This window comes from Entelurus aequoreus, linkage group LG14 (assembly GCF_033978785.1).
Source record: "Entelurus aequoreus isolate RoL-2023_Sb linkage group LG14, RoL_Eaeq_v1.1, whole genome shotgun sequence".
NCBI lineage: Eukaryota > Metazoa > Chordata > Actinopteri > Syngnathiformes > Syngnathidae > Entelurus > Entelurus aequoreus.
Genome location: NC_084744.1, coordinates 1,330,873 through 1,402,961, shown reverse-complemented (window position 1 = coordinate 1,402,961; position 72,089 = coordinate 1,330,873). Strand labels below are relative to the sequence as shown.

The 72,089-nt window shown below is 38.2% G+C and overlaps 2 protein-coding genes across 2 annotated transcripts; both read left to right on the top strand.

Annotated features, from left to right (window-relative positions):
* Positions 1 to 16,778: 16,778 nt before the first annotated feature.
* Positions 16,779 to 30,614, top strand: LOC133664233 (tubulin alpha chain-like). The gene is made up of 4 exons (XM_062068728.1): positions 16,779 to 16,906; positions 27,025 to 27,247; positions 29,106 to 29,254; positions 29,488 to 30,614. The coding sequence occupies exons 1-4, from the start codon at positions 16,904 to 16,906 to the stop codon at positions 30,460 to 30,462; spliced, it is 1,350 nt and encodes a 449-aa protein (XP_061924712.1). The 5' UTR covers positions 16,779 to 16,903; the 3' UTR covers positions 30,463 to 30,614.
* A 4,953-nt stretch (positions 30,615 to 35,567) lies between these two features.
* pofut2 (protein O-fucosyltransferase 2) lies at positions 35,568 to 64,318 on the top strand. Its single transcript, XM_062068729.1, has 9 exons — positions 35,568 to 35,767; positions 39,935 to 40,188; positions 40,258 to 40,402; positions 45,206 to 45,316; positions 45,450 to 45,516; positions 50,448 to 50,573; positions 58,513 to 58,693; positions 58,816 to 58,939; positions 63,335 to 64,318. The coding sequence occupies exons 1-9, from the start codon at positions 35,610 to 35,612 to the stop codon at positions 63,486 to 63,488; spliced, it is 1,320 nt and encodes a 439-aa protein (XP_061924713.1). The 5' UTR covers positions 35,568 to 35,609; the 3' UTR covers positions 63,489 to 64,318.
* The last annotated feature ends 7,771 nt before the right edge of the window (positions 64,319 to 72,089 follow it).

The following is a 72,089-nucleotide window of genomic DNA, read 5'->3' as shown; positions in this document are numbered from 1 at the left end:
TAACTGTCATGGAGTGAGGTTTACCAACGTACACATGGTGGCTGACCTCTGTTACATTGAGTAGGACCGTCTTGCTCCCAGTGCCACCAACACTGGTATGGGGGACTACAGATGAAAATTCTCAACTATGATCTAAGTCATTCACAGTCTGGACAACAGACTGTTCATAAATGTGCACATTGTCCGGAATAAATCAAGTCTGGACAGAAATAAATGGAACATTGTAGAAGCTTGTGAAAACGACGCCTCAGATCAGCGAATATCTGCTGTAATCAAAGCTTAGGGCGGTCCAACAAAATATTGCAGTATGCGACTTTTATTTGGCCAGGACTTGTATTTTCTCTTGTCATTGTCACTCGCTCTCATTGGAACTCTCAACTCCTCCGTCCCAGAATGCAATTGGTTCTATCTCATTCACATTACACCACACTAGATGACCTTCACATGATTCCATGCTCTTACATTTGAGCGAGGAATGGCAAAAGATGAACGCACAACGTTCTACAACTTCACCACGTGACACGCAAAGTGTATGGACTACACACAGTCCGGTCAACCGCAACTTGATGTAACTTTGTGTACTTCTGAGCCACAAACTGTGCTTTTTTGATAGCAGTGAGCACTAATGAGGATGGTGTACTGGTCTGGGTCTGTCCATAGATGGTGTACTGGTCTGGGTCTGTCCATAGAAGGTGTACTGATCTGGGTCTGTCCATAAGTGGTGTACTGGTCTGGGTCTGTCCATAGGTGGTGTACTGGTCTGGGTCTGTCCGTAGATGGTTTACTGGTCTGGGTCTGTCCATAGGTGGTGTACTGGTCTGGGTCTGTCCGTAGATGGTTTACTGGTCTGGGTCTGTCCATAGATGGTGTACTGGTCCGGGTCTGTCCGTAGATGGTGTACTGGTCCGAGTCTGTCCCTATATGGTGTACTGGTCTGGGTCTGTCCGTAGATGGTGTACTGGCCTGGGTCTGTCCGTAGATGATGTACTGGTCTGGGTCTGTCCATAGATGGTGTAGTGGTCTGGGTCTGTCCATAGATGGTGTACCAGTCTGGGTCTGTCCATAGATGGTGTACTGGTCTGGGTCTGTCCATAGATGGTGTACCAGTCTGGGTCTGTCCATAGATGGTGTACTGGTCTGGGTCTGTCCATAGACACAGACAATATACAATCGACTGCATATCCCACATTTCTCACCCAATTTGAACTGTTCCAACATCCACACACTCCACTCACCCTGGACATTCACGCCATCATGTTTCCCGGTTCTGAACATTCCCTGATTACCTGGAATTACCAGGAATTTCCCCCCATTGAAAATGAATGGGCGATAAACAAATCTCTCTATATCCCACATTTCTCAACCCATTCGAAGCGTTCCAACATCCACACACTCCACTCACCCTGGACATTCAAACATTTCAGTTCCGCTCACGTGTATCGGCAGTTCGACGAATCGCAGACATAGAGCATTCACACGTAATTCCTACTGGAATTGCAATTTCTAGTTGCCAACTGATTTCCTGTTTGCTAAACATACCAAAGACTTTCCCACGCTCTACAATCAAGTCTGAATGACTGCAGAGACTTCACAAAGCAGCCGTACAATGTGGAGTACACAACTTGTGGGTTACTCATCCCTTGGGGGAAGAGAAGAAACTGGATAGCTGTGAGGTGAATCACCTAAAACGAAGACTGAAAGGTGGACATAGCAACTGCCCGAGTGAGATCCAAAAGTCCGCCAACATGTGGTCTGTTAGCAAGGTTTTGATGAGACAATTCTTCTCTCAATGAGAGTCAGTGGACTAACAGTAGAGTCCGACTGTTCAGCTGACTGAGAGGAACTAAACTGTTGATCCGGCACATAGTTCCAGGCGGAGGCCTCAGCTCACACCAGAAATATTTCACCCAAGGCAAATGGCCAGCAGGCATCAGACCAAGTGAGACTAAGCACACCTGTAAGCTCCAGCTTTGTGACAAATATGCAAGTTCTTGTTCTAACAAAACCTGAATCAATCAATTAAAACATAGTTTTATAGCCCTTAATCCCAAGTGTCTAAAAGGGCTTTACTAAAACATATGATTATCTAAACCCACATCCGGGCAAGGAAAAACTCAAAAGAAGAACCATTGAGAAGGGATTGCAGGGGTGGGTACACCCTTCTGGGGTGATCGACTGCAATATGAATTGCATACGTTAACAACATACTGTATATGAATTGTATACGTTAACAACGTATATGAATTATATACAGTACGTTAACAACATATGTGGATTATATATGTTAATGAATTATATACGTTAACAACATATATGAATTATATACGTTAATTATTTATATAAAATAACAAAGTATATGAATTATATACGTTAACAAAATATATGAATTATATACGTTAACAACGTATGTGAATTATATAAGTTAATGAATTATATACGTTAATGAATTATATTAATTATAAATGTTAATGAATTATATATGTTGATGAATTATATACAATAATTAATTATTTACGTTAACAGTAACGTCTCTGGTTTAAATTGTGCAGGTTAATTCCTTGTCTCCTAATGAGTATGAACACTAATGAGTATGAACACTAATGAGTATGAACACTAATGAGTATAAACAGTAATGAGTATGAACACTAATGAGTATGAACACTTATGAGTATAAACACTAATGAGTATGAACACTTATGAGTATAAACACTAATGAGTATGAACACTAATGAGTATAAACACTAATGAGTATGAACACTTGTGAGTATAAACACTAATGAGTATGAACACTTATGAGTATAAACACTAATGAGTATGAACACTAATGAGTATGAACACTAATGAGTATGAACACTAATGAGTATGAACACTTATGAGTATAAACACTAATGAGTATGAACACTAATGAGTATGAACACTTATGAGTATAAACACTAATGAGTATGAACACTTATGAGTATAAACACTAATGAGTATGAACACTAATGAGTATGAACACTAATGAGTATAAACACTAATGAGTATGAACACTAATGAGTATGAACACTAATGAGTATGAACACTTATGAGTATAAACACTAATGAGTATGAACACTAATGAGTATAAACACTAATGAGTATAAACACTAATGAGTATGAACACTTATGAGTATAAACACTAATGAGTATGAACACTTATGAGTATAAACACTAATGAGTATGAACACTAATGAGTATGAACACTAATGAGTATAAACACTAATGAGTATGAACACTAATGAGTATGAACACTAATGAGTATGAACACTTATGAGTATAAACACCAATGAGTATAAACACTAATGAGTATGAACACTAATGAGTATGAACACTAATGAGTATAAACACTAATGAGTATGAACACTAATGAGTATGAACACTAATGAGTATAAACACTAATGAGTATGAACACTAATGAGTATGAACACTAATGAGTATGAACACTAATGAGTATAAACACTAATGAGTATGAACACTAATGAGTATGAACACTAATGAGTATGAACACTAATGAGTATAAACACTAATGAGTATGAACACTAATGAGTATAAACACTAATGAGTATAAACACTAATGAGTATGAACACTAATGAGTATGAACACTAATGAGTATAAACACTAATGAGTATGAACACTAATGAGTATAAACACTAATGAGTATGAACACTAATGAGTATAAACACTAATGAGTATGAACACTAATGAGTATAAACACTAATGAGTATAAACACTAATGAGTATGAACACTAATGAGTATAAACACTAATGAGTATGAACACTAATGAGTATGAACACTAATGAGTATAAACACTAATGAGTATGAACACTAATGAGTATGAACACTAATGAGTATAAACACTAATGAGTATGAACACTAATGAGTATAAACACTAATGAGTATAAACACTAATGAGTATGAACACTAATGAGTATGAACACTAATGAGTATAAACACTAATGAGTATGAACACTAATGAGTATGAACACTAATGAGTATGAACACTAATGAGTATGAACACTAATGAGTATGAACACTAATGAGTATAAACACTAATGAGTATGAACACTAATGAGTATAAACACTAATGAGTATGAACACTAATGAGTATGAACACTAATGAGTATGAACACTAATGATAATAAACACTACACCTCCTTTTCATATTGAAAGATAAGTCATGACAAATAACAGCCTCAAGTGGAGTGGACTTTTGTTGTTGAAGCAAACTGTTATGTTGAGTGAATGTTTCCACTAGAACTTGTGGTTCCTGCTCAACTGGGAGGCAGCTTCCTGTGGACAAAAATACTTTGTGGCTCACGTCCCAGGATGGAGAAGATGTGCTGCGTCACACTCATGACCTTGTACACTGTGACCTCTAGTGTTCACATACTGTAACTGCAGCGGTGACCTCTAGTGTTCACATACTGTAACTGCAGCTGTGACCTCTAGTGTTCACATACTGTAACTGCAGCTGTGACCTCTAGTGTTCACATACTGTAACTGCAGCTGTGACCTCTAGTGTTCACATACTGTAACTGCAGCTGTGACCTCTAGTGTTCACATACTGTAACTGCAGCTGTGACCTCTAGTGTTCACATACTGTAACTGCAGCTTTGACCTCTAGTGTTCACATACTGTAACTGCAGCTGTGACCTCTAGTGTTCACATACTGTAACTGCAGCTGTGACCTCTAGTGTTCACATACTGTAACTGCAGCTGTGACCTCTAGTGTTCACATACTGTAACTGCAGCTGTGACCTCTAGTGTTCACATACTGTAACTGCAGCTTTGACCTCTAGTGTTCACATACTGTAACTGCAGCTGTGACCTCTAGTGTTCACATACTGTAACTGCAGCTGTGACCTCTAGTGTTCACATACTGTAACTGCAGCTGTGACCTCTAGTGTTCACATACTGTAACTGCAGCTGTGACCTCTAGTGTTCACATACTGTAACTGCAGCTGTGACCTCTAGTGTTCACATACTGTAACTGCAGCTGTGACCTCTAGTGTTCACATACTGTAACTGCAGCTGTGACCTCTAGTGTTCACATACTGTAACTGCAGCTGACACTGCAGCACTCACAAAGAGGTGAAATACCCTTTTTTTTTTTTGGAATGATTTACAATCCATATATAAGACAAGATCACATATTTTTTTTATGTATTCTAACTCCTAAATAAAAGCTGGCAAACGCAAGCTAACAATGCAGCTAATAAGGAGCCACTCTATTCTGCCTATGAAGCACCCTAAGAAACATCCATCAAGGTTTTATATACACACTGTAAGTATATAGTAACATACATAATAACATGTAATATATACTTGATGTAAGTATATATGTCATGTAGTAACATTCATAATAACATGTAATATATACATGATGTAAGTATATATGTCATGTAGTAACATTCATAATAACATGTCATATATACATGATGTAAGTATATATGTCATGTAGTAACATTCATAATAACATGTCATATATACATGATGTAAGTATATATGTCATGTAGTAACATTCATAATAACATGTCATATATACATGATGTAAGTATATATGTCATGTAGTAACATTCATAATAACATGTAATATATACATGATGTAAGTATATATGTCATGTAGTAACATTCATAATAACATGTCATATATACATGATGTAAGTATATATGTCATGTAGTAACATTCATAATAACATGTCATATATACATGATGTAAGTATATATGTCATGTAGTAACATTCATAATAACATGTCATATATACATGATGTAAGTATATATGTCATGTAGTAACATTCATAATAACATGTAATATATACATGATGTAAGTATATATGTCATGTAGTAACATTCATAATAACATGTCATATATACATGATGTAAGTATATATGTCGTGTAGTAACATTCATAATAACATGTCATATATACATGATGTAAGTATATATGTCATGTAGTAACATTCATAATAACATGTAATATATACATGATGTAAGTATATATGTCATGTAGTAACATTCATAATAACATGTCATATATACATGATGTAAGTATATATGTTGTGTAGTAACATTCATAATAACATGTAATATATACATGATGTAAGTATATATGTCATGTAGTAACATTTATAATAACATGTAATATATACATGATGTAAGTATATACGTCATGTAGTAACATTCATAATAACATGTAATATATACATGATGTAAGTATATATGTCATGTAGTAACATTCATAATAACATGTAATATATACATGATGTAAGTATATATGTCATGTAGTAACATTCATAATAACATGTAATATATACATGATGTAAGTATATATGTCATGTAGTAACATTCATAATAACATGTCATATATACATGATGTAAATATATATGTCATGTAGTAACATTCATAATAACATGTCATATATACATGATGTAAATATATATGTCATGTAGTAACATTCATAATAACATGTAATATATATGTCATGTAGTAACATTCATAATAACATGTAATATATATGTCATGTAGTAACATTCATAATAACATGTAATATATACATGATGTAAGTATATATGTCATGTAGTAACATTCATAATAACATGTAATATATACATGATGTAAGTGTCAGTACATGGACTATGATGCAGTTTCCTGCGTGGGTTGCTTTCCCGAGATGCAAACGAACTGAAGCAAACATGGCGTGGAGGTAAAAACATGATTTTATTCTACACTATCAAAACTCAAAAAAGGTACAAACAAAAGGCGCTCACAGCGGAGGTAAAAAACTTGACTATGACAAAACAAAAGGCGCGCACAATGGCGGAGAACTATGAACATTAAACAAAAACTTACGTGACAAGGAACTGTGAACATGGCATGAATGTGTGATGTCGCCAGGACGAACAACAGAAACAGAAAAGCCTATATAGTGACATGAAAAGTGAAAACAGGTGCGTGACATGACTGTGAAAACGTGAGACAGGTGTGTGTGAGTCCAAACGTGGAACAGGTGAAACTAATGGTTGCTATGGTGACAAACAAAACCCGGAAGTGAAACAAGGAACTAAGGAAGTGTCCAAAAAACAAAACAGCACATGGCCAAACAAAAACATGAACACAGACATGACATGTAAGTATATATGTCATGTAGTAACATTCATAATAACATGTAATATATACATGATGTAAGTATATATGTCATGTAGTAACATTCATAATAACATGTAATATATACATGATGTAAGTATATATGTCATGTAGTAACATTCATAATAACATGTAATATATACATGATGTAAGTATATATGTCATGTAGTAACATTCATAATAACATGTAATATATACATGATGTAAGTATATATGTCATGTAGTAACATTCATAATAACATGTAATATATACATGATGTAAGTATATATGTCATGTAGTAACATTCATAATAACATGTCATATATACATGATGTAAGTATATATGTCATGTAGTAACATTCATAATAACATGTAATATATACATGATGTAAGTATATATGTCATGTGGTAACATTCATAATAACATGTAATATATACATGATGTAAGTATATATGTCATGTGGTAACATTCATAATAACATGTAATATATACATGATGTAAGTATATATGTCATGTAGTAACATTCATAATAACATGTCATATATACATGATGTAAGTATATATGTCATGTTGTAACATTCATAATAACATGTAATATATACATGATGTAAGTATATATGTCATGTAGTAACATTCATAATAACATGTAATATATACATGATGTGAGTATATATGTCATGTAGTAACATTCATAACAACATGTAATATATACATGATGTAAGTATATATGTCATGTAGTAACATTCATAATAACATGTCATATATACATCATGTAAGTATATATGTCATGTAGTAACATTCATAATAACATGTAATATATACATGATGTAAGTATATATGTCATGTAGTAACATTCATTATAACATGTCATATATACATGATGTAAATATATATGTCATGTAGTAACATTCATAATAACATGTCATATATACATGATGTAAGTATATATGTCATGTAGTAACATTCATAATAACATGTAATATATACATGATGTAAGTATATATGTCATGTAGTAACATTCATAATAACATGTAATATATACATGATGTAAGTATATATGTCATGTAGTAACATTCATTATAACATGTCATATATACATGATGTAAATATATATGTCATGTAGTAACATTCATAATAACATGTCATATATACATGATGTAAGTATATATGTCATGTAGTAACATTCATAATAACATGTAATATATACATGATGTAAGTATATATGTCATGTAGTAACATTCATAATAACATGTCATATATACATGATGTAAGTATATATGTCGTGTAGTAACATTCATAATAACATGTCATATATACATGATGTAAGTATATATGTCATGTAGTAACATTCATAATAACATGTAATATATACATGATGTAAGTATATATGTCATGTAGTAACATTCATAATAACATGTCATATATACATCATGTAAGTATATATGTCATGTAGTATGTACAACATGACAGTGCTAGTGTACAACATGACGGTGTTAGTGCACAACATGGCGGTGCTAGTGTACAACATGACGGTGCTAGTGTACAACATGACGGTGCTAGTGTACAACATGACGGTGTTAGTGTACAACATGACAGTGCTAGTGTACAACATGACGGTGCTATTGTACAACATGACAGTGCTAGTGTACAACATGACGGTGTTAGTGTACAACATGGCGGTGCTAGTGTACAACATGACGGTGCTAGTGTACAACATGACAGTGCTAGTGTACAACATGATGGTTGTAGTGTACAACATGACAGTGCTAGTGTACAACATGGCGGTGCTAGTGTACAACATGACGGTGCTAGTGTACAACATGACAGTGCTAGTGTACAACATGATGGTTGTAGTGTACAACATGACAGTGCTAGTGTACAACATGGCGGTGTTAGTGCACAACATGGCGGTGCTAGTGTACAACGTGACGGTGCTAGTGTACAACATGACGGTGTTAGTGCACAACATGGCGGTGCTAGTGTACAACATGACGGTGCTAGTGTACAACATGGCGGTGCTAGTGTACAACATGACGGTGCTAGTGTACAACATGGCGGTGCTAGTGTACAACATGGCGGTGCTAGTGTACAATATGGCGGTGCTAGTGTACAATATGGCGGTGCTAGTGTACAACATGACAGTGCTAGTGTACAACATGGCGGTGCTAGTGTACAACATGGCGGTGCTAGTGTACAACATGCCAGTGCTAGTGTACAACATGACGTGTTAGTGTACAACATGGCGGTGCTAGTGTACAACATGACAGTGCTAGTGTACAACATGCCAGTGCTAGTGTACAACATGACGTGTTAGTGTACAACATGGCGGTGCTAGTGTACAACATGACAGTGCTAGTGTACAACATGACAGTGCTAGTGTACAACATGACGGTGCTAGTGTACAACATGCCAGTGCTAGTGTACAACATGACGGTGCTAGTGTACAACATGACGGTGTTAGTGTACAACATGACGGTGCTAGTGTACAACATGCCAGTGCTAGTGTACAACATGACGGTGCTAGTGTACAACATGACGGTGTTAGTGTACAACATGACGGTGTTAGTGTACAACAGTGGTCCCCAACCGGTACCGGTCCGTGGTTCAATTGGTACCGGGCCGCACAAGAAATAAAAACAAAATAAAAAAATAAAAAATAAAAATATTTATTTTTATTGTGTATTAAATCAACATAAAAAACACAAGATAAACTTACAATTAGTGCACCAACACAAAAAACCTCCCTCCCCCATTTACACTCATTCACACAAAAGGGTTGTTTCTTTCTGTTATTAATATTCTGGTAGGTTCCTACATTATATATCAATATATATCAATACAGTCTGCACGGGATACAGTCCGTAAGCACACATGATTGTGTTTTTTTATGACAAAAACTAAAAATAAAATACATTTATTTATCATGTCTCATAGAGACCATGTAGTCCATGCACTAGAGAGACATGTAGTCCATGGAATAGGGAGACATGTAGTCCATGCACTAGAGAGACATGTAGTCCATGCACTAGAGAGACATGTAGTCCATGGAATAGGGAGACATGTAGTCCATGCACTAGAGAGACATGTAGTCCATGCACTAGAGAGACATGTAGTCCATGGACTAGAGAGACATGTCGTCCATGGAATAGGGAGACATGTAGTCCATGCACTAGAGAGACATGTAGTCCATGGACTAGAGAGACATGTAGTCCATGCACTAGAGAGACATGTAGTCCATGGAATAGGGAGACATGTAGTCCATGCACTAGAGAGACATGTAGTCCATGGAATAGGGAGACATGTAGTCCATGCACTAGAGAGACATGTAGTCCATGCACTAGAGAGACATGTAGTCCATGGACTAGAGAGACATGTCGTCCATGGAATAGGGAGACATGTAGTCCATGCACTAGAGAGTCATGTAGTCCATGGACTAGAGAGACATGTAGTCCATGCACTAGAGAGACATGTAGTCCATGGACTAGAGAGACATGTAGTCCATGCACTAGAGAGACATGTAGTCCATGCACTAGAGAGACATGTAGTCCATGGAATAGGGAGACATGTAGTCCATGCACTAGAGAGACATGTAGTCCATGGAATAGGGAGACTTGTAGTCCATGCACTAGAGAGACATGTAGTCCATGCACTAGAGAGACATGTAGTCCATGGACTAGAGAGACATGTCGTCCATGGAATAGGGAGACATGTAGTCCATGCACTAGAGAGACATGTAGTCCATGGACTAGAGAGACATGTAGTCCATGCACTAGAGAGACATGTAGTCCATGCACTAGAGAGACATGTAGTCCATGGAATAGGGAGACATGTAGTCCATGCACTAGAGAGACATGTAGTCCATGGACTAGAGAGACATGTAGTCCATGCACTAGAGAGACATGTAGTCCATGCACTAGAGAGACATGTAGTCCATGGAATAGGGAGACATGTAGTCCATGCACTAGAGAGACATGTAGTCCATGGACTAGAGAGACATGTAGTCCATGCACTAGAGAGACATGTAGTCCATGGAATAGGGAGACATGTAGTCCATGCACTAGAGAGACATGTAGTCCATGGACTAGAGAGACATGTAGTCCATGCACTAGAGAGACATGTAGTCCATGCACTAGAGAGACATGTAGTCCATGGAATAGGGAGACATGTAGTCCATGCACTAGAGCAGGGGTCGACAACCCGCGGCTCCGGAGCCGCATGCGGCTCTTTGACCACTCTGATGCGGCTCAGCTGCATACTTGCCGACCCCCCTGAGATCCCCAGGAGACTTATGGATCTCAGTGTCTCTCCTAGATAACTCCCAGGGCAAATACAATCCTATTTTTACTCTAATTACTAAATTAAGGGCATGCCCTAATTGCACTGCAGTAATTGTCCTCTATAGCATTTACAATAAGCGTGCCAGCCCGCCACATGTTCTATGTAGCTTTTACTTGCACACGTAGGAGACAGCAAAGCATACTTAGTCATCAGCCACACAGCTTACACTGACGGTAGCCGTATCAAAACAACTTTAACATTGTTACGTTACAAATATGCGCCACACTGTAAACCCACACCAAACAAGAATGAAAAACACATTTCTGGAGAACATCCCACCGTAACACAACATAAACACAACACAACCAATACCCAGAATCCCATGCAGCCCTAACTCTTCCGGTCTAGATTATACACCCCCGCTACCACCAAACCCCCCCACACATCAACCCCCCCCCCCCTCCCCCTCCTTGCGTCGGTTGAGCGGAAGAGTTAGTGCTGCATGGGATTCTGGGTATTTTTTGTGTTGTGTTTATGTTGTGTTACAGTGCAGATGTTCTCCAGAAATGTGTTTGTCATTCTTTTTTGGTTTGGGTTCAAAGTGTGGCGCATATTTGTAACGTAACAGTGTTAAAGTTGTTTTATACGGCTATACCGTCAGTGTAAGCTGTGTGGCTGCTGAGCTAGTACGCCTTGCTGTCACTTACGTGAGCAAGCTGAAGCTGCATTCTACATGTGGACGAGCAGGTACACTGTATGGGCAGACTGTAGAGGGCGCTAAAAGCAGTGCCAGCACGCCCTGATATTCGGGAGTCTTCCGGAAATAGTGAGAGGGTTGGCAAGTACGACGCTATCAAGTGCCATTCATTCAAAACTCGCGGGCCGCACTAACATCAAATTTCCATATTAAAGTGCGTGTGTCCTAGACCCCTGGTTAACATAGCACAAAGCAATTTAAGCTTTGTATGCGGTGTTTTTCATTTTACATTTTTTTTGTGGCTCCCATTATTTTCTTTAATTTGTGAAACTTGCCAAAATGGCTCTTTGAGTGGTAAAGGTTGCCGACCCCTGCACTAGACAGACATGTAGTCCATGGACTACAGAATCATGTAGTCCATGGACTAAAGAGCCATGTAGTCCATGCACTAGATGAACATCTAGTCCATGGACTAGAGAGACATGTAGTCCATGCATTAGAGAGACATGTAGTCATTGCATTAGAGAGACATGTAGTCCATGGACTAAAAGACATATAGTCCATGGACTAGAGAGACATGTAGTCCATGCACTAAAGAGACATATAATCCATGGACTAGACAGACATGTAGTCCATGGACTAGAGAGACATGTAGTCCATGCACTAGATATACCATGTAGTCTATGCACTAGAGAGACATGTAGTCATTGGACTAGAGAGACATGTAGTCCATGGACTAGAGAGACATGTAGTCCATGCACTAGAGAGACATGTAGTCATTGGACTAGAGAGACATGTAGTCCATGCACTAGAGAGACATGTAGTCCATGCACTAGAGAGACATGTAGTCATTGGACTAGAGAGACATGTAGTCCTTGCACTAGAGAGACACGTAGTCTGTGGACTAGATAGACATGTAGTCCATGGACTATAGAGACATGTAGTCCATGGACTAGGGAGACATGTAGTCCGTGGACTAGAGAGACATGTAGTCATTGGACTAGAGAGACATGTAGTCCATGGACTAGAGAGACATGTAGTCCATGGACTAGGGAGACATGTAGTCCATGGACTAGGCTCTCATTGTCACTAGTCCAGCCTAGATCATGACATTCCACACAAAATTCTAAATCAGTCTCTCCTTCGGTGAGCTAAATGCTAATGCTAACAACCATGAGTGAAAACAACATCAGTTCTTCAGCAGACGAAATGATTGTGTGAAGATGAACTATTTATGAATATTATTACCTATATAAACATCTAATTATGAATATTATTACCTATATAAACATCTATTTATGAATATTATTACTTATATTAACATCTATTTATGAATATTATTACCTATATAAACATCTATTTATGAATATTATTACCTATATAAACATATATTTATGAATATTATCACCTATAAAAACATTCTCCCAATTTGCGGTTTTCCAAAGCCCTATTTTTAAAATTGTTGTAATATCTATATTTCCACAAATTCTCGTTTTTCCAAAAATTCCCAAAATTTCCAGGAAATTCCCATTCAAATGCAAGATTGTATTCATAGTTATACAATGCCCCAAATTCTCAAAATGTTGTGCCATTTTTGACCTGATTCTGACCTTTCAACCATCAACCCACACTGTCGAACACCAACATGTTGTCCCTTTGACAAAATTCCTGGAATTTTCAGTAATTTTCTCCCCATAGACAATAAATGGGAAACATACAATCGACTGCATATCCTACTTTTCTCCACCGATTTGAACCGTTCTACCATCCACACACTCCTTTCACCCTGGACCAGCAAACTACCATTTTCCAAATTCCAGGAATTCTCACAATTCACGGTTTTCCAGAGCCCTGTTTTCACTTCTTGCTGGAAAGTTTTCACAGTCCACATTTTTCAACCGTTTTTGACCATTCCACCTTCAAAACATTCTTCTTAACTAGGAAAACTAAACTACCATTTTTCTTTTTGTACAATTACCGGTTTTCCCAAAATTCCAGTAATTCCGAAATACCCATTTAAATTCAAACTGTAACGTCAACATTATTGAACAATTCCAACACCAACCCATTCATCTCATCTAGGACAATTGTTGTTGTATCTATATTTCATAAATTCTCGTTTTTCCAAAAATTCTCAAATTTCCAGGAAATCCTCATTCAAATGCAAGATTGTATTCATAGTTTTACAATGCCCCAAATTCTCAAAATGTTCTGCCATTTTTGACCCGATTCTGACCTTTCAACCATCAACCTACACTGTAGAACACCAAACATGTTGTCCCTTTGATAAAATTCACGAAATTTCCAGTAATTTTCTCCCCATAGACAATAAATGGGAAATATACAATCGACTGCATATCCCACTTTTCTCAACCGATTTGAACTGTTCTACCATCCACACACTCCACTCACCCTGAACCAACAAACTACCATTTTCCAAATTGCAAAAAATTCCAGGAATTCTCACCATTTGCGGTTTTCCCAAGCCCTATTTTCACCTCTTGCTGGAAAGTTTTCACAGTCCACATTTTTCAACCGTTTTTGACCATTCCACCTTCAAAACATTCTTCTTAACTAGGACAACTAAACTACCATTTTTCTTTTTGTACAATTACCGGTTTTCCCAAAATTCCAGTAATTCCGAAATACCCATTTAAATTCAAACTGTGACGTCAACATTATTGAACAATTCCAACACCAACCCATTCATATCATCTAGGACATTGTAGTATCTATATTTCATAAATTCTCGTTTTTCCAAAAAAATCCCACATTTCCAGGAAATTCCCATTCAAATGCAAGATTGTATTCATAGTTATACAATGCCCCAAATTCTCAAAATGTTTTGCCATTTTTGACCTGATTCTGACCTTTCAACCATCAACCCACACTGTAGAACACCAAACATGTTGTCCCTTTGACAAAATTCCTGGAATATCCAGTAATTTTCTCCCCATAGACAATAAATGGGAAACATACAATCGACTGCATATCCTACTTTTCTCCACCGATTTGAACCGTTCTACCATCCAAACACTCCTTTCACCCTGGACCAGCAAACTACCATTTTCCAAATTCCAGGAATTCTCACAATTCACGGTTTTCCCAAGCCCGGTTTTCACTTCTTGCTGGAAAGTTTTCACAGTCCACATTTTTCAACCGTTTTTGACCATTCCACCTTCAAAACATTCTTCTTAACTAGGACAACTAAACTACCATTTTTCTTTTTGTACAATTACCGGTTTTCCCAAAATTCCAGTAATTCCGAAATACCCATTTAAATTCAAACTGTGACGTCAACATTATTGAAAAATTCCAACACCAACCCATTCATCTCATCTAGGACATTGTAGTATCTATATTTCATAAATTCTCGTTTTTCAAAAAAATTCCCAAATTTCCAGGAAATTCCCATTCAAATGCAAGATTGTATTCATAGTTTTACAATGCCCCAAATTCTCAAAATGTTGTGCCATTTTTGACCTGATTCTGACCTTTCAACCATCAACCCACACTGTCGAACACCAAACATGTTGTCCCTTTGACAAAATTCCCGGCTTTCCCGGAATTTCCAGTAATTTTCTCCCCATAGACAATAAATGGGAAATATACAATCGACTGCATATCCCACTTTTCTCAACCGATTTGAACCGTTCTACCATCCACACACTCCACTCACCCTGGACCAGAAAACTACCATTTTCAAAATTGCAAAAAATTCCAGGAATTCTCACAATTTACAGTTTTCCAAAGCCCTATTTTTACCTCTTGCTGGAAAGTTTTCACAGTCCACATTTTTCAACCGTTTTTGACCATTCCACCTTCAAAACATTCTTCTTAACTAGGACAACTAAACTACCATTTTTCTTTTTGTACAATTACCGGTTTTCCCAAAATTCCAGTAATTCCGAAATACCCATTTAAATTCAAACTGTAACGTCAACATTATTGAACAATTCCAACACCAACCCATTCATATCATCTAGGACATTGTAGTATCTATATTTCATAAATTCTCGTTTTTCCAAAAAATTCCCAAATTTCCAGGAAATTCCCTTTCAAATGCAAGATTGTATTCATAGTTGTACAATGCCCCAAATTCTCAAAATGTTTTGCCATTTTTGACCTGATTCTGACCTTTCAACCATCAACCCACACTGTCGAACACCAAACATGTTGTCCCTTTGACAAAATTCCCGGCTTTCCCGGAATTTCCAGTAATTTTCGCCCCATAGACAATAAATGGGAAATATACAATCGACTGCATATCCCACTTTTCTCAACCGATTTGAACCGTTCTGCCATCCACACGCTCCACTCACCCTGGAACAGCAAACTACCATTTTCAAAATTGCAAAAAAATTCCAGGAATTCTCACAATGTACAGTTTTCCAAAGCCCTATTTTTACCTCTTGCTGGAAAGTTTTCACAGTCCACATTTTTCAACCGTTTTTGACCATTCTACCTTCAAAACATTCTTCTTAATCGGGACAACTAAACTACCATTTTTCTTTTCGTACAATTGCCGGTTTTCCCCAAATTCCAGGAATATCGAGGTGAACATTGGAGCTCCGTGCTTGTCGGCGGTGACATTTCCCCTTCTTCAGCAAGCTGGGTGTGTAATCCTGGTCATGCAAAGCAGTCCGTCCAGGTGGGAGTGGTTCCAGGTCTAATATAGCTCCTAGTCTCGCTGGATCCGGCAGTTCAGCTCACTGGGACCACATTGAGGACCGCCGTGAGAGGCAGACACAGAAAGTCAAAGACTCCCGAGTCCAAGGAACCATGGTGAGTCGAACTTTTCTTCAATGTTTCCATTTTCCCGCACCAGACCTGCCGGTATCAGATCACCTAGTATCTGTAGTATCCTGTAGTAGCTGGTATCAGATCACCTAGTATCTGTAGTATCCTGTAGTAGCTGGTATCAGACCACCTAGTATCTGTAGTAGCTGGTATCAGACCACCTAGTATCTGTAGTAGCTGGTATCAGACCACCTAGGTCAGCCAATCTCTGGGCCAAAGTTCTATTTGTGACATTGGGAGTCCCGTTAGGAGGGCAGCTGGGAGTTTTCCATAGCCGACACTCAAGGTGAACGGCAAAGAAAGAAATAGAACTTTTAAGGCTTCTTGATTCTGGGCTTGTAGAAGAGTTGGTCTCCAATAGTGGCTGTAGGAAGACAGCTTGGAATGTAGGTGTGTCCTGTAAAGCATGCAGGTGCCAACAAGTCCGATCACTCGTCCTACTGGGGACATTTCTAGTTTCTGCCTTGAACAAGAACAAGAACATATCCCACACTTTGTAGGTGGACGACAAATAAAGTTGGACATGAAGCCTTGGTTGTAGAATTGTTCTTAGCCAAGTAGCGTTGACAGTTGATGTGCAAACAGAGTGGGAGTGTTTGCGCAGCCAAGAACAAACACGATCTGCTAGCACTGCTCCTAAAAGGAATATAGCACAGCCTGAATAAATATAATCTTAAACTATTTCAACTTCTATTTCTCATATTTCACTTTGTTTCCACTCTAATGGGGTTTTTAAAGGGGAACTGCAATTTAAAAACAATACAACCCCTATGTAAGACAAGAACACATGTTTTCTTTATTTTTTTTTAATGCATTCTAAGTCGTAAAATATGGCCAACAAGAGGTGGCTAACAATTGGAGTACTTTTTCCGCCTATAAAGACCTTTAAAGGCCTACTGAAAGCCACTACTAGCGACCACGCAGTCTGATAGTTTATATATCAATGAGGACATCTTAACATTGCAACACATGCCAATACGGCCGGGTTAACTAATAAAGTGACATTTTAAAATTCCCGGGAAATATCCGGCTGAAACATCGCGGTATGATGACGTATGCGCGTGACGAAGTCCGAGTAACGGAAGTTATGGTACCCCGTAGAATCCTATACAAAAAGCTCCGTTTTCATTTCATAATTCCACAGTATTCTGGACATCTTTTGCAATTTTTTTAATGAACAATGAAGGCTGCAAAGAAGACAGTTGTAGGTGGGATCGGTGTATTAGCAGCAGACTACAGCAACACAACCAGGAGGACTTTGTTGGAGCGCTAGCCGCGCTAGCCGCCGACTTCACCTTGACTTCCTACGTCTCTGGGCCGCCAAACGCATCGGGTGAAGTCCTTCGTCCTTCTGCCGATCGCTGGAACGCAGGTGAGCACGGGTGTTGATGAGCAAATGAGGGCTGGCTGGCGTAGGTGGAGAGCTAATGTTTTTAGCATAGCTCTGTGCAGTCCGGTTGCTAAGTTAGCTTCAATGGCGTCGTTAGCACAGCATTGTTAACCTTCGCCAGCCTGGAAAGCATTAACCGTGTATTTACATGTCCACGGTTTAATAGTATTGTTGATTTTCTATCTATCCTTCCAGTCAGGGGTTTATTTCTTTTGTTTCTATATGCAGTTAAAGCACGATGCTATCACGTTAGCTCGTAGCTAAAGCATTTCGCCGATGTATTGTCGTGGAGATAAAAGGCACTGAATGTCCATTTGGCGTTCTCGACTCTCATTTTCAAGAGGATATAGTATCCCAGGTGGTTTAAAATACAAATCTGTGATCTACAATAGAAAAAGGAGAGTGTGGAATCCAATGAGCCAGCTTGTACCTAAGTTACGGTCAGAGCCAAAAAAGATACGTCCATCACTGCCTCTCAAGTCCTTCACTGTAACGTTCCTCATCCACGAATCTTTCATCCTCGCTCAAATTAATGGGGTAATCATCACTTTCTCGGTCCGAATCTCTCTCGCTCCATTGTAAACAACGGGGAATTGTGAGGAATACTAGCTCCTGTGACGTCACGCTACTTCCGCTACAGGCAAGGCTTTTTTTTTATCAGCGAGCAAAAGTTGCCAACTTTATCGTCCATTTTCTCTACTAAATCCTTTCGGCAAAAATATGGCAATATCGCCAAATGATCAAGTATGACACATAGAATGGATCTGCTATTCCCGTTTAAATTTTAAAAAATCATTTCAGTAGGCCTTTAAAGAACTACCAATAATATGTGGTGACCTGAATATTAACAAGTATTAGCAGTGTTGTTGTTATAAGAAGCTAACATTAAAGAACTATTCTTAGCAGCAGAGCGCTAACTAGCTTATGTTGCTGTATTGACGTATTGAGCTGCTGCATGGCCTCTGAGTTGGTGAAAGTTAATTGTAGATGATAAATCATGTCTCTCACCTGGATAGTAGAAGGTTGTGGACATAATCCCACAAGTTGGTCAACTTTGACATCCAATTTAGATCCGGAGATGGCCAGAAGGACATGAAACCCCCCCACTTTTTTTAAACCCTTTGTGAGGATTATGATGACTTGTTGATGTAAAGTGGAAGATATAAACATCCCATCAGTCTTTATCCCAGTGAGAGCAGACATTGTACAGTAAGTGATTGTTTTATTATGTTTGTACATCTTGTTTAGCACTTAGCAATACTGCTACATGATGCTTGGTGTTTGACTCAAGCTGCATCTGTCGTATGCTTGTAATACTCAAAAGTATGTAAATATTACATGTTATTATGAATGTTACTAGATACTACATATATACTTACATCATGTATATATGACATGTTATTATGAATGTTACTACATGACATGTATACTTACATCATGTATATATTACATGTTATTATGAATACTACATGACATATATATACTTACATCATGTATATATGACATGTTATTATGAATGTTACTACATGACATATATACTTACATCATGTATATATTACATGTTATTATGAATGTTACTACATGACATATATACTTACATCATGTATATATTACATGTTATTATGAATGTTACTACATGACATATATACTTACATCATGTATATATTACATGTTATTATGAATGTTACTACATGACATATATACTTACATCATGTATATATGACATGTTATTATGAATGTTACTACACGACATATATACTTACATCATGTATATATGACATGTTATTATGAATGTTACTACATGACATATATACTTACATCATGTATATATGACATGTTATTATGAATGTTACTACACGACATATATACTTACATCATGTATATATTACATGTTATTATGAATGTTACTACATGACATATATACTTACATCATGTATATATTACATGTTATTATGAATGTTACTACATGACATATATACTTACATCATGTATATATGACATGTTATTATGAATGTTACTACATGACATATATACTTACATCATGTATATATGACATGTTATTATGAATGTTACTACACGACATATATACTTACATCATGTATATATGACATGTTATTATGAATGTTACTACATGACATATATACTTACATCATGTATATATGACATGTTATTATGAATGTTACTACATGACATATATACTTACATCATGTATATATGACATGTTATTATGAATGTTACTACACGACATATATACTTACATCATGTATATATGACATGTTATTATGAATGTTACTACATGACATATATACTTACATCATGTATATATGACATGTTATTATGAATGTTACTACACGACATATATACTTACATCATGTATATATGACATGTTATTATGAATGTTACTACATGACATATATACTTACATCATGTATATATTACATGTTATTATGAATGTTGCTACATGACATATATACTTACATCATGTATATATTACATGTTATTATGAATGTTGCTACATGACATATATACTTACATCATGTATATATTACATGTTATTATGAATGTTGCTACATGACATATATACTTACATCATGTATATATTACATGTTATTATGAATGTTACTACATGACATGTATACTTACATCATGTATATATTACATGTTATTATGAATGTTACTACATGACATATATACAAAGGTGCAGTCCCCTTTAAATGAAACAGGACTTTCCCTGGGGCTCCTGTCAGTGTTTACAGCAGCAGAGCCCACATTGCTACTGGCTGTCATCTGAGCAGCAGCACCCTGAATAGCTGCTCTGTAATGACCTGCATGCCTGCTCACTGACACCATGGTCACATGACACTTGCCTGTTCTCCTTTTAGATCAACATGGATTTAAAGAGCCATGAAACACTTTCAACATGACTCAATATTTACCATCATATACATTATTATAAGTACCACCATAATGACAACATTAAATACAGTAGTGTAGTAGACCTAAGTATTCATTAAGTACCACCATAATGACAACATTAAATACAGTAGTGTAGTAGACCTAAGTATTCATCAAGTACCACCATAATGACAACATTAAATACAGTAGTGTAGTAGACCTAAGTATTCATTAAGTACCACCATAATGACAACATTAAATACAGTAGTGTAGTAGACCTAAGTATTCATTAAGTACCACCATAATGACAACATTAAATACAGTAGTGTAGTAGACCTAAGTATTCATTAAGTACCACCATCATGACAACATTAAATACAGTAGTGTAGTAGACCTAAGTATTCATTAAGTACCACCATAATGACAACATTAAATACAGTAGTGTAGTAGACATAAGTATTCATTAAGTACCACCATAATGACAACATTAAATACAGTAGTGTAGTAGACCTAAGTATTCATTAAGTACCACCATAATGACAACATTAAATACAGTAGTGTAGTAGACCTAAGTACTCATTAAGTACCACCATAATGACAACATTAAATACAGTAGTGTAGTAGACCTAAGTATTCATTAAATACAAGACAGATGTTTTCTGTAACGTGTATACTTATTATTTTTGCCAGTGCAACATTACACACAGTTTGAACGGTAACACTGTGTTTGAATATTTAATGAAGTGATTCTTGGTTGTACCACTAGGTGGAGAATGGCTGACAGAGTAAATATGTGAGAGGTGAAATGTTCGTTTAACTGACTGTATTCTTTTGGGTATTTTTGCTGTTTTGTACTGCAAAAAAATGACCAGAATTATTTGTGAATGATGGTCAAATAATGGGATTAAAACTCTGTGAATAATAAATAAATAAAAACTAGCCTATAATAACACATTTCAATGTACATTAAAAAAAATTCAAACAGTTCCAAGTAAAAGAAGAACATAAAATGTCAATTTGGCTGAATTGTTCCGGTCTGGTGTTGGCATTGTTGGTCCGGACCCCAGGATGCAGAGAGAGTAAGCAAAGTGCGGGTGAAATACCCTTTTATCGGAGAAAACACAAAAGTAGTGCAGCAGGGAAGTGCACCATAACAAGCAGGGAAGCACTTTGGGGTACGAGGCAGAACAAAGGACAGGTCAGGCAAACAGGAAGTGGAACAGCACTGGACAGGAAATAATATGCAAAGTAACAACAAATGTAATCATCGTGAATGTCTCCAAAACTTCATCAGAAATATTGTGTGTTCATGTTGTAGTCACAAAGAAGTCAGGATTATAGTCCACTAAGGAAGGATGTGTATTTGTTTCTTTAATGGCTGCCAAGTCTTACTTACCATAGGAACTACACCGCTTCTGAACTTACCATAGGAACTACACCCCTTCTAAACCTACCATAGGAACTACACCATTTCTAGACTTACCATAGGAACTACACCACTTCTAGACTTACCATAGGAACTACACCCCTTCTAGACTTACCATAGGAACTACACCGCTTCTAAACTTACCATAGGAACTACACCCCTTCTAAACCTACCATAGGAACTACACCACTTCTAGACTTACCATAGGAACTACACCACTTCTAGACTTACCATAGGAACTACACCCCTTCTAGACTTACCATAGGAACTACACCGCTTCTGAACTTACCATAGGAACTACACCCCTTCTAAACCTACCATAGGAACTACACCACTTCTAGACTTACCATAGGAACTACACCACTTCTAGACTTACCATAGGAACTACACCCCTTCTAGACTTACCATAGGAACTACACCGCTTCTAAACTTACCATAGGAACTACACCGCTTCTAAACTTACCATTGGAACTACACCGCTTCTAAACTTACCATAGGAACTACACCGCTTCTAAACTTACCATAGGAACTACACCCCTTCTAAACTTACCATAGGAACTACACCGCTTCTAAACTTACCATAGGAACTACACCGCTTCTAAACTTACCATAGGAACTACACCGCTTCTAAACTTATCATAGGAACTACACCGCTTCTAAACTTATAATAGGAACTACACCGCTTCTAGACTTATAATAGGAACTACACCGCTTCTAAACTTACCATAGGAACTACACCGCTTCTAAACTTACCATAGGAACTACACCCCTTCTTAACCTACCATAGGAACTACACCACTTCTAAACTTACCATAGGAACTACACCACTTCTAAACTTACCATAGGAACTACACCACTTCTAGACTTACCATAGGAACTACACCACTTCTAGACTTACCATAGGAACTACACCGCTTCTAAACTTACCATAGGAACTACACCGCTTCTAGACTTACCATAGGAACTACACCGCTTCTAGACTTACCATAGGAACTACACCGCTTCTAAACTTACCATAGGAACTACACTGCTTCTAAAATTACCATAGGAACTACACCGCTTCTAGACTTACCATAGGAACTACACCGCTTCTAAACTTACCATAGGAACTACACCGCTTCTAAAATTACCATAGAAACTACACCGCTTCTAAACTTACCATAGGAACTACACCCCTTCTAAACTTACCATAGGAACTACACCGCTTCTAAACTTACCATAGGAACTACACCGCTTCTAAAATTACCATAGAAACTACACCGCTTCTAAACTTACCATAGGAACTACACCGCTTCTAAACTTACCATAGGAACTACACCCCTTCTTAACCTACCATAGGAACTACACCACTTCTAGACTTACCATAGGAACTACACCACTTCTAGACTTACCATAGGAACTACACCGCTTCTAAACTTACCATAGGAACTACACCGCTTCTAAAATTACCATAGAAACTACACCGCTTCTAAACTTACCATAGGAACTACACCGCTTCTAAACTTACCATAGGAACTACACCCCTTCTTAACCTACCATAGGAACTACACCACTTCTAAACTTACCATAGGAACTACACCACTTCTAAACTTACCATAGGAACTACACCACTTCTAGACTTACCATAGGAACTACACCACTTCTAGACTTACCATAGGAACTACACCGCTTCTAAACTTACCATAGGAACTACACCGCTTCTAGACTTACCATAGGAACTACACCGCTTCTAGACTTACCATAGGAACTACACCACTTCTAGACTTACCATAGGAACTACATCGCTTCTAAACTTACCATAGGAACTACACCACTTCTAGACTTACCATAGGAACTACACCGCTTCTAAACTTACCATAGGAACTACACCGCTTCTAAACTTACCATAGGAACTACACTGCTTCTAAAATTACCATAGGAACTACACCGCTTCTAGACTTACCATAGGAACTACACCGCTTCTAAACTTACCATAGGAACTACACCGCTTCTAAAATTACCATAGAAACTACACCGCTTCTAAACTTACCATAGGAACTACACCGCTTCTAAACCTCTCAGCCCTTCATGCAAACATCTTCACATATTTTGCTTAGCGGCAAAGGTTGTAATTGTTCCCCACCTGCTGATCCAGTCCAGCAAGGTGATGACTATCTTGCTCCAGGAAGTGTGGGTGTGTTGTGTGTCTACACGGGTATGTCAAGCGGGTGTGGCCTTTTGTCCGCCAAACCACAGTCAACACAAACCTGCTGTCTGAGAGCAGCTCACACTCGCTAATATTAGCTGCCACGTCATTCGCTGTATTTTCCAGACTGTAGAGAGCGCCGGTATATAAGAAGCCACACCCACTAAAGTTTCGGGGGGAAAACGTATGTTTCCATATATTAGTCGCACTGGACTATAAGCCGCAGGTATATATGTTGTGAAATGACTTATTTACACTGAAATATTCTGTAAATGTTTATTTATATACCTTCATTGTTTCCAAACGGTGTCTGTAACAAGGTAGTAAAACGGATGATCAAACAAAATGTCAGTCATCGTCATGGAACGCCATGGTGACGTTTTGGTGAATTTACCAAACTGAAACAATACAAAAAGAATGTCATTGTAAGTTAATAACACTAACACAGACACTGATAAATGTGTTACCATATAAGCTGATGCTAACAACGGTAGCTTGGTTACATTACGATAGCATGTACAAATATGCATGAAAACACTCCTACAGACATCACACATGGGATGCTTTAGCAAGTAAGAATGGTTTTAGTTCTATTGTAAATGTTACAAACGTTGCTTGCTACGAGTAGAAACGCTATGGACGGGACTGCACTTCTACTTCCGGTTGAAAAGCACAAAATGGAAAGACACTGCAGTGAGCAAACAGAAGATGGCACCATAGCACAGACAATAGCACACCTTTTCAGAGTTTTTTCTTTTTTTGATTTTTTTAAACTATTTGCATTGTGGCCGTCGTCAAAGAAAAATATTTTCGTTTTATTGGCCGCATGGTTCAAAGTGTAGGAAAAAAGTAGCGGCTTGTAGTTCACGGTACTACTTTTTTAAGATTTAGTATATGCAGTGATATGATTAGGCTTTGTAAATAATGTAGAAAGTCGTTACGCAAGTGAATTATATTTAGTGAAGTGAGTTTATATAGCGTTTTTCTCTAAAGATTCAAAGCGCTATTATTAGTCAAAGCCATTATCTTCCTATTTAGGCTACATTTAAAGCAGTGTGGGTGGCACTGGGAGCAGGTGGCTAACGTGTCTTGCCCAAGGACACAACGGCAGTGACTAGAATGGCGTACGTGGGGATTAAACCGGGAACTCTCAAGTTGCTGGCCCTTCCAACCGATCCACCCCACCCCTAAAGAACACGGACACACTTGTCAGTACTAGCTCCTCACTACTATTAAGACCCTTTTAGTCCTTCCAGATTCTTCCCTTCTGAGACCGTCCAACATGATGAGAAGTGACTCAAATGGAAGATTAACAAGGAATTTTACAGTACAAACAATTGTGGAGAGCGAGAACCCAGCTAGGCAGCACGGTGGAACAGGGGTTAGAGCATGTGCCTCACAATACGAAGGTCTTGAGTAGTCCCGAGTTCAATCCCGGGCTCGGGATCTTTCTGTGTGGAGTTTGCATGTTCTCCCCGTGACTGTGTGGGTTCCCTCCGGGTACTCCGGCTTCCTCCCACCTCCAAAGACATGCACCTGGGGATAGGCCCCTCCCACCTCCAAAGACATGCACCTGGGGATAGGCCCCTCCCACCTCCAAAGACATGCACCTTGGGATAGGCCCCGCCCCGCTCCAAAGACATGCACCTGGGGATAGGTTGATTGGCAACACTAGATGGTCCCTAGTGTGTGAATGTTGTCTATCTGTGTTGGCCCTGTGATGAGGTGGCGACTTGTCCAGGGTGTACCCCGCCTTCCGCCCAAATGCAGCTGAGATAGGCTCCAGCACCCCCCGCCACCCCAAAAGAGACAAGCGGTAGAAAATGGATGGATGGATGGATGGATGGAGAACCAAGCTATCTAAAGGTCGGAGCAATCTTTAAAATGGCTGCCCGTCTCTCATGCTTTTGTCCACCTAGGTTGATCCGCCCTGACAAGAGTTTGAAAGTTAACTTGAGGTGTATGCCGAGACATCTCTTTCATGACACCTTTTAACTTAAATAAGAGCGATAAGGAAAGGTGTGTGTATCTCTTCTAGCAGAACCAACTAAGGTGTTCTTATTCTGCCAAAAACAGGGAAAAGGTTCCTCTGACGCTCCCAAAACTACAACTCCAAAAAGGAGTGAACTCACATCCAGATCTTGTTTTCTGAGGGTGGACTTTAACAAACCTTGCATCCTTCTGTCTCTCTTCCCTCCGCCTTCAAGCGCGAATGCATCTCAGTCCATGTCGGCCAGGCCGGCGTCCAGATGGGGAACACCTGCTGGGAGCTCTACTGTCTGGAACATGGCATCCAGCCAGATGGTCAGATGCCCAACCCCAAGGCCATAGGTGGAAGCGACGACTCCTTCACCACTTTCTTCAGTGAGACCGGAGCTGGGAAGTACGTCCCTAGAGCGATCTTTGTAGACCTGGAACCCACAGTTGTCGGTGAGTATTATCAGAGGTGTTATGTATCCAAGCTTTTGTGTTCCCAGAATTAAACGAACTCCAGCAGGTGGCACAATTGTTTGCCACGTCCACCTCGTCAAACACACAAGACTCCAAGTCTTTGTCAAGCAAGCGTCTATTGTCAATTCTAGGTGCCAGTTTGCCTATCTTGAAAAAACATTGCCTCAATGCTTGCCTAGTTTTAGACGGTTCGAACTGTTCAAATCGCGAAAAGGATACACGTTTCTTCCGAGTTCCTCGAGAGGTAATCAACGACAAGGAGAATAGTGACTCTGGAATATGGCAAGGAAGCAGAGTCAAAGAACGCAGCAGTTTGCAGCGATCAATTCGTTACCCGTTTCTTTGATATACTTTTAACTTTCAGAATCAGAAGAATCAGAATCAGAAGAGTTTTTATTGCCATTGTTTGAGAACGCAACGGTGCAACATAAAACACGTGTAACAGAATAGAATAACATGAGCTGTAACTGAGCTATCAGATCTTGTTATTGTTCATGTGCCTGATGGCCGAGGGGAAAAACTGTTCAGGTGGCGGGAGGTGTGGGTCTGGATGGACCGTAGTCTCTTGCCTGAGGGGAGAGGAGAGAATAGTTTGTGTCCAGGGTGAGAAGAGTCAGCTGTGATCCGACCCACACACCTCCTGGTCCTGGAGGAGAACAGGTCCTGGAGGGATGGGAGCTTGCAGCCAATCACCTTCTCAGCGGCACGGACCATGCGCTGCAGTCGATGCTTGTCCCGGACCGTGGCGCCGGGGAACCACACGGTGATGGAGGAGGTGAGGATGGACTCGATGATGGCTGAGTAGAATTGCACCAGCATCTCGGTCGGCACCTTCAGTTTCTTCAGCTGCCGCAGGAAGTACATCCTCTGCTGGGCCTTCTTGATGAGGGTGCTGATGGTCAGCTCCCACTTGAGGTCCTGGGTGATGGTGGTGCCCAAGAAACAGATGGAGTCCACAATGGAGACGGGGGTGGGAGAGTCAGTCAGGGTGAGGGGGGATGGTGGGGTTATGACTTTCCTGAAGTCCAAGATTATCTCCACTGTTTTCTGGGCGTTCAGCTCCAGGTTGTTGAGGCTGCACCAGGTCGCCAGCCGGTCCACCTCTCTCCTGTAGGCGGACTCGTCGCCATCCGAGATGATATCATCCGAGATGAGATTCAGTATTTCCCATTGAAGTATTATCTTGATATTATTTGTTTTGTATTTTGTTTCTGAGTTTGTGTCTCCAATGATCTCTGTGGAAAAGGAAAAACGACAGTGAATCAAGGCTATCGAGTGCTACTCGCAGTTTGTTTACACGGACGCGTCCTCCCAGGACTTGACGTTAGATCATTCACTGCAATTTTAGCCGAGCAAAAACGATGCTCGATTTATGCGGGAGAGTCTCCACACCAATTTCCTTGACCCATCCACACACAACGAAGATGTGGCTTCCATGCGTTTCCATCTGTTTTGTTGTGGAGAAAGATATCTGGAGGACCAGTTGGAGATGTCTGGGAACTCCACCAACAAATAATCTTTGAGACCACTTAACAAATCTTTTTTTGATAACGTATAGGGATCTATTCCAATGTTGATTTTTGCTCGTATTTGCTTTTGTCAATACAATCTTAGGCCCTTGCGTAGATCTCACACTGTTTGCTATACACTAGCCATATTGGTCTGGTTGACCACCACTTTGTTCACCGGAAGTAAACATGCCAGAAAAAGTCACGTGACTGAATACAAAAAAAATGATTGATGTTTACGGTTTGAAACGATCTACTAGCCTTGCCAAAACTTTGTGTTTTACACAGTTGGGTTCTTCATGAGTTTCTTCTGCCCCTCACATTTCCAGATGAGGTGCGTACAGGCACATACCGCCAGCTCTTTCACCCCGAGCAGCTGATTTCTGGGAAAGAAGACGCTGCCAACAACTATGCGCGTGGACACTACACCATTGGCAGGGAGATCATTGACTCGGTCCTCGACAGGATGCGCAAACTGGTAAAACCTAAGTGGACGTTTTTTTTTAAATTCGTTTATCATATGACTTGTCCAAAAACAGCTTATTTGTTGTTAAAGAAACATTAAGTACAGCAAAATAAATGCCAGCATTTGGCATCTCTGACATTACCTGTAATCTGACTCTCTTTTGGCAGGAGCTTAATTTGAAAAGCAAACCGTTCAGTAACAAATCAACAAGAACCTTATGCTACTTATTCTCTCTCCATTTGCAGTCTGACCAATGCACTGGTCTCCAAGGGTTCTTGGTTTTCCATTCCTTTGGTGGAGGCACCGGCTCAGGCTTCACTTCCCTCCTCATGGAAAGGCTGTCTGTAGATTATGGTAAAAAGTCCAAGCTTGAGTTTGCTATCTACCCAGCACCCCAGGTTTCAACAGCAGTCGTAGAGCCTTACAACTCCATTCTCACCACTCACACCACCCTGGAGCACTCCGACTGTGCCTTCATGGTTGACAACGAAGCCATCTATGACATCTGTCGCAGGAACCTCGATATTGAACGTCCGTCCTACACCAATCTCAACCGGCTGATCAGTCAGATAGTGTCGTCCATCACGGCCTCTCTTCGCTTTGACGGAGCCCTGAACGTTGACCTGACAGAGTTCCAGACCAACTTGGTGCCCTACCCTCGTATCCACTTCCCTCTGGCGACATATGCCCCGGTCATCTCTGCTGAGAAGGCCTACCATGAGCAACTCTCTGTGGCTGAAATCACCAACGCCTGCTTTGAGCCAGCCAATCAGATGGTGAAGTGTGACCCTCGTCATGGTAAATACATGGCCTGCTGTCTGCTGTACCGTGGGGATGTGGTGCCCAAAGATGTTAATGTGGCCATTGCCGGCATCAAGACCAAGCGCGCTATCCAGTTTGTGGACTGGTGTCCCACGGGCTTCAAGGTGGGCATCAACTACCAGCCTCCAACAGTGGTTCCTGGAGGAGATCTGGCCAAAGTGCAGAGAGCGGTGTGCATGCTGAGCAACACCACAGCCATCGCTGAGGCCTGGGCTCGTTTGGACCACAAGTTTGACCTGATGTATGCCAAGAGGGCCTTTGTGCATTGGTATGTGGGAGAGGGAATGGAGGAGGGAGAGTTCGCTGAGGCCAGGGAAGATATGGCCGCCCTGGAGAAGGATTATGAAGAAGTCGGGATCGACTCCTTTGAAGAAGAGGAGGACGGAGAAGAATATTAAACATCTGGCTATCCTTCACTCTCAGGGGCAAATATCTGCGTTCAATAGTTAGGATTTGTGTTATGATGACAGCAGTCGTCAATATTGGCCTTGAATCATCATTTTCAAACGGTTTGAATTTTGCTGTGACCTATTAAATCTTTCAGAATGCACCTTCGTTGTTGTTTGTCAATATTTTGGATGGATTGTGTGTGCACCACAAAGCGTTAAAGAGGGAAAAATATATAATTATGATCTACAACCTTCATGACATCACACGTTTACACAGGTAGTGAATATATAATACTTTGGAAGTGCAGATAGTATTTAAAAGCAGTTAAATGCATAAATAGTTCAAGTCAGAGTTCTGTTTAGCGGATTTCCCGCATTGCACCTGGACACCTAAAATCAATGAAGAGACTTTGGGCAGTATTTAGAGACAGCTCTATACAAGGCTACTTTGAATCCTGGTACTGTTTAAACATTTAGAGACAGCTCTATACAAGGCTACTTTGAATCCTGGTACTGTTTATACATTTAGAGACAGCTATATACAAGGCTACTTTGAATCCTGGTACTGTTTATACATTTAGAGACAGCTATATACAAGGCTACTTTGAATCCTGGTACTGTTTATACATTTAGAGACAGCTATATACAAGGCTACTTTGAATCCTGGTACTGTTTATACATTTAGAGACAGCTATATACAAGGCTACTTTGAATCCTGGTACTGTTTAAACATTTAGAGACAGCTATATACAAGGCTACTTTGAATCATGGTACGGTTTAAACATTTATAGACAGCTATGTACAAGGATACCTTGAATCATGGTAGTGTTTAAAAATTTAGAGACAGCTATATAAAATGCTACTTTGATTCATGGTACTTTTTAAAACTTTAGAGACAGCTATATACACTACTTTGAATCATGACACTGTTTACAAATTTAGAGACAGCTATATACAAGGCTACTTTGAATCATGGTACTGTTTAAACATTTAGAGACAGCTATATACAAGGCTACTTTGAATCCTGGTACTGTTTAAACATTTAGAAACAGCTATATACAAGGATACTTTGAATCCTGGTACTGTTTAAACATTTAGAGACAGCTATATACAAGGCTACTTTGAATCATGGTACTGTTTAAACATTTAGAGACAGCTATATACAAGGCTACTTTGAATCATGGTACTGTTTCAACATTTAGAGACAGCTATATACAAGGATACTTTGAATCCTGGTACTGTTTAAACATTTATAGACAGCTATATACAAGGCTACTTTGAATCATGGTACTGTTTAAACATTTATAGACAGCTATATATAAGGTTACTTTGAATCATGGTACTGTTTAAAATTTTGAGACAGCTATATACAAGGATATTTGGAATCATGGTACTTTTTTTAAAATGGAGAGACAGCTATATACAAGGCTACTTTGAATCATGGTACAGTTTAAAAATGTAGAGACAGCTATATACAAGGCTACTTTGAATCGTGGTACTTTTTTTAATTTAGAGACAGCTATATACAAGGCTACTTTAAATCCTAGTACTTTTTAAAAATTTAGAGACAGCTATATACAAGGCTACTTTGAATCATGGTACTTTTTTTAAAATTTAGAGACAGCTATATACAAGGCTACTTTGAATCATGGTACTTTTTTTAATTTAGAGACAGCTATATACAAGGCTACTTTAAATCCTAGTACTTTTTAAAAATTTAGAGACAGCTATATACAAGACTACTTTGAATCATGGTACTTTTTTTTAAAATTTAGAGACAGCTATATACAAGGCTACTTTGAATCATGGTACTTTTTTTAAAATTTAGAGACAGCTATATACAAGGCTACTTTGAATCATGGTACTTTTTTTTAATTTAGAGACAGCTATATACAAGGCTACTTTAAATCCTAGTACTTTTTAAAAATTTAGAGACAGCTATATACAAGGCTACTTTGAATCATGGTACTTTTTTTTAAAATGTAGAGACAGCTATATACAAGGCTGTATTGAATCATGGTACTTTTTTTTAATTTAGAGACAGCTATATACAAGGCTACTTTGAATAATGGTACTGTTTAAAAATGTAGAGACAGCTATATACAAGGCTACTTTAAATCATGGTACGGTTTAAACATTTAGAGACAGCTATATACAAGGCTACTTTGAATCCGGGTACTGGTTAAAACATTTAGAGACAGCAATATACAAGGCTACTTTGAATCAAGGTAGTGTTTAAAGATTTAGAGACAGCTAAATAAAAGGCTACTTTGAATCATGGTAATGTTCAAAAATCATTCCCAGCTTTCAGAGGAGTACAAAGATGGCTGCCCTTGATCCCATAATGCATTGCTGCAAATAAATCAAAGTTGAACCTGTAAGTTACAATGGTATGCTCAATGGTGACGTCCCTAGCTGGAATTATTTGTCACAAAGTCCAGATGTGTGGGTCAATATCATCACATTTGTAGGTCTGTCCGCAAGAAATGAATGTGAAAATGTCAAAGTTATGATGTGAGGGAACTATGAGTAAAAGACGCAGAGAAGGATTTTCAGCAAAGAAGCACCATTACGTGTTATGTAGACCACAAGGAAGTCTTTTGTGACTACTTGTATTAGACATGGATGCATGTGCATGTACGAGCCAGTCTGCCCCACAACAAGAGGAGGGAGACCAAGAAGGAGCTCACTGAAACTACACGCTACTTTGTATTAGACATGGATGCATGTGCATGTACGAGCCAGTCTGCCCCACAACAAGAGGAGGGAGACCAAGAAGGAGCTCACTGACTGCAGTGTGGACTACAATAGAACACTTTGGCTCCATTTCTTCCATATATGGACAATCTGCTGATGTCACCATTGAGAAAAACTGCTGAGGAACATTTGGAGGAAGGAAGGCAAGATTGTTTTATAAACATATCTGCCACGCCTACATGCTTTTATTTCATGAATGCAGATTATAAATAGACAAACACAGCATAAAAGGTCCCTTTAAAGGTAAACATGTTGTGTCTTAAGTGTTTCATTTAGCTGCTTTTTGTGCAGTAATTATTCACATCATGAAACAACATTTCCCAAAAGCCTAATTACTATTCTCCTTGTTTTTATACGGATATTGCAACATCTTATACTGTAGGCCCACCACCACCACCACCCATGTGCCCATGAGCACTATGTACTGTGTTGGAGCGCCCCCTGGTGACCACATCAGCAGTGTGCTTGCCTTCATCCAGGGTATATATATATATATATATATATATATATATATATATATATATATATATATATATATATATATATATATATATATATATATATATATATATATATATAATTGATAGAGTAATGCTTTCTCTGTGATGTAATTTGACATGTTTTTGGTTTTCAAAAATGTTCTTGTCATCCAAGTGAAGAAAAGTATGGCAAATAATAACCACATGATGATGCACAATGCATCTCACACGACTCAGCCTCATCTTTTTGAACAGTTTGCATGCATTTTACATGTTAATATGTACATTTTACATGTGAATATTTGTACATTTATAAGGAATTCATATAATAATGAATATCATATAATAATGAATATAATATAATAATAAATATCATATAATAATGAATATCATATAATAATGAATATCATATTATAATAAATATCATATAATAATAAATATAATACAATAATGAATATCATATACTAATCAATATCATATAATAATCAATATCATATAATAATAAATATCTTATAACAATAAATATCATAATAATAAATATCATATACTAATGAATATCATATAATAGTGAATATAATATAATAATGAATATCATGTAATAATGTATATCATATAACAATAAATATCATGATAAAAAATATCATATAATAATAAATATCATATAATAGTGAATATCATATAACAATTAATATCATAATACATATCATAAAATAATGAATATCATATAATAATAAATATCATATAATAGTGAATATCACATAATAATAAATATCATATAATAATGAATATCATATAATAATACATATCATATAATAATGAATATCATATGATACTAGATATCATATAATAATGAATATAATATAATAATAAATATCATATAATAATGAATATAATATAATAATGAATATCATATAATAATAAATATATCATATAATAATGAATATCATATAATAATTAATATCATAGAATAATAAATATCATATAATAATGAATATCATATAATAATAAATATCATATAATAATAAATATCACATCATGGTGAATATCATATAATAATGAATATAATATACTAAGAAATATCATATAATAATAAATATCATATAACAATAAAGATCATAATAATAAATATCATATAATAATAAATATCATATAACAATAAAGATCATAATAATACATATCATATAATAATGAATATCATATAATAGTGAATATCATATAATAATGAATATAATATAATAATGAATATCATATAATAATGAATATTATATAATAATTAATATCATATAACAATAAATATCATAATAATAAATATCTTATAATAATGAATATCATATAATAGTGAATATCATATAACAATGAATATAATATAATAATGAATATCATATAATAGTGAATATCATATAATAATGAGTATCATATAATAATAAATATCATATAATAACGCTGCTGCAGGACCCACACTTTGTGGAGTCCATGGTCAGGGTCCTTGGAAGGATGCAGACCTGAATTGAGACACAGTTTGTGACTTTCTTCTCTCATCATCGTAACTTTCTGCTCATAATGTCGACCTTTTATCTCTTAATTATGACTTTTAATCTCATCATTTTGACATTTTCCCTCATAATTATAAGGTTTTTTCCCTCATATTTGTGACTTTCTTTTCATCATTTGGACTTTGGTTTGACCATTTCTCAAACAACTAACTGACAAATATTGCTTTTAGGACTCAGCAAAGGGGAACATGTTTGTTGTTAGTGGCGGAAACGGGCTTCCTTTCAAAGTAAAATGACCTAAGTGTTTTAATAAGGCTACCGGAAGTGGTGTCCTGGCCCTTTAAATGGAGGCGGGCGGCATGTGGACGGTTGCCTAGCAACTCCACAAGCGCTTCCTCCACTTCCGGACGTGCGTGGCTGCAGGAAGATGGCGCACAGACGGTGCTTTGCAGTCTTACGCCGAACATTTGCTCTCTTTTTTCTCTGCTTTTGTCTGCTAGTCGCGTCGCAAAGAGTACGAAGTCACAATGTGTTCAGTGCCAGTCGCGCGGCTGCAGTACCCGTCAGCGCCGCCAGGGACCTGCGGTGAGTAGCGCGTCATTAACTGTAAATACAGCTTTTTAATTGCACTTTTTACAGTCGACATATCGTAAAGCTTGTCTTCCGTCACATTGTGCTGTTTAAACGTGGACAACTTCCACACAACAACAAAGTGCAGCCTTGCTGGTGCAGCTCGCGTATCGCCTTCACAAATGAGCCGTTTTATGATTAGTTTCATGAATTAGGACCTCCGACCTTCATTCATGTGCTTTTTCAATCCTGCATTCAAACTCTACACTGCCTAGCTGGTATTCGGCGCCATGAGTATTGATCTAGTAGCCCCTTTTATTGATCTAGTAGCCTGTTTTACTCAAAAATGGCTTTGATTTAGTGCGAGGTTGCCAGATGCTGCGATACTCCCAGGATGGCTGCAGTTGGAAATGTAATAAATTGCTAATTATCGTCCCCCTATCATTATGTAAGTCTTTATACTAGGGATGTCCGATAATGGCTTTTTGCCGATATCCGATATTCCGATATTGTCCAACTCTTTAATTACCGATATCAACCGATACCGATATCAACCGATATATGCAGTCGTGGAATTAACACATTATTATGCCTAATTTGGACAACCAGGTATGGTGAAGATAAGGTACTTTTTAAAAATAATAATAAAATAAGATAACTAAATTAAAAACATTTTCTTGAATAAAAAAGAAAGTAAAACAATATAAAAACAGTTACATAGAAACTAGTAATTAATGAAAATGAGTAAAATTAACTGTTAAAGGTTAGTGCTTACGGACTGTATCCCTTGCAGACTGTATTGATGTATATTGATATATCATGTAGGAAGCAGAATATTAATAACAGAAAGAAATGGGGGGAGGGAGGTTTTTTGGGTTGGTGCACTAATTGTAAGTGTATCTTGTGTTTTTTATGTTGATTTATTAAAAAAACAAAACAAACAAAAAAAACAAAAAACAAAAAAAAACGATACAGATAATAAAAAAACTGATACCGATAATTTTCGATATTACATTTTAACGCATTTATCCATCCCTACTTTATACCGTAAATATGTCCACAAGTTAATTATGTAGCAGCACTTGTAGTGTCAACCATGAATTGATTAAAGTGGACCCCGACTTAAACAAGTTGAACAACTTATTGGGGTGTTACCATTTAGTGGTCAATTGTACGGAATATGTACTGTACTGTGCTATCTACTAATAAAAGTCTCAATCAATCAATCAATCAAAAAGATGTTTGCCTCAAAATATGCATGCAGCTAAAATATAATAATAGACTTGAAAGATTACAATCATAAGATTTAGAATAAAATAGAAGAATAGAATATAATTATTGTCATTATATTTGCATACAACGAGATTAAGGACTCCAATTTAACGTGCGGTAGTGGAAACAAATATGGAATAAAAATAAATCACACAAGAAGTAATAAAGATAAAACATAAGAATGATACAAGTAATACCTTGTAAAGAGTGGAGGTTGCCATGCACCGGGTGATACCTTGTAAAGAGTGGAGGTTGCCATGCACTGGGTGATACCTTCTAAAGAGTGCAGGTTGCCATGCACCGGGTGATACCTTGTAAAGAGTGCAGGTTGCCATGCACCGGGTGATACCTTGTAAAGAGTGCAGGTTGCCATGCACCGGGTGATACCTTGTAAAGAGTGCAGGTTGCCATGCACCGGGTGATACCTTGTAAAGAGTGCAGGTTGCCATGCACCGGGTGATACCTTGTAAAGAGTGCAGGTTGCCATGCACTGGGTGATACCTTGTAAAGAGTGCAGGTTGCCATGCACCGGGTGATACCTTGTAAAGAGTGCAGGTTGCCATGCACCGGGTGATACCTTCTAAAGAGTGCAGGTTGCCATGCACCGGGTGATACCTTGTAAAGAGTGCAGGTTGCCATGCACCGGGTGATACCTTGTAAAGAGTGCAGGTTGCCATGCACCAGGTGATACCTTGTAAAGAGTGGAGTAGTCTGTAGTCTGTTAGTCTAGGTTGGGGTAGTCTGGTAGTCTAGGTGGGGGTAATCTGGTAGTCTAGGTGGGGGTAGTCTGGTAGTCTAGGTTGGGGTAGTCTGGTAGTCTAGGTTGGGGTAGTCTGGTAATCTAGGTGGGGGTAGTCTGGTACTCTAGGTGGAGGTAGTCTGGTAGTCTGGTAGTCTAGGTTGGGGTAGTCTGGTAGTCTAGGTGGGGGTAATCTGGTAGTCTAGGTGGGGGTAGTCTGGTAGTCTAGGTTGGGGTAGTCTGGTAGTCTAGGTGGGGGTAATCTGGTAGTCTAGGTGGGGGTAGTCTGGTAGTCTAGGTGGGGGTAGTCTGGTAGTCTAGGTTGGGGTAGTCTGGTAATCTAGGTGGGGGTAGTCTGGTAGTCTGGTAGTCTAGGTTGGGGTAGTCTGGTAATCTAGGTGGGGGTAGTCTGGTAGTCTAGGTGGAGGTAGTCTGGTAGTCTGGTAGTCTAGGTTGGGGTAGTCTGGTAGTCTAGGTTGGGGTAGTCTGGTAGTCTAGGTGGGGGTAATCTGGTAGTCTAGGTGGGGGTAGTCTGGTAGTCTAGGTTGGGGTAGTCTGGTAGTCTAGGTGGGGGTAATCTGGTAGTCTAGGTGGGGGTAGTCTGGTAGTCTAGGTTGGGGTAGTCTGGTAGTCTAGGTGGGGGTAGTCTGGTAGTCTAGGTGGGGGTAGTCTGGTAGTCTAGGTTGGGGTAGTCTGGTAATCTAGGTGGGGGTAGTCTGGTAGTCTGGTAGTCTAGGTTGGGGTAGTCTGGTAATCTAGGTGGGGGTAGTCTGGTAGTCTAGGTGGAGGTAGTCTGGTAGTCTAGGTTGGGGTAGTCTGGTAGTCTAGGTGGGGGTAGTCTGGTAGTCTGGTAGTCTAGGTTGGGGTAGTCTGGTAATCTAGGTGGGGGTAGTCTGGTACTCTAGGTGGAGGTAGTCTGGTAGTCTGGTAGTCTAGGTTGGGGTAGTCTGGTAGTCTAGGTGGGGGTAATCTGGTAGTCTAGGTGGGGGTAGTCTGGTAGTCTAGGTTGGGGTAGTCTGGTAGTCTAGGTTGGGGTAGTCTGGTAATCTAGGTGGGGGTAGTCTGGTACTCTAGGTGGAGGTAGTCTGGTAGTCTAGGTTGGGGTAGTCTGGTAGTCTAGGTGGGGGTAATCTGGTAGTCTAGGTGGGGGTAGTCTGGTAGGCTAGGTTGGGGTAGTCTGGTAGTCTAGGTGGGGGTAATCTGGTAGTCTAGGTGGGGGTAGTCTGGTAGTCTAGGTGGGGGTAGTCTGGTAGGCTAGGTGGGGGTAGTCTGGTAGTCTAGGTGGGGGTAGTCTGGTAGTCTAGGTTGGGGTAGTCTGGTAATCTAGGTGGGGGTAGTCTGGTAGTCTGGTAGTCTAGGTTGGGGTAGTCTGGTAATCTAGGTGGGGGTAGTCTGGTAGTCTAGGTGGAGGTAGTCTGGTAGTCTAGGTTGGGGTAGTCTGGTAGTCTAGGTGGGGGTAGTCTGGTAGTCTAGGTTGGGGTAGTCTGGTAGTCTAGGTGGGGGTAATCTGGTAGTCTAGGTGGGGGTAGTCTGGTAGTCTAGGTTGGGGTAGTCTGGTAGTCTAGGTGGGGGTAATCTGGTAGTCTAGGTGGGGGTAGTCTGGTAGTCTAGGTTGGGGTAGTCTGGTAGTCTAGGTGGGGGTAGTCTGGTAGTCTAGGTGGGGGTAGTCTGGTAGGCTAGGTGGGGGTAGTCTGGTAGTTTAGGTTGGGGTAGTCTGGTAGTTTAGGTGGGGGTAATCTGGTAGTCTAAGTGGGGGTAGTCTGGTAGGCTAGGTGGGGGTAGTCTGGTAGTCTAGGTGGGGGTAGTCTGGTAATCTAGGTGGGGGTAGTCTGGTAGTCTGGTAGTCTAGGTGGGGGTAGTCTGGTAGTCTAGGTTGGGGTAGTCTGGTAATCTAGGTGGGGGTAGTCTGGTAGTCTGGTAGTCTAGGTGGGGGTAGTCTGGTAGTCTGTAGTAAGTCTGTAGCAGCTAAAAAAGATCCATTGATATTTTTCAGACTATTATTCATTTTTACAGTAAGACAATGACTGTAGGACAAAGTGCGTCCCTTGACAGCTCAATACGTAATTGATGGTTGTAAGTAGGGGGCGGTTGGCAACCCTACCTGAGATGGTAAAATGGTCGTAGAGGTTCAGCAAGTGTGAAAACAGTGTTGGTTGTTGTTTGTATCCCAGATACCTTCTATACGACGTCAACCCCCCGGAGGGTTTCAACCTGCGAAGAGATGTTTATATCCGCGTAGCGTCCCTGGTGAAATCTCTGAGGAAGCACGGCGACGACTGGGTCCTGGTGCTGCCCCCCTGGGGTCGTCTGTACCACTGGCAGAGCCCCAACATCCACCAGCTACGCATCCCTTGGAGCCACTTCTTCAGTCTTAGCAGCTTACAGGCCAACGTTCCTGTGATCGAGTATGAAGAGTTCATTGCAGGTGAGGTTTCTGTTGGGGCAATCTGGCCTGAACCACATCACGGACTCTGTTGGAACGGTTTCATTCCAGAGAACGGAGGTCCGTTCATTGATCGAGTTGTGGTCCTGCAAAATTACGCAGAGGGATGGACTGATGGGAAATGGGAGGAGAAAGTGGATGAGCGGCCGTGCGTCGACAAGCTGATGTACAACAAAGACAAACATGGCTACTACAGGTAATGCCGCACCAGCACTACAAATCGGTCACACCTTTAACGTCTTGCAGTGAAACCGCCAATTAGGAACTTCATTGGCTCTTAGACATGGTTCGTAAATTCATGCAAACAATGCAGAGTGTCCGCCCTGAGATGGGTAGCTTGTGAGTTCAAACCCCGGCCGAGTCATACCAAAGACTATAAACATGGGAGCCATTACCTCCCTGCATCTTTGGTCTTTGGTCTTTGGTATGACTCGGCCGGGGTTTGAACTCACAACCTACCCATCTCAGGGCGGACACTCTAACCACTAGGTGTGGGTGTGACAATCATGGGTAATTTAACTTGAACTTTAAACATGTGTAATTGATTCTAGACTCGACAAAAGTCTCTATTTTACTCAAATCATGCACACTTTGAAGACACTGTAATGTCTATATGTGTTCACTTTAAGTATTTCTTCATAGTTAACTCAAAATTAATCGCAGATAAATATAATTTTTCATAATTAATAAATGTAACCTGAACTGATCATTTTTAAGTTTTTATTGCCATTACTGGACAATTAGTTGGCTTGAATTAAGTTTTTTTAACATTGTTTTTTCAACACAAACCGTACCTAAACACACTTTCCATGACACCAAAAACATTTACCTGCAGTGCGTTGGCGTCTTGCCATTATTTGTGTTTTGTAGGAATGCTGAATTTGTATTCCTGCTGTAGGAGCACCTGCATTCAGAGGAGAGGAGGTACACCATGTTTAGTCGGGGGCTGTGAATCTTTGGGCACCACGCGATTCGATTCGATTCTTAGGAGTAACGATTCCATTTAGAATCAATTCTCGATTCAAAACGATTCTCGATTAGAAATCAATACTTTTTTAATAACTTTGGGTGCCAGTTCTATGATGAACTATATTCCTCCATAAAATAGATAAACAGCTCTGATTACCGTATTTCCTTGAATTGGCGCCGGGAATATGGTATTCGCATGCCTCGAATTACAGCCGGGTCAAACTCGTTTCGCAAAATAATTAGCGCATGCTTGGCACTTCCGCCGGGTCAAATATGAGTCATTAAATGACTCCCGCCTCCTGGTGGTAGAGGGCGCTAGTGATCCTTCTTGCGACTGCTGGTACTGCAGAAGAGTGCTGCAGAAGAAGACAACCGGCAGCAAGAGTGCGCAGCCATTGTTTGCTTGGACTTTTAACATGGAGGATTACATATCTAAAATAAAACAGTTTTCTAAACTGGACTTTCAATCGAAGTAGGAGGTAATACTTAAAAGGAAGATCTCCATCGAGACAGAGAGACTTTTAAAACTGAAGAAAGATAAGGAAGACTTCTATATCGATGCTTTTCTTCAAAAGGAGCTGGCATGGACTCATTTATACCCAAAGGTAAGACAATAATAACGTTTTTTTAATTAAATGTGCTTTTCATGATAAGGTAAGCGCCGGAGTGAGAAGAGGTTTTTAAATAATTAGCGCATGCTTGGCCATCCCGCAGGCTTTCTGGTAAGCGCCGGAGTGACAGGAGGTTTTAAATTAATTAGCGCCCCTGCGGCTATTCAAGGAAATACGGTAATTTCTGTATTACTTAAAAGAAAATTGGTTTTGTGTAATGGAATTTTACCTGAACATTTACTAAAGTTGACAGGACAGATCTTTTGGTAAAAGAAAAAATTGATTTTTGATTTTTCTGAATCGATTAAGAATCACGTGTAATTCGAAACACTTTTTTTTTACACCCCTAATGTTGACATACCAGATCATGATTTGATTGTCAAAGATGTCTGGTAATGTAATCGGTGATATTTGTGCCCGAATGAATGCTCCTGATATTAGTTAGTTAATGATATTCATAGGAATGCTGAATTTGTATTCCTGCTGTAGGAGCACCTGCATTCGGAGGAGAGGAGCTACACCATGTTTAGTCGGACTGTGACTCTTTGGGCACCACGTGATTCGATTCTTGGGAGTAAAGATTCCATTAAAAATCGATTCTCGATTAAAAATCAATACTTTTTTTAATAACATTGGGTGCCACTTCTATGATGAACTATATTCCGCCATAAAATAGATAAACAGCTCTGATTAATTTCTGTATTACATAAAAGAAAATTGTTTTTGTGTAATAGAGTTTTACCCAAATATTTACTAAAGTGGACAGGACGTATTTTTTGGTTAAAAAAAAAAAAAAAGATTTTTGATTTTTCTGAATTGATCAAGAATCGCGATTAATTCGAAACACTTTTTTTTACACCCCTAATGCTGAGATACCAGATCATGATTTGATTGTCAAAGATGTCTGGTAATGTAATGGGTGATATTTGTGCCCGAATGAATGCTCCTGATATTAGTTAGTTAATGGTATTCATAGGAATGCTGCATTTGTATTCCTGCTGTAGGAGCACCTGCAATCAGAGGAGAGGAGCTACACCATGTTTAGTCGGGCTGTGAATCTTTGGGCACCACGCGATTCGATTCGATACTTGGGAAAAACGATTCCATTAAGAATCAATCGATTAAAAATCATTACTTTTTTAATAACATTGGGTGCCACTTCTATGATGAACTATATTCCTCCATAAAATAGATAAACAGCTCTGATTAATTTCTGTATTACTTAAAAGAAAATTGGTTTTGTGTACTAGAATTTTACCCGAACGTTTACTAGTTAGTTAATGGTATCCATATTGCTGCATGACTACGTTTGAACCTTATCTATTGATCAATAAAGTCTAATATTCAGCTTGCTAAACATTCTGTAATTGTGGACGATCATCCAGAGCATGTTAAAAAACAATATCAATTTTATTTCTGAAAATATTTGTTTAGGTAGGAATATCACAGATTACATTACAAGGTCAATTTAACAAAGCATGATCGTAATGCAAGATTATTTTTTTTCCTGCTCACTATTCTGTAACTGAACACCATCCTACCATGCTACCAACATAACAATGGATCAACAATCTGTTCATGACCCAAATAACACAACAACAAAGCCTATTTGCTGTAGAATTACACAGTGCGCTGTAAAGCCTCTGAACAAATAAACTACCCTCACACAAATAATAATGGATTCCCTGGCCAGAATCTTGTATCACTGCTATGATAATACCAGTGAATGTAGTTGTCATGCCTCGGTCTGTGGCGTGGTTGGTTCTCCATTGGTGCAAATGAATTGGACCATACGTGGCGTGCAGGTGAGGACATGTTTAATATTTTAACTCAAAAGGGGATTAACAAAAAGCGCGCACAAAGGCGGAAGTACAAAACGTGGCTATGAAAATAAAACACTATAGCACAAAGGCAAAAAACTATGAACAATAACAAAACTTACTTGACATGAGAAGAGGGGCATAAAAAAGAGCAGCATGGATCATGAGGGTGAACAGAGTGGCAGGAGTGTGTGTGATGTCGCCAGGACGAACAACAGAAACAGAAAAGCTTATATAGTGACATGATCAGTGAAAACAGGTGCGTGACTCTAACCGTGAACAGGTGCGTGACATGACAATGTGAACCAGGTGAAACTAATGGTTGCTATGGTGACAAATAAAAGTGCACAAAAAGTCCAAAACCAAAACCGAACATGACTAAAACAAAACATAATCACAGACATGACAGAGCCCCCCCCCCCCCTTACGGACAGATCCCAGATGTCCAAAACAAACAAAACAAGGCAGGATCGAGAGTCATGGGAGGGCGGGAGGGGGACATGGCTGTGGGTCGCCAGACCAGGTGTCCCCGAATCCACCGGGGCAGGATCAGGTGGCGGCGACGCATAGACCGCCGCTGTACCTGACGAGGTGGGCGACCCGGGAATGGCCATATCCATGGCCGATGAGGAGGTGGGCGCACTTGGCGTGGCGGCCGACCAGGTAGTGGCCACATCCGTGGCCGACGAGGAGGTCGCCGTTCCTGGCGTGGCGGACTCCCACGGACTGGCCACATCCAGGACGAACAACAGAAACAGAAAAGCTTATATAGTCACATGATCAGTGAAAACAGGTGCGTGACTCTAACCGTGAACAGGTGCGTGACATGACAATGTGAACCAGGTGAAACTAATGGTTGCTATGGTGACAAATAAAAGTGCACAAAAAGTCCAAAACCAAAACCGAACATGACTAAAACAAAACATAATCACAGACATGACAGAGCCCCCCCCCCTTACGGACAGATCCCAGATGTCCAAAACAAACAAAACAAGGCAGGATCGAGAGTCATGGGAGGGCGGGAGGGGGACATGGCGGTGGGTCGCCAGACCAGGTGTCCCCGAATCCACCGGGGCAGGATCAGGTGGCGGCGACGCGTAGACCGCCGCTGTACCTGACGAGGTGGGCAACCCGGGAATGGCCATATCCATGGCCGACGAGGAGGCGGGCGTTCCTGGCGTGGCGGACGCCCGCGGACTGGCCACATCCAGGACGAACAACAGAAACAGAAAAGCTTATATAGTGACATGATCAGTGAAAACAGGTGCGTGACTCTAACCGTGAACAGGTGCGTGACATGACAATGTGAACCAGGTGAAACTAATGGTTGCTATGGTGACAAATAAAAGTGCACAAAAAGTCCAAAACCGAACATGACTAAAACAAAACATAATCACAGACCTGTATCACTGCTATGATAATACCAGTGAATGTAGTTGTTAACTAAATACATTTGAAGGGGCTGACGTTTTCCATCACACCTTCTTGACAAAATCCCGTATGAATGATACCGCAATACTGAAACTGAGCTAGTGAATATTCGTCCATGACAGTCCCCTTTTAAATTGCTCTCTCATCCTGTCTTCGTCTCGTTCCAAGAGGCTGGTTTTGGGGCTTTGAAGAGACGAGAGCTGCAAATGTGACTTGCATGTCGGCACAAGGCCACGCCTCCATCATGGTTCCGGTTCTGCAGAAGAACATTTCAGCCACGTGAGTCCTCCAAGCAAGATGACACCTCACACGGACAGTGTTATATCAGACCAGAAATCCACTGTGTAACTTGGATAAGTGACAATACAGGTGGCAGTCCTGGCTGGTAAAACCTGTTTTGTGTCGTCTGCAGCTCAGTAATGCTTGACCGAGCAGAGACTCTCCTCCATGATCACTATGCTGGGAAGGATTACTGGGATGTAAGTCCAAACACTGCTTTATGTTACACCTGTGGGATTTCCTGAGTTAAATAAAACAACAAGTTAGCAGTTTTAACATACACTACCGTTCAAAAGTTTGGGGTCACATTGAAATGTCCTTATTTTTCAATGAAGATAACTTTAAACTAGTCTTAACTTGAAAGAAATACACTCTATATCAGAGGTCACCAACCTTTTTGAAAGCAAGAGCTACTTCTTGGGTAGTGATTAATGCGAAGGGCTACCAGTTTGATACACACTTCAATAAATTGCCAGAAATAGCCAATTTGCTCAATTTACCTTTAACTCTATGTTATTATTAATAATTAATGATATTTACACTTAATTGAACAGTTTAAAAGAGGAGAAAACATGAAAAAAATGACAATTAAATTTTGAAACATAGTTTATCTTCAATTTCGACTCTTTAAAATTCAAAATTCAACCGAAAAAAAGACGAGAAAAACTGGCTAATTCGAATCTTTTTGAAAAAATTTAAAAAATAATTTATGGAACATCATTAGTAATTTCTCCTGATTAAGATTAATTTTAGAATTTTGATGACATGTTTTAAATAGGTTAAAATCCAATCTGCACTTTGTTAGAATATATAACAAATTGGACAAAGCTATATTTCTAACAAAGACAAATCATTATTTCTTCTAGATTTTCCAGAACAATAATTTTAAAAGAAATTCAAAAGACTTTGAAATAAGATTTAAATTTGATTGTACAGATTTTCTAGATTTGCCGGAATCATTTTTTTGAATTTTAATCATAATAAGTTTGAAGAAATATTTCACAAATATTCTTTGTCGAAAAAACAGAAGCTACAATAAGGAATTCAATTAAAATGTATGTATTATTCTTTACAATAAAAAAAAAATACTTGAACATTGATTTAAATTGTCAGGAAATAAGAGGAAGGAATTTAAAAGGTAAAAAGGTATATGTGTTTAAAAATCCTAAAATCATTTTTAAGGTTGTATTTTTTCTCTAAAATTGTCTTTCTGAAAGTTATAAGAAGCAAAGTAAAAAAAATTAATGAATTTATTTAAACAAGTGAAGACCAAGTCTTTAAAATATTTTCTTGGATTTTCAAATTCTATTTGAGTTTTGTCTCTCTTAGAATTAAAAATGTCGGGCAAAGCGAGACCAGCTTGCTAGTAAATAAATACAATTTAAAAAATAGAGGCAGCTCACTGGTAAGTGCTGCTATTTGAGCTATTTTTAGAACAGGCCAGCGGGCTACTCATCTGGTCCTTACGGGCTACCTGGTGCCCGCGGGCACCGCGTTGGTGACCCCTGCTCTATACATTGCTAATGTGGTAAATGACTATTGTAGCTGCATCCATTATTTACTTTTTTAAATTCGATCTCAATTCTGTACACTGCTGCTGGAATTAGAATTTTCCTGAGGGAACTCTCCTGAAGGAATCAATAAAGTACTATCTATCTATCTATCTATCTATCTATCTATCTATCTATCTATCTATCTATCTATCTATCTATCTATCTATCTATCTATCTATCTATCTATCTATCTATCCATCTATCCATCCATCCATCCATCCATCCATCCATCCATCCATCCATCCATCCATCCATCCATCCATCCATCCATCCATCCATCCATCCATCCATCCATCCATCCATCCATCCATCCATCCATCTATCTATCTATCTATCTATCTATCTATCTATCTATCTATCTATCTAAATGTCTGCTTTTTGGTGCAATATCTACATAGGTGTATAGAGGCCCATTTCCAGCAACTATCACTCCAGTGTTCTAATGGTACAATGTTTTGGCTCAGAAGGCTAATTGATGATTAGAAAACCCTTGTGCAATCATGTTCACACATCTGAAAACACTTTAGCTCGTTACAGAAGCTACAAAACTGACCTTCCTTTGAGCAGGTTGAGTTTCTGGAGCATCACATTTGTGGGGTCAATTAAACGCTCAAAATGGCCAGAAAAAGAGAACTTTCATCTGAAACTCCACAGTCTATTCTTCTTCTTAGAAATGAAGGCTATTCCACTAAATTGTTTGGGTGACCCCAAACTTTTGAACCGTAGTGTATATACTGTATATATACATATGTACACATACATATATACCTACAGTCGCGATCAAAAGTGTAAATACACTAGTAAAGAACATCATGTCATGGCTGTCTTGACTTTACAATCATTTCTTATTTTGTTGTGATGTAGTGATTGGAGCACATACTTGTTGTTGTTGTGATGTAGTGATTGGAGCACATACTTGTTGTTGTTGTGATGTAGTGATTGGAGCACATACTTGTTGTTGTTGTGATGTAGTGATTGGAGCACATACTTGTTGTTGTTGTGATGTAGTGATTGGAGCACATACTTGTTGTTGTTGTGATGTAGTGATTGGAGCACATACTTGTTGTTGTTGTGATGTAGTGATTGGAGCACATACTTGTTGTTGTTGTGATGTAGTGATTGGAGCACATACTTGTTGTTGTTGTGATGTAGTGATTGGAGCACATACTTGTTGTTGTTGTGATGTAGTGATTGGAGCACATACTTGTTGTTGTTGTGATGTAGTGATTGGAGCACATACTTGTTGTTGTTGTGATGTAGTGATTGGAGCACATACTTGTTGTTGTTGTGATGTAGTGATTGGAGCACATACTTGTTGCTCACAAAAAACATTCATGAAGTTTGCTTCTTTGATGAATTTATTATGTGTCTACTGAAAATGTGAGGGTGAAAAGTATACATACAGCAATGTTAATATTTGCTTCCTTGGCAAGTTGACCTGCAATAAGGCGCTTTTGGTAGCCATCCACAAGCTTCTGCTTGACCACTTGACCACTAAATTGCTGCAGTTCAGCTAAATGTGTTGCTTTTCTGACATGGACTTGTTTCTTCAGCATTGTCCACGCCTTTAAGTCAGGCCATTCTAAAACCTTCATTCTAGCCTGATTTAGCCATTCCTTTACCACTTTTGAGGTGTGTTTGGGGTCATTGTCCTGTTGGAACACCCAACAAGACCCAACCTCCGGCCTGATGATTTTAGCTTGTCCTGAACAATTTGGAGCTAATCCTCCTTTTTCATTGTCCCATTTAAAGCAGCAGTTCCATTGGCAGCAAAACAGGCCCAGAGCATAATACTGCCACCACCATGCTTGACGGTAGGTATGGTGTTTCTGAGATTAATGGCCTCACCTTTTCTCCTCCAAACATATTGCTGGGTATTGTGGCCAAACAGCTCCATTTTTGTTTCATCTGACCACAGAACTTTCCTCCAGAAGGTCTTATCTTTGTCCATGTGATGTCACATGAAACACAAATGGAGCTGTTTGGCCACAATACCCAGCAATATGTTTGGAGGAGAAAAGGTGAGGCCTTTTATCCCAGAAACACCAGGCCTACCATCATGCATGGTGGTGGTAGTATTACGCTCTGGTGGTAGTATCTTGGTGCTTTAAATGGGACAATGAAAAAGTAGGATTAGCTCATACTGGCCAACCTTGAGACCTCCAATATCGGGAGGTGGGGGGTAGGGGGAGGGGGTGTTGGGGGCGGGGGGCGTGGTTATTTACCCTAGAATTCACCAACTCGAGTATTCCATATATATTTCATATATATATATATATATATATATATATATATATATATATATATATATATATATATATATATATATATATATATATATATATATATATATATATATATATATATATATATGTATGAAATACTTGACTTTCAGTGAATTCTAGCTATATATATATATTTATTTTATTTACATAAAATAAATACTTGAGTTATCTATCCATTAGATGGCAGTATTGTCCTGTTCAACTTCTCAGTTCATGACTGAGAAATCATTTCAGCCACCGTGTTCAATGGAGAAGTGTGTTCTACATATTTACAGGCAACATACACCTTCCCCTTCCAACTGTCCTGGATCAACTAAAATTCTTTTTTCCATTCGTTTTGGAACTTGCAAGCTTATTTATACTGTGGGAAAGCGGACGTGAGAATAGGCTGTCCCCACTCAGTCTCAGGTCCGCATTGAGCTGGAGGGGGCGTGGCCTCCAGCTCCGGCTGAATACCGGGATTTTGTCGGGAGAAAATCTTTGCCGGGAGGTTGTCGGGAGAGGCGCTGAATAACGGGATTCTCCCGCTAAAAACGGGAGGGTTGGCAAGTATGGATTAGCTCCACATTGTTCAGGACAAGCTAAAATCATCAGCCCGGAGGTTGGGTCTTGTTGGGTGTTCCAACAGGACAATGACCCCAAACACACCTTAAACGTGGTAAAGGAATGGCTAAATCAGGCTAGAATGAAGGTTTTAGAATGGCCTGACTTAAAGGTGTGGACAATGCTGAAGAAACAAGTCCATGTCAGAAAAGCAACACATTTAGCTGAACTGCAGCAATTTAGTGGTCAAGTGGTCAAGCAGAAGCTTGTGGATGGCTACCAAAAGTGGTCAAGTGGTCAAGCAGAAGCTTGTGGATGGCTACCAAAAGCGCCTTATTGCAGGTCAACTTGCCAAGGAAGCAAATATTAACATTGCTGTATGTATACTTTTCACCCTCACATTTTCAGTAGAGCCATAATAAATTCATAAAAGAAGCAAACTTCATGAATGTTTTTTGTCACCAATCACTACATCACAAAAAAATAAGAGTTGTAGAAATGATTGTAAACTCCAGACAGCCATGACATGATGTTCTTTAGCGGCCATCTGTTTAATGCGGCCACTCATTTTGCATCCCAAAAGAGTATTTTGACTGGGTATAGTGGCCACCATATAAGTGAGGACAGCCCTGGTTCAGGGCATCTTTCTGTCCATGAGGTGTGGACCTGTACATTGACACTACACACGGTGGAGGGGACATTTCCCTTTGGCATTTGAAGCAAATCATGTATTTTGCATCTTCAACCAAGAGCCGCCGCAGTATGGTGTTTGCCAAGCACCTCCGCCTCATCGGAGACGACTTCAGAGCAAAGTACCTCAACTCCACAGACCATGGCGACCAGACTGTTTACAACGAAGACTGGACTCGCATGAAGGTGAGTCAGCAAACACAATTGGAAGTGTGTATACGTTGCATGTACCTTCCAATGCAGTGGTGTTTGACCGTGGTTCAGGTTACCTGGTGAACATGTTCTTCATCTGGACAAGAACAGTAAACAATGGAATAGAGATGCGCGGATAGGCAATTATTTTATCCGCAACTGCATCACAAAAGTCGTCATCCACCCGCCATCCACCCAAACTAACATTTTATCAAAACCACAACCGCCCGCCACCCACCCGTTGTTATATGTCTAATATAGACGATGCAAGGCATTAGTGAGGTCAGAAAGCTTTTGGCTGTTAAAGCAAGGAGACTGATCCAATGCAGCAGAGACATTCAATGCGTGCCACACATGAATATCTCTAAGCCACGCATTAGAGGCTAACAGATATTAAAGGCCTACTGAAATGAATTTTTTTTATTTAAACGGGAATAGCAGATCCATTCTATGTGTCATACTTGATCATTTCGCAATATTGCCATATTTTTGCTGAAAGGATTTAGTAGAGAAAATCGACGATAAAGTTCGCAAATTTTGCTCGCTGATAAAAAAAGCCTTGCCTGTAGCGGAAGTAGCGTGATGTCAGAGGAGCTAGTATTCCTCACAATTCCCCGTTGTTTACAATGGAACGAGAGAGATAAGGAGCGAGAAAGTGACAATTACCCCATTAATTTGAGCGAGGATGAAAGATTCGTGGATGAGGAACGTGAGAGTGAAGGACTAGAGTGCAGTGCAGGACGTATCTTTTTTCGCTCTGACCGTAACTTAGGTACAAGCTGGCTCATTGGATTCCACACTCTCTCCTTTTTCTATTGTAGATCACAGATTTGTATTTTAAACCACCTGGGATACTATATCCTCTTGAAAATGAGAGTCGAGAACGCGAAATGGACATTCACAGTGACTGAACATGTAAATACACAGTTAATATTTTTTAGCTTGGCGAAGCTAAAAAAATAGAAGCTAACCTAGCTACGTAGCCAACGTGATAGCATCAGTCTCAAATGCAGATAGAAACTAAATAAAAAAAACCCTGACTGGAAGGATAGACAGAAGATCAACAATACTATTAAACCATGAACATGTAAATACACGGTTAATATTTTTCAGCTTGGCGAAGCTAAAAAAAAATAGAAGCTAACCTAGCCACGTAGCCAACGTGATAGCATCAGTCTCAAATGCAGATAGAAACTAAATAAAAAAAACCCTGACTGGAAGGATAGACAGAAGATCAACAATACTATTAAACCATGAACATGTAAATACACGGTTAATATTTTTCAGCTTGGCGAAGCTAAAAAAAATAGAAGCTAACTTAGATGCGGCGGCGGGCGTTGTACGCTTTTGATGACACCCCGGCCGCCATCAGAGTCGGCAAGAAACATATATTTCCCCAAAGTTACGTACGTGACATGCACATATCGACACGCACGTACGGGCAAGCGATCAAATGTTTGGAAGCCAAAGCTGTACTCACTGTAGTGCGTCTGCTATCCTGCTCAAAACACAACACAACCTCCTGGTGTTGCTGTTGCTGTAGTCCGCCGCTCCACCGATCTCACCTACAACTTTCTTCTTTGCAGTCTCCATTGTTCATTAAACAAATTGCAAAAGATTCACCAACACAGATGTCCACAATACTGTGGAATTTTGTGGAAGAAAACAGAAGTATTTGAATTGGGTCCAAACACTTCCCTTGCCCTCGTGACGTCACGCGCATACGTCATCATACATAGACCTTTTCAAGCGCAAGTTTCCTGGGAAGTTTAAAATGTCACTTTATAAGTTAACCCGGCCGTATTGGCATGTGTTGCAATGTTAAGATTTCATCATTGATATATAAACTATCAGACTGCGTGGTCGCTAGTAGTGGCTTTCAGTAGGCCTTTAATGCCTGATAATATTATTTATCATTATTATAATATTATTGTCATTTCCATTAAGAAAGTGTTGACTATTATTGTTATTTTTTCCCCTGGTCTTTAGTATTCCCTTTTTTAGTTTTGCCGCGTACCACGTTTGCTGCCGGCGTTGCTGTCACGCCAAATTTCTTCCCCCTACAAAAACCTCCCCCCCCCCCATTTACTTCCGGGGTCATTTCCTCTTACGTCATTTCCTCTTACGTCATTGACAGCGATGGATAGCACTTCGGCTTTGACTGCCCGTCGCTGGAAGGATACTTCGTCTTTGACAGCTGCTGGAATCTGAAGAAATCCATTATTGTTTTTTTTTGTACAGGCGCAAAACAGGACAGTTAAGGACCCCCGGCAACTTTGTGACTTTATTGGACGCAGCCCCGGAAGTAAATGAGGGGGAGGGGGGGGGGGGGGGGGCTTTTGTAGGGGGGAAGAAATTTGTCATGACAGCTGCAGCGGTGCCTGATGAATAATTGCCTGTTTCAAAAAGTGCTGCTCCTTTTTCCTATGTGGGTAACAACATTTAACTATGTATATATATTTACCAATTGCAGGCATGTGATTTTTCCGTCTAAAGTCGGAATTACGTCTTTTTTAATCTCGGTAAGAAAAAAAAAATTATCTTCCCTTTTTCCGTTTTTTTTTCCGACCCTAAATCAAGATTGGAGACGTAGTTTATATTACGCCGTAGTTGATTGGTCGATATGTTCCTTGTGACCAATCAGGACATCTGTTATGAATGATGACGTTAATAACGTCATCATTCATAATGGTTATTATGGCCATTTTCCATATGTAAACGATGTCGGTTCTCGAGAGAAAGGACGCTTTACGAGTAAAAGAAATTGATAAACATGTCAAAAATAAGTTTGGATGGGACTGGATGGAAAGGGAAATCACTGATACTGTTGGGAAGAAGGAAGTTACCACTTTGTTCGGTGATGTTACTCGGAAAATCGATGGTCCCGGAAAGGTTTTGTGCACGTGGTGTCATGATAATATTGACTATGGATCACCAGGTTTCAAGGCTTTGGAAGTACATGCGCAACGCCAAAAACATATGAAACACCAAAAACATATGAAACAACAAAAACATATGAAACAACAAAAACATATGAAACAACAAAAACATATGAAACAACAAAAACATATGAAACGCCAAAAACATATGAAACAACAAAAACATATGAAACGCCAAAAACATATGAAACAACAAAAACATATGAAACACCAAAAACATATGAAACAACAAAAACATATGAAACAACAAAAACATATGAAACAACAAAAACATATGAAACGCCAAAAACATATGAAACACCAAAAACATATGAAACAACAAAAACATATGAAACAACAAAAACATATGAAACAACAAAAACATATGAAACGCCAAAAACATATGAAACGCCAAAAACATATGAAACAACAAAAACATATGAAACAACAAAAACATATGAAACAACAAAAACATATGAAACACCAAAAACATATGAAATACCAAAAACATATGAAACAACAAAAACATATGAAACAACAAAAACATATGAAACGCCAAAAACATATGAAACAACAAAAACATATGAAACAACAAAAACATATGAAACAACAAAAACATATGAAACGCCAAAAACATATGAAACGCCAAAAACATATGAAACAACAAAAACATATGAAACAACAAAAACATATGAAACGCCAAAAACATATGAAACAACAAAAACATATGAAACAACAAAAACATATGAAACAACAAAAACATATGAAACGCCAAAAACATATGAAACAACAAAAACATATGAAACACCAAAAACATATGAAACAACAAAAACATATGAAACAACAAAAACATATGAAACAACAAAAACATATGAAACGCCAAAAACATATGAAACACCAAAAACATATGAAACAACAAAAACATATGAAACAACAAAAACATATGAAACAACAAAAACATATGAAACAACAAAAACATATGAAACGCCAAAAACATATGAAACGCCAAAAACATATGAAACAACAAAAACATATGAAACAACAAAAACATATGAAACAACAAAAACATATGAAACGCCAAAAACATATGAAACACCAAAAACATATGAAACAACAAAAACATATGAAACAACAAAAACATATGAAACGCCAAAAACATATGAAACGCCAAAAACATATGAAACAACAAAAACATATGAAACAACAAAAACATATGAAACAACAAAAACATATGAAACACCAAAAACATATGAAATACCAAAAACATATGAAACAACAAAAACATATGAAACAACAAAAACATATGAAACGCCAAAAACATATGAAACAACAAAAACATATGAAACAACAAAAACATATGAAACAACAAAAACATATGAAACGCCAAAAACATATGAAACGCCAAAAACATATGAAACAACAAAAACATATGAAACAACAAAAACATATGAAACAACAAAAACATATGAAACAACAAAAACATATGAAACGCCAAAAACATATGAAACACCAAAAACATATGAAACAACAAAAACATATGAAACAACAAAAACATATGAAACGCCAAAAACATATGAAACGCCAAAAACATATGAAACAACAAAAACATATGAAACAACAAAAACATATGAAACAACAAAAACATATGAAACACCAAAAACATATGAAATACCAAAAACATATGAAACAACAAAAACATATGAAACAACAAAAACATATGAAACGCCAAAAACATATGAAACAACAAAAACATATGAAACAACAAAAACATATGAAACAACAAAAACATATGAAACGCCAAAAACATATGAAACGCCAAAAACATATGAAACAACAAAAACATATGAAACAACAAAAACATATGAAACGCCAAAAACATTTGAAACAACTTGAAGCAAGGAAAACTAACTTTTCACTCGCTGCTACTTTTGGATGTCAACCGAAAGTGACATGGAGAGGAAAGATCCACCCACTTCAGTTGCAGACAGGGTTGTTAATAATGAGGTAAGCTAAAAAAATATTTGCTTGCGAAATACGCATGTTTGTTTTAAATATTAACCAATTATTGCTTAGCGAAATATAAATGGGTTTTTCTAAAAATAAAAAGCCACGTGAAAATATATTATGAAATGACAGAAAATCAAAGAGTCGCATTATTGATTCCAGTTAACAATTTATTTGAAATAAATGTGCATATAATACTATTTTGTAATATGAAGTTCTTATGTAGTCTGTTGAAACTATTGTCAGTGGTGTAACAATCTTGAAGGTCAATATTTTCACACTTGTTTCATGCAATATGTCAGTGTCCTCACATTAGTATTATTTCCTATTTTCAAATAGGAGTAAACAATACTAAACATGTTGAATTATTTTCATAAATTTATATCCTATTTTGGCGAAAAGAATGAAATGTTTACATTTGGTATTTTGTTATATTTATCCAAAAATCCAAAAAAGAAGCTACAACAGCAGAGACCAAAAGGAAAATGCAGGCTGCTCAGAAATGTGCAAGGAAAGCTCATGTTGGAGCTCTCCGAGGAAGCTAATGTGTGAAGTGAACTGAAGTGAAGTAATGTGGTAATACTGTAAATAAAGTGTAGATAATAACACTGATCAATGTGGATGTGAAATGAACACAAGATGTAAATATTAGTGACTAAATAGTGTTGGGACTGAACCATATACAGTCATTCATTAGGATCATTGGCTTATGTATGTTCTATTAATGATGTTTTCATGTCTTTAAACACTCAAATATTTTCTTCAAATGGTGCTGTCTTTGTTCATTTTAGCATGTTAAATTGGTGAAAAACCAGGAGCTGGCTGGGGGCCTTCGTCCCCCAGACCCTCGGAAATTTTTTCATTGTGGTCAAATCACATGCCTGCAATTGGTTCAACCGCCACCCGCCCGAATCTATTTAAAATCTATTTTTTTCGTCATGCATCCGCCCGACCCGCGGACACAACCGCGGACTCGGCGGTTGTGTCCGCAAACCGCGCATCTCTACAATGGAAGGTATTGTGTCAGCACCCTGAGCTTAGTTGACCTCCCAGAAGGACTCTACAACAGAGAAGTAGGAATTTACAATGCAACATTTAAAAATGAGCTGATTATGATAACTGCCGTCCAGTTGGTACATTTTGGGTCATTATCACATTTCTGAGTATCTTTTGCGGGTGTGACTCTAAATTGCAATTGCAAGTCTAAGACATTAGATGGCAGTAGTGTATCGTTTATGCTGTGTTGGTCACTTCAGTCTTTGCTGTCTGTTGTGCACTACAAGGTGTTGTACTGTAAATATTGTACTTACGACGCACCTGCTCTTTGATTGTAACGAGCATCTCAATTATAGTTTTCATTAACAAATTTGAAGGTTTTGAAATGACCTTGTAAAATTGCTAATGCTAATCTGTAGCATAATGTTTATTAGCATCAAGGTAGCACAGGTAAAGTGGAGCGTTACTTAACTTATGTTGGAGCGTTTTTTAAGACATTTCTTTGTTGGCATTAAAAGTTGTAACATTACCTGGAGGTGGTTTGGCTGGAGTGATTGCCAAGTGTCGAAGTGCAAAGAGCCGGCCAGCGGGCGTAAAGTCACACACAACCCAGGTACTGAAGCCGTTAGATTTTGCACGAATTGGTTGGTGCCAAGAAAGTACCGGATAAGGTACCCATCCCTAGTCAGAATTCACTGGACGAGAGATCCTGGCTCACTGTCTTTGTTTTATGTCTATGAATGTTCTCATTCATTCTGGTCATTGTCCTCTCAGGGCATTCAATCAACTAGATCTGACCAATCTAAGACTAGAAGTCACCATTATAAGTCCAAGACTAGATCTGACCATCTAAGACTAGAAGGACCATTATAAGTCTAAGACTAGATCTGACCAATCTAAGTCTAAAACTAGATGGGACCAATCTAAGACTGAATGTGACCAATCTAAGTCTAAGACTGGATGTGACCAATCTAAGTCTAAGACTGGATGTGACCAATCTAAGACTGGATGTGACCAATCTAAGACTGAATGTGACCAATCTAAGACTGAATGTGACCAATCTAAGACTGAATGTGACCAATTTAAGACTGAATGTGACCAATCTGAGACTGGATGTGACCAATCTAAGACTGGATGTGACCAATCTAAGACTGAATGTGACCAATCTAAGACTGAATGTGACCAATCTAAGACTGAATGTGACCAATTTAAGACTGAATGTGACCAATCTGAGACTGGATGTGACCAATCTAAGACTGAATGTGACCAATCTAAGACTGAATGTGACCAATCTAAGACTGGATGTGACCAATCTAAGTCTAAGACTAGATGTGACCAGTCTAAGTCTAAGACTGGATGTGACCAGTTTAAGTCTAAGACTAGATGTGACACGTCTAAGTCTAAGACTAGATGTGACCAATCTAAGTCTATGATCATGAAGTGACGAAGTGTACTCGGATGAGAGTCCAAACGTCTTCAAAGACAAACCAAACAGTCCAGTTGCGATGGATTGAATGCCCTGAGAGGTGTCTTGGTTTTAGTTTAATTCATTGGGGGTCTTTCAAGTTCTTCCAAGCATGCCTCTATTGACCTGGCCTTGTGCACCAGGGCTCAGTCATGCTAGAACAGAAAAGAGACTAACTCAAACGGTCTTTACAAACAAGAAGAATTATTGTGAAAATTCAAGGTTTCTGTCCCCAAGTAATTTGGTGTATTTCCACTGGACCATGTACTACATATACCACGTACCTACACATGAAGGCCTGGACCAAACCAAATATTCACTGAGGTCATGTTTTAAAAATAAGCCTTAGAACAGGGTTCTTCAATTAAAGTTGTCCAAGGGCCAGAAGTGATGAATTGTTTCAGTCAAAATGGTTATCAAACAGTCATACTGTTAACTTAGTAGAAGTCATGGTAAACACATGCTAGCCCGAACAAAGTGTATGGTAGTGACGGAATAACCGGGGGCCACAAATTGGTGAAAGCCTGATTTCCATCATTGCCCCTGATAGGCTAAGCTGGGAACTGCCAAAGGCGGCCCCTATCTCGGAGTCCACTTGCGGCGAAAGGATTTCATATGGGGCCACAGAGAGGACGTACCCAGCCTGAAGGGGGCAGTCAAGAACATCCGAAGCCTTATGAAGAAGCACAAGTTGGACAAAGTGTTTGTGGCGACAGACGCAGATGAGGAAGGTGAGGACATGACAGAACATTTGGACTTTGTATCCTATAGACTTACTCTAACAACTTCAAATGAAACCACTGGGAATTCCACATCTGGCAGAAGAAGACGCTCACTCGTGTAATCTCTGCAGAAGTGAAGGAGATGAAGAGGTGGTTGCCGGAGATGGTGAGATTTGAAGCATCCAAGGAGGATCTGGAGCTCTTTAAAGATGGAGGAGTGGCCATCATTGATCAGTGGATTTGTGCCCATGCAAGGTAAGGACAGTAGTCTGGATGTAGTCTATGCCAGGTAAGGACAGTAGTCTGGATGTAGTCTATGCCAGGTAAGGACAGTAGTCTGGATGTAGTCTATGCAAGGTAAGGGCAGTAGTCTGGATGTAGTCTATACAAGGTAAGGACAGTAGTCTGGATGTAGTCTATGCAAGGTAAGGGCAGTAGTCTGGATGTAGTCTATACAAGGTAAGGACAGTAGTCTGGATGTAGTCTATGCAAGGTAAGGACAGTAGTCTGGATGTAGTCTATACAAGGTAAGGACAGTAGTCTGGATGTAGTCTATGTTAGGTAAGGACAGTAGTCTGGATGTAGTCTATACAAGGTAAGGACAGTAGTCTGGATATAGTCTATGCCAGGTAAGGACAGTAGTCTGGATGTAGTCTATGCAAGGTAAGGGCAGTAGTCTGGATGTAGTCTATACAAGGTAAGGACAGTAGTCTGGATATAGTCTATGCCAGGTAAGGACAGTAGTCTGGATGTAGTCTATGCAAGGTAAGGACAGTAGTCTGGATGTAGTCTATGCAAGGTAAGGGCAGTAGTCTGGATGTAGTCTATGCCAGGTAAGGACAGTAGTCTGGATGTAGTCTATGCAAGGTAAGGACAGTAGTCTGGATGTAGTCTATGCCAGGTAAGGACAGTAGTCTGGATGTAGTCTATGCAAGGTAAGGACAGTAGTCTGGATGTAGTCTATGCCAGGTAAGGACAGTAGTCTGGATGTAGTCTATGCCAGGTAAGGACAGTAGTCTGGATGTAGTCTATGCAAGGTAAGGACAGTAGTCTGGATGTAGTCTATGTTAGGTAAGGACAGTAGTCTGGATGTAGTCTATGCCAGGTAAGGACAGTAGTCTGGATGTAGTCTATGCAAGGTAAGGACAGTAGTCTGGATGTAGACTATGCAAGGTAAGGACAGTAGTCTGGATGTAGTCTATGCAAGGTAAGGACAGTAGTCTGGATGTAGTCTATGCCAGGTAAGGACAGTAGTCTGGATGTAGTCTATGCCAGGTAAGGACAGTAGTCTGGATGTAGTCTATGCAAGGTAAGGACAGTAGTCTGGATGTAGTCTATGCCAGGTAAGGACAGTAGTCTGGATGTAGTCTATGCCAGGTAAGGACAGTAGTCTGGATGTAGTCTATGCAAGGTAAGGACAGTAGTCTGGATGTAGTCTATGTTAGGTAAGGACAGTAGTCTGGATGTAGTCTATGCCAGGTAAGGACAGTAGTCTGGATGTAGTCTATGCAAGGTAAGGACAGTAGTCTGGATGTAGTCTATGCAAGGTAAGGACAGTAGTCTGGATGTAGTCTATGCAAGGTAAGGACAGTAGTCTGGATGTAGTCTATGCAAGGTAAGGACAGTAGTCTGGATGTAGTCTATGCCAGGTAAGGACAGTAGTCTGGATGTAGTCTATGCCAGTTAAGGACAGTAGTCTGGATGTAGTCTATGCAAGGTAAGGACAGTAGTCTGGATGTAGTCTATGCCAGTTAAGGACAGTAGTCTGGATGTAGTCTATGTTAGGTAAGGACAGTAGTCTGGATGTAGTCTATGCCAGGTAAGGACAGTAGTCTGGATGTAGTCTATGCAAGGTAAGGACAGTAGTCTGGATGTAGTCTATGCAAGGTAAGGACAGTAGTCTGGATGTAGTCTATGTTAGGTAAGGACAGTAGTCTGGATGTAGTCTATGCCAGGTAAGGACAGTAGTCTGGATGTAGTCTATGCAAGGTAAGGACAGTAGTTTGGATGTAGACTATGCAAGGTAAGGACAGTAGTCTGGATGTAGTCTATGCAAGGTAAGGACAGTAGTCTGGATGTAGTCTATGCCAGGTAAGGACAGTAGTCTGGATGTAGTCTATGCCAGGTAAGGACAGTAGTCTGGATGTAGTCTATGCAAGGTAAGGACAGTAGTCTGGATGTAGTCTATGTTAGGTAAGGACAGTAGTCTGGATGTAGTCTATGCCAGGTAAGGACAGTAGTCTGGATGTAGTCTATGCAAGGTAAGGACAGTAGTCTGGATGTAGTCTATGCAAGGTAAGGACAGTAGTCTGGATGTAGTCTATGCAAGGTAAGGACAGTAGTCTGGATGTAGTCTATGCAAGGTAAGGACAGTAGTCTGGATGTAGTCTATGCCAGGTAAGGACAGTAGTCTGGATGTAGTCTATGCCAGTTAAGGACAGTAGTCTGGATGTAGTCTATGCAAGGTAAGGACAGTAGTCTGGATGTAGTCTATGCAAGGTAAGGACAGTAGTCTGGATGTAGTCTATGCCAGTTAAGGACAGTAGTCTGGATGTAGTCTATGTTAGGTAAGGACAGTAGTCTGGATGTAGTCTATGTTAGGTAAGGACAGTAGTCTGGATATAGTCTATGCCAGGTAAGGACAGTAGTCTGGATGTAGTCTATGCAAGGTAAGGACAGTAGTCTGGATGTAGTCTATGCCAGGTAAGGACAGTAGTCTGGATGTAGTCTATGCCAGTTAAGGACAGTAGTCTGGATGTAGTCTATGCAAGGTAAGGACAGTAGTCTGGATGTAGTCTATGCAAGGTAAGGACAGTAGTCTGGATGTAGTCTATGCCAGTTAAGGACAGTAGTCTGGATGTAGTCTATGCAAGGTAAGGACAGTAGTCTGGATGTAGTCTATGCAAGGTAAGGACAGTAGTCTGGATGTAGTCTATGCCAGTTAAGGACAGTAGTCTGGATGTAGTCTATGCAAGGTAAGGACAGTAGTCTGGATGTAGTCTATGCAAGGTAAGGACAGTAGTCTGGATGTAGTCTATGCAAGGTAAGGACAGTAGTCTGGATGTAGTCTATGCCAGTTAAGGACAGTAGTCTGGATGTAGTCTATGCAAGGTAAGGACAGTAGTCTGGATGTAGTCTATGCAAGGTAAGGACAGTAGTCTGGATGTAGTCTATGCCAGTTAAGGACAGTAGTCTGGATGTAGTCTATGCAAGGTAAGGACAGTAGTCTGGATGTAGTCTATGCAAGGTAAGGACAGTAGTCTGGATGTAGTCTATGCCAGTTAAGGACAGTAGTCTGGATGTAGTCTATGCAAGGTAAGGACAGTAGTCTGGATGTAGTCTATGCAAGGTAAGGACAGTAGTCTGGATGTAGTCTATGCCAGGTAAGGACAGTAGTCTGGATGTAGTCTATGCCAGTTAAGGACAGTAGTCTGGATGTAGTCTATGCAAGGTAAGGACAGTAGTCTGGATGTAGTCTATGCAAGGTAAGGACAGTAGTCTGGATGTAGTCTATGCCAGTTAAGGACAGTAGTCTGGATGTAGTCTATGCCAGGTAAGGACAGTAGTCTGGATGTAGTCTATGCCAGGTAAGGACAGTAGTCTGGATGTAGTCTATGCCAGTTAAGGACAGTAGTCTGGATGTAGTCTATGCCAGGTAAGGACAGTAGTCTGGATGTAGTCTATGCAAGGTAAGGACAGTAGTCTGGATGTAGTCTATGTTAGGTAAGGACAGTAGTCTGGATGTAGTCTATGCCAGGTAAGGACAGTAGTCTGGATGTAGTCTATGCAAGGTAAGGACAGTAGTCTGGATGTAGACTATGCAAGGTAAGGACAGTAGTCTGGATGTAGTCTATGCAAGGTAAGGACAGTAGTCTGGATGTAGTCTATGCCAGGTAAGGACAGTAGTCTGGATGTAGTCTATGCCAGGTAAGGACAGTATTCTGGATGTAGTCTATGCAAGGTAAGGACAGTAGTCTGGATGTAGTCTATGTTAGGTAAGGACAGTAGTCTGGATGTAGTCTATGCCAGGTAAGGACAGTAGTCTGGATGTAGTCTATGCAAGGTAAGGACAGTAGTCTGGATGTAGTCTATGCAAGGTAAGGACAGTAGTCAGGATGTAGTCTATGCAAGGTAAGGACAGTAGTCTGGATGTAGTCTATGCAAGGTAAGGACAGTAGTCTGGATGTAGTCTATGCCAGTTAAGGACAGTAGTCTGGATGTAGTCTATGTTAGGTAAGGACAGTAGTCTGGATGTAGTCTATGCCAGTTAAGGACAGTAGTCTGGATGTAGTCTATGCCAGTTAAGGACAGTAGTCTGGATGTAGTCTATGCAAGGTAAGGACAGTAGTCTGGATGTAGTCTATGTTAGGTAAGGACAGTAGTCTGGATGTAGTCTATGCCAGTTAAGGACAGTAGTTAGTTTAGTTGATATCACGTCCAGCTCTAATAAAGCAGACTATCATTCATCAATTCTGGATCCCTGGCTTTGGAAGGTGTTGAACTTCAAAGTCTACAGAGGATGAAATCCTTATTTCCCTGTGATGGTATTGCACAATGTGACATATTGCACACTGCATACGTAGAATGATGACTTTTAGTTAAGAACACAGTCACATGTCATCTTTTCTCTCTTTCTATTGCTTCATCCAGATTCTTCGTGGGAACATCCGTGTCCACGTTCTCCTTCCGTATCCACGAAGAGCGAGAAATCCTTGGTTTTAATCCCAAAGCCACGTACAATCGTTTGTGCGGGGACGCAGAGAAGGAGTGCGAGCAGCCCACTCACTGGAAGATAGTTTACTGACGTCACTTTGCATTCTCTTCATACACACAAGTGCCAACAACAGTGTTACTCTAAGGTATGCCACTACAACTCTTCATAGTTACAAGGTGGGCACCTTTCACAGGTGTTAGGAGTCGGGTGCCAAAACCTGTAATGACTTCTTTTTTAAAGTCACCAAACACAGTACATAGCCCCACATTGTAGGCCCCCATACACAAGACTCCTTATAAGGGAACTGCTGCACCTTTCTTACAATGTTGTCTATCATTCACAATAATGATAGAAGACCAGCACACATGCTTTTCTTTTTTGATGCATTCTAACTCCTAAATAAAGGCTACCAAGAGTCAACTAACAATAGAGCCAATGAGTGTCGCCCTTTTCCGCCTCTAGAAACATCCATCAATGTTTTATATACACGCTGTAATTACATATGTCATGTAGTAACATTCATAATAATATGTAATATATACATGATGTAAGTATATATGTCATGTAGTAACATTCATAATAATATGTAATATATACATGATGTAAGTATATATGTCATGTAGTAACATTCATAATAACATGTAATATATACATGATGTAAGTATATATGTAATGTAGTAACATTCATAATAACATGTCGTATATACATGATGTAAGTATATATGTCATGTAGTAACATTCATAATAACATGTAATATATACATGATGTAAGTATATATGTCATGTAGTAACATTCATAATAACATGTAATATATACATGATGTAAGTATATATGTCATGTAGTAACATTCATAATAACATGTAATATATACATGATGTAAGTATATATGTCATGTAGTAACATTCATAATAACATGTCATATATACATGATGTAAGTATATATGTCATGTAGTAACATTCATAATAACATGTCGTATATACATGATGTAAGTATATATGTCATGTAGTAACATTCATAATAACATGTAATATATACATGATGTAAGTATATATGTCATGTAGTAACATTCATAATAACATGTAATATATACATGATGTAAGTATATATGTCATGTAGTAACATTCATAATAACATGTAATATATACATGATGTAAGTATATATGTCATGTAGTAACATTCATAATAACATGTCATATATACATGATGTAAGTATATATGTCATGTAGTAACATTCATAATAACATGTAATATATACATGATGTAAGTATATATGTAATGTAGTAACATTCATAATAACATGTCGTATATACATGATGTAAGTATATATGTCATGTAGTAACATTCATAATAACATGTAATATATACATGATGTAAGTATATATGTCATGTAGTAACATTCATAATAACATGTAATATATACATGATGTAAGTATATATGTCATGTAGTAACATTCATAATAACATGGAATATATACATGATGTAAGTATATATGTCATGTAGTAACATTCATAATAACATGTCATATATACATGATGTAAGTATATATGTCATGTAGTAACATTCATAATAACATGTCGTATATACATGATGTAAGTATATATGTCATGTAGTAACATTCATAATAACATGTAATATATACATGATGTAAGTATATATGTCATGTAGTAACATTCATAATAACATGTAATATATACATGATGTAAGTATATATGTCATGTAGTAACATTCATAATAACATGTAATATATACATGATTTAAGTATATATGTCATGTAGTAACATTCATAATAACATGTAATATATACATGATGTAAGTATATATGTCATGTAGTAACATTCATAATAACATGTCATATATACATGATGTAAGTATATATGTCATGTAGTAACATTCATAATAACATGTAATATATACATGATGTAAGTATATGTCATGTAGTAACATTCATAATAACATGCAATATATACATGATGTAAGTATATATGTAATGTAGTAACATTCATAATAACATGTCGTATATACATGATGTAAGTATATATGTCATGTAGTAACATTCATAATAACATGCAATATATACATGATGTAAGTATATATGTAATGTAGTAACATTCATAATAACATGTCGTATATACATGATGTAAGTATATATGTCATGTAGTAACATTCATAATAACATGTCGTGTATACATGATGTAAGTATATATGTCATGTAGTAACATTCATAATAACATGTAATATATACATGATGTAAGTATATATGTCATGTAGTAACATTCATAATAACATGTTATATATACATGATGTAAGTATATATGTCATGTAGTAACATTCATAATAACATGTCATATATACATGATGTAAGTATATATGTCATGTAGTAACATTCATAATAACATGTAATATATACATGATGTAAGTATATATGTCATGTAGTAACATTCATAATAACATGTAATATATACATGATGTAAGTATATATGTCATGTAGTAACATTCATAATAACATGTAATATATACATAATGTAAGTATATATGTCATGTAGTAACATTCATAATAACATGTAATATATACATGATGTAAGTATATATGTCATGTAGTAACATTCATAATAACATGTCATATATACATGATGTAAGTATATATGTCATGTAGTAACATTCATAATAACATGCAATATATACATGATGTAAGTATATATGTAATGTAGTAACATTCATAATAACATGTCGTATATACATGATGTAAGTATATATGTAATGTAGTAACATTCATAATAACATGTCGTGTATACATGATGTAAGTATATATGTCATGTAGTAACATTCATAATAACATGTAATATATACATGATGTAAGTATATATGTCATGTAGTAACATTCATAATAACATGTTATATATACATGATGTAAGTATATATGTCATGTAGTAACATTCATAATAACATGTCATATATACATGATGTAAGTATATATGTCATGTAGTAACATTCATAATAACATGTAATATATACATGATGTACACGTTATTATGAATGTTACTACATGACATATATACTTACATCATGTATATATGACATGTTATTATGAATGTTACTACATGACATATATACTTACATCATGTATATTTTACATGTTATTATGAATGTTACTACATTACATATGTACTTACATCATGTATATCAAATATCGATAAAGGTTTTTTTGATGTTTTTTTAAAAGGCTTTAAAGGCGTTACCTCCATTGTTAACTGACTCTCTCTATCTTGTATTTAGGAGTTAGAATGCATAAGACAAAGTGTTGTAGTGTGATTGTGAACTATTGACACAAGTGCAGTTCTTCTTTGAATATAAAGTTACAGAACATGCTTTTAGGAAGATTATGACTCAAAATGGCTGCATCTTGACAGGTTTATGTCACTTGACGGCATATAAGGACACTTGTTAACCTCTCTAGTCCTGTTTGTGTTAACCTCTCTAGTCCTGTTTGTGTTGCATGTAGTAGTAGCTGAGAAGGTGCTACATGCACTACTTCACCCCTCACAGTATTATTAGCTTTACTTTTATTCCTCTCCTCCACTCATGAATTAAATGTTTTGTATTTGACTTATTGTCTCCTGCATTTATTGTCATCAATCTTAAGCACATTTGCAACATTTGTACTATTAACATACAACAATATAACAATCAATTTAACCTGTCCAGCACGCTAGTTACCGAGCTAAAAGCCCGGGCCAGCACTGCTCTTGAGGTTGTAATACAGCATTGTGAGTAATCTGAATAAGAATTAAATCTCCAGTATCATGTACAATGACATCATGTCATGTATTTATATACAGTATCATGTACAATGACATCATGTCATGTATTGATATACAGTATCATGTACAATGACATCATGCATCATCAAAACAGACAACAAACAAACAAGACGCGTGCGATCGCACGGGAAGTTAAGGCGAGACTTCAATCAAGAAGCATAGGAGACAAGGAATTTACCCAAGGTAACTAGCATGAAGCAAACAAGGAAGCCAGACTGAGCGTGGCGAGAAAGGTGAATAAATAGCTCTCTGATTAGTGGTCGACAGCAGGTGAGCGTGCCGACCACTAACCAGAGGCAGGTGAACCCCATCAGTACCCATGGTAAACACAACAAACCCAGAGGTGCACAAAACAGGAACTAAGGGAGTCCAAAACTAACAGAAACAAAACATGATCTGCAGGGCCGGCCCGTGGCATAGGCCGTATAGGCAAATGCTAAGGGCGCCGTCCATCAGGGGGCGCCACACCAGTGCCACAAATGTTGAAGGAAAAAAAAATAAAAATAGTTGGTACTATTATTTCTAAATACAAAAAATAATCCCACGTTAATTAAAATGCAAAGTAAAGCCCATTTAATAGAAATATTATTTGTTACAACATTACGCCCCCCCCTCCCCGCGCACGGTGCGCCCCCTCCCTTCCCGTATCATGACTCTTTTTGGACGTCACCACATCAAAAAATCAACACAAAATGTCAAAACGGCCAAAACTGTCAGGTGCCCAGGGGAGAAAAAAGAGAAAAGAAGAGGAGAAACGAGAAAAAGACAGAGGTAGCAGGTAGGTAACGTTAGCCTACATGAAATTATTTGTCTGTTACAGAATGTGATAGTAACCTGGCTTTTTAGCATTAAGCTAATGTTACATGATTCGGCAATTGCTACTCAATAAATAGCTAGTTCTGTTTTAACGTCGGGTTAATATTGTGGAGGGGGCTAAATTATTATGGAAAATAATAATGTGACGTTAGGTAATTACAGTACTCCCTGGTGTACAGTCATTTGTAAGTCATTCTAGTTAATGCAATATTAAAAAGCACAAATAGAGAACTCTGTTGGATCCCCTTTTTTTGTAATATAGTTGTTAAAGTCATACTGGTTTGATATCTTGTTTTGTGCAGTGCCTTATTTATGTTGTACTTTTAATGTATTTTATGCAACTTGTTGACACGTTTTATTTTGTGTTTATGTATGTAAAAAATATTGTATTTCATATATTCATTTTTAATTTTTTGTATTCATTTATTTGTCCACATTTTTTTTTATCTTGTTAACTATTCTGATTTTTAATTTGCTTTCTTTAAGTAAAAAAAAAAGGTCAAAGACAAAGCTATTCGGTTTCTTGTGAGTATATACACTTCACTGCCGATGTGGGGGGGCGCCACCTAAAATCTTGCCTAGGGCGCCAGATTGGTTAGGGCCGGGCCTGATGATCCAGGCCACGGATCATGACAAACTGAAATACAAGTGTACACATTATTTGTATCAGTGGAATATTAGCTATAAACTTCATGTCCACACATATTTCCACTGCATGGTGTGTTTGTTCAACATTTGATTGTTCTCCTTTTTCCTCACTTCTGCTTTCCACGTGCTTCCCTTCAAGAAATCATGCACAAAGTTCGGGTTGCCAGCTCCCTGAAAGAAACATAATGGACACATTTTGGGACTTTTTAACCAGATTTTTAGGGTCCGCCCTGTACCCTGTACAAAGGAGGGAGTCCTTTGTACAGGGTACAAAGGAACCTATTGTTTTTGTAAGGTTTTATTATTATTCTTCCGCACCGTTGCGCACTACTTTGCCCCCCTTAACATGCTTCAAAACTCACCAAATTTTTTACACACATTCGAAAAGAAGTCCAGCCCACATAGTCAAAAAACCAAACCCCAAAAATCAAAATTACGCTCTAGCGCCCCCTAGGAAGAAAACTGCCTCTAACTCCCACTAGGAAGGTCGTAGAGACATGAAACAAAAACCTGTATGTAGGTCTCTTTTAGACCTACAATTCACAATTTCACATCTTCGGGCGAAAACACAAATTTTTGATTTTTGAGTTGTAATTTGCCCCCTTTAAAATACTTCAAAACTCACCAAACTTCTTACACACATCGGGACTGGTGGAAATTGTGATCTAAAAAAAAACCCGACAAATATTATATTAATATTATATTATATTCTTTACATGAATATTACTATTCTTTCCATGAATATTACTATTATTTACATGAATATTATATTATTATATTCTTTACATGAATATTACTATTATTTACTATAATACTACTATTATTTACATGAATATTACTATTATTTACATGAATATTATATTAATATTATATTATATTCTTTACATGAATATTACTATTCTTTCAATGAATATTACTATTATTTACATGAATATTATATTATTATATTCTTTACATGAATATTACTATTATTTACTATAATACTACTATTCTTTACATGAATACTACTATTATTTACATGAATATTACTATTTTTTACATGAATATTACTATTATTTACTACCATACTACTATTATTTACATGAATACTACTATTCTTTAGATGGATATTACTATTATTTACTATAATAATACTATTCTTTACATGAATATTACTATTCTTTACATGAATATTACTATTATTGACATTAATCTTATATTATTATATTATATTCTTTACATGAATATTACTATTATTGACATTGATATTATATTATTATATTATATTCTTTACATGAATATTACTATTCTTTACATGAATATTATGATTATTATTGACATTAATATTATATTAATATTATATTCTTTACATGAATATTACTATTTTTTACATGAATATTACTATTATTTACATGAATATTATATTCATATTATATTATATTCTTTCCACGAATATTACTATTAGTTACATGAATATTATATTACTATATACTTTCTTTACATGAATATTACTATTCTTCACATGAATATAATATTAATATTATATAATATTATTTATATAAATATTACAATTCTTTTCATGAATATTATATTAATATTATATTATATTCTTCACATGAATATTAGTATTCTTCACATATAATCTCTACATGTCATGGAAACATTGCAGCCCACATGTGTCACAATGCACCTGTGGTGTGGGTGTGTCCACTGCATGGTAGTCACACCCCGCACACACACACACACACACACACACACACACACACACACACACACACACACACACACACACACACACACACACACACACACACACACACACACACACACACACACACACACACACACACACACACACACACACACACACACACACACACACCCCGCACACACACTCACTGTGACACAATGAATCCTGCATTGTTGATCAGTTGCCTTGTGAAAGCAAGGTGTATTGTGTTGTGATTTACCAGGAAACCAGACATCATTGTGTCGCCATGGTCTTCCTTTGACCACATACAACAACTACCAGGTCCAGGTGACCGCATACAACAACTACCAGGTGCAGGAGACCACATACAACAACTACCAGGTGAGCACACTGATTTTGCTTCTTGTTGCAAATATTGTAATAGTAATAGTAATGAAGACTTTGTGTACGTGGTCCATACAGCAATCACTCATTCATTGTAACAATAATTGTAATGAAGACTTTGTGTACGTGGTCCATACAGCAATCACTCATTCATTGTAACAATAATTGTAATGAAGACTTTGTGTACGTGGTCCATACAGCAATCACTCATTCATTGTAACAATAATTGTAATGAAGACTTTGTGTACGTCATCCATACAGCAATCACTCATTCATTGTAACAATAATTGTAATGAAGACTTTGTGTACGTGGTCCATACAGCAATCACTCATTCATTGTAACAATAATTGTAATGAAGACTTTGTGTACGTGGTCCATACAGCAATCACTCATTCATTGTAACAATAATTGTAATGAAGACTTTGTGTACGTCATCCATACAGCAATCACTCATTCATTGTAACAATAATTGTAATGAAGACTTTGTGTACGTGGTCCATACAGCAATCACTCATTCATTGTAACAATAATTGTAATGAAGACTTTGTGTACGTCATCCATACAGCAATCACTCATTCATTGTAACAATAATTGTAATGAAGACTTTGTGTACGTCATCCATACAGCAATCACTCATTCATTGTAACAATAATTGTAATGAAGACTTTGTGTACGTGGTCCATACAGCAATCACTCATTCATTGTAACAATAATTGTAATGAAGACTTTGTGTACGTCATCCATACAGCAATCACTCATTCATTGTAACAATAATTGTAATGAAGACTTTGTGTACGTCATCCATACAGCAATCACTCATTCATTGTAACAATAATTGTAATGAAGACTTTGTGTACGTCATCCATACAGCAATCACTCATTCATTGTAACAATAATTGTAATGAAGACTTTGTGTACGTGGTCCATACAGCAATCACTCATTCATTGTAACAATAATTGTAATGAAGACTTTGTGTACGTGGTCCATACAGCAATCACTCATTCATTGTAACAATAATTGTAATGAAGACTTTGTGTACGTCATCCATACAGCAATCACTCATTCATTGTAACAATAATTGTAATGAAGACTTTGTGTACGTGGTCCATACAGCAATCACTCATTCATTGTAACAATAATTGTAATGAAGACTTTGTGTACGTGGTCCATACAGCAATCACTCATTCATTGTAACAATAATTGTAATGAAGACTTTGTGTACGTCATCCATACAGCAATCACTCATTCATTGTAACAATAATTGTAATGAAGACTTTGTGTACGTGGTCCATACAGCAATCACTCATTCATTGTAACAATAATTGTAATG

Coding starts and splice junctions, on each gene's coding strand:
- LOC133664233 (XM_062068728.1), top strand. Junction 27,248..29,105: donor CCTGGAACCCACAGTTGTCG/GTGAGTATTATC, acceptor TCACATTTCCAG/ATGAGGTGCGTACAGGCACA. Junction 29,255..29,487: donor TCGACAGGATGCGCAAACTG/GTAAAACCTAAG, acceptor CTCCATTTGCAG/TCTGACCAATGCACTGGTCT.
- pofut2 (XM_062068729.1), top strand. CDS start 35,610: ATGGCGCACAGACGGTGCTTTGCAGTCTTACGCCGAACATTTGCTCTC. Junction 35,768..39,934: donor AGCGCCGCCAGGGACCTGCG/GTGAGTAGCGCG, acceptor TTTGTATCCCAG/ATACCTTCTATACGACGTCA. Junction 45,317..45,449: donor CAGAAGAACATTTCAGCCAC/GTGAGTCCTCCA, acceptor TGTCGTCTGCAG/CTCAGTAATGCTTGACCGAG.